Here is a 72,089-nt window from a genome sequence, read left to right on the forward strand (position 1 = left end):
ATATTAGTGAATATAAAATCGAGTGTCATCTGGGGATTACTTTCGATAAGGAAAGTAGCTCGATGGATGTATTAAGTCTTGGATATAGGGTACAACGAGATTTTATATCTTATGATACAATGATGACTGCTCAATCATCCTAACAGGTGTAATTATTAGTTTTATATGCAGGTGTACTCGCAAGTCGCATGACGTTCAACCCTATATGGAAGCCTAAAATGGTGATATGATGGGTCACATGAGTTGTGATCTAGTAATGAATTAATGCCCTTGTGTATAAGTGGGAGATGTAAGTAACTTATACCCACTAAGGGGTATTACTACATGTAACTTATGTCCACTAAGGGTCATTACTATATGTAACTTATATCCACTAAGGGGCATTACTACATGTAAGTAACTTATGCCCACTAAGGGGCATTACTACATGTAAGTAACCTATGCCCACTAAGGGATATTATTACATATAACCTATGTCCACTAAAGGGCATTACTACATGTAATCTATGTCCACTAAGGGGCATTACTACATGACGGTTAGTAACTCCCTAATGTTAGTAACCCTCTATTTTTATTTTATCCTATAAATACATACTTCTTGTGTGAAGTATGTGAGTGAGAGAAAAGGAAAGAAAAGGAGGGGAGGTTAAGCAAGAAGAGAATGGTAGTCTCTATCTTGTTGAGAAGAATAAAAGAAGGGTGTCATCATACATCATCAAGTTAAGGGTTGAAGCGTTGTGACATAACGTTGATAGTTCGAGATATGTGACTATCATCTTGAATTCGAGTAGTCCGTGGTTAGAGTTCACAATAATTTTGAAGATTTACAGTATCGGCGATTGGTGCATCACCAACCAAGATACAAGATTTAATTTATGCAAAATAGAAGTAAATTATGTGTTTTACTTATATACACAACCAACATCAACAAATTAATGAAGCTTCACAACTAGACTAACTTGTCAAAACTACACATTTGTAAGCCATTTTCCTTCAAGCTAATTCATTGGTTTAGTGGTACCTCTTAATAAAAAAGTGTTGTTTTCCATTAGCAAATGAGAAGCCTTCTATTTCATCATGTAAATGTTTTTGCTCTACTTGTTTGTAGCCTCATGGGATCAAATGGTGAAGAGGATGGAGATGTACCACAAATAAAGATACTTTTCTTTTGGATGATATGAGGAAAATCACCAACGCTTACTCATAAATAAAACTAGTAAGATACTTGTGGTCTCCTTGTTTAGGATGTGATGGTTACTGATGTTCCACAATAAATTTTTTAATTTTTTTTATTTTACGAGACTTTTTTTTGCTAGTTCTAAAACTAAAGATTTTAGATGTATTTTATAATTAGTATGCAGTTAGTTTTAGATATAAAAAGTTTATCATTAGTGATGCATTTATAAAATTGACTCGAATGATTAGATGAATAAAAAAAATTATGTATTAACATTTTGATTTATATCTTGATTTTTTTATTTCTATTTTAAGTGAACTTGTTATGTGGATGAACTGTGATGATATATAAGTTTTGAATTTGAATTACACATTTTAAATAAATATTAGCAATGATTTACAATGTCTTTATAAATTATTATAAATGAAATTTATTAATATCATTATAGATTAATTAAGACGATATTTTAAAATAATCTTATAAATTATTTTTACTAACATTTAAATCTATCTTTATCATGACAATCAATAATACGATATTTGAAATATGATTCTCTTGACATTTTTTACTGTTATTATATTTTTAAAATTAAGATATTTTTTTGGTTAGCATTGACATTATAAAAATGTTAGGGATGCTAATAGGGCCTAAGACGATATCACTGGCATTTATCGGTGATGGCATCATAATTGCAATGCCACTAAAAGTTAGTATATTATAAGGGTATTTATATATGCCCTATATATATATATATATATTTAAATTTAAGCCGGCATAATTGACTTATACGCATGCATGATAAATAAACTTAGGAGCATTTTTTTAGATGGATGCGTGCACACACATCACTCCATGTTGTATACTGCCAGTAGTAAAAAGATTACTACCAATATTGAGCTTCAAGTAGATCAAAGATGAAGCTCTTCAGTGATCAGTGATCATCCCTGTGTAAAAATATTATCAGAAAACTGAAAAACACCCACAAATTAAATAAGTTTACAGAAACTAGCTAGAAAAGGATTGTAGCACTTGTTTCGCACACACAGTAGATGTAATAACCACATTATATATTCCTCAGATCATGAGAACTTTAACGCAGACACTCATATGATAGACGACAGATGGAAACTCTCATATTACAAGTAGTCCAGTCTAATTATATATGATAACACATTCTGAAAACACAGACACTCATGCATGCTGTCATGCATACATAGATATATAGAGAAAGAGATAGAGAGTAGAGAGAGAACCATTAGAAAGGCTTCAGCCTCCCTTTTGCCTGTATGACTTGCCTCTTAATTAGCTTCAACCCACACTGTTGTTTTTAGCAACAAGAGTATGATAAGCTCCTTCGAGAATGTATATTGTTTCTTCTTCTTCTTCTTCTTCATGGGTGAAGTCTGAGTCAAACACTTAGCTTCCTGACTCACTCTTCTCTTCGGCAGTCGTAAGGACGTACTCCTTATATGTGTTGGCATGCATCACTGTCTACCCTACCTGACAGCACTTAAAGCTTCTCATTGTGGATTCTTGGATCCTTCAAGCCTCATCCACTCCGGAATATGGATAACAATGAAGAGTAGTTAATATTTGTTTATTAAGCACTGAGCACTAAGAAAAGGAGATGCGATGGAGACCGACGCAGCACACTTGGTCTCCATTAATTAGCCAAAGCAAAAAGGCTATTTGGGCGGCAAATTGTAGTGCAGGCGACGGGATGGCAGGGGTCTTTTAGAAAGCAAGAAAAAGCGGGGTTCATTTAGTTGGAAGAATCTATCAGCTGTCGCTGTATGATTGGGGAAAGCTGCCGTTGGAAACGCTATGCTCGCACTTAGTCTCTAAAATTGATCAACTCATTTGATTATCTAGGTTATTTGACTTTCCTGGATGGCTCGACCAAACTAGTTCGTTTGGACCAATTGACTTGCTCAATTTGCGTGCTTCTCTCTCGACTAATGGGTCTACGTACTATATATGTTGAGTTTTCTATTGAAGTAAACTCACTGTACGCCATATCTATAGACCCCTTCTCTGCCACTTTGTCTTCGTCCGTAAGCCTTCTTACTCCCTTATACGCATGCCCTCGAGCGATCTGCCCAGCTTAGAGAGGTATATATATGTGGGTGTCCTGTTTCTTTGAGTCGTCAAAGAGACGTATCATCATAATGGTGTTCACCTAATTTTTCCTACTAAGCTTACCCTTTGAACCTTGTAAATCTCTTGTATCCTCATCACTTATCTTTAAAAAACTCGACTGGTTGCGCAACCGGTCTAAGATATATGCACCTAAGTAGATTTTTAATAGTTTTTTTTTTAAGAATTACTGCATGAATTATATATATATATATAAAAGTTATCATAATTTTTTTTTAAATAAAAGAGTGTAAAGTAGGAGTGGAAACCAATTGAGTCGAATTGCAAGCTTTTCAAATCGACTAAAAAAATAATTTAATGTCGAACGTAAATATGTTTGATAATTTTTTTAAGATAAATTTAAATCTATAATATTTTATTTGATTGTTTAGGAGTGGTTCACAAGTCCAACTCGAACTCTAATTATTTTTATATAATTTTGATTTAAATGTACTCAAATAAGATATAAATACCTCCAATCAAACTCGAATTTAAGTTATTTCAAATTATAGTTTGATTTTGCTCAAATTAAGGTTGGAATAATTCTATTCGAATTTGAATTTTATTTTGAACCAAGCTCGAGCTAAAATTATTTATATTTTTAAATTTTCAATTGAATTTGAATATCACATATATTTTTTAAACTAGAACTCAAATATCAATATTTTTATACTATTCAATTGATTTGAATGGAGTGGTATAAATTCTATAATAAATTTTTAGAAATTAATATGGAAGATGTATATTTAAAAATATTTTAAAATATAATATCACAAAATATTTTTTTTCTTAAAATAATGGAAATAAAATAATAATAATTCTATAAATTTAGAAGTAAAAATATTTTTAAAAAATGTGAAATATAAATAAAAAATATGATAATTTTTTGTTTGTCTATTTGATCAAAATTATTAGTTTTAATAAAATCGTTGGTGCAATTTTCCTAAGTCAAGGTTGTTAGAGCAATTATACTCTAGACATTGCTCATTATTGATGTTTGGTTAAATAAGTTTAAGTTAGACATTATTTGTGATCTAACATAATTATTGAGTACACAGATATGAAGAAAAGACCAAGTATGAAGACTTGGCAAGAAAAGTCCCGGAGGAGCGGCCTCTTGGCAAATGGAGACTTAGCATGACAAAGCCGAGAATAACACTTGAAGGCAAGCGCAAGGATGAGGAGTCGTGGAAACGAAGGCATCCTAAGAGCGCAAGGCTGATGGAAGATGCTTGGAGGCATAAAGTCTGAGCTAAGGAGATAATTTAAATATGTAAATATGGTGTAAAACTCAAAGCTATAAGGTACCAGTCGACTGGTACCCACACCAGTCGACTGGTACCAGGTAGACAAAACACACAGAAAGGGGACGGCGGGATTGCAACTGAGTACTAGTCGACTGATACCTGTACCAGTCGACTGGTAAGTGATCGTTGCAGTATAACGGCAGAAAATCTTACGAAATCTTAAGTGTCGTTGAAGCGCATGAGTCGACTGATGTGCACATCAGTCGACTCATGTCGGGAAAAACTATAAAAGGATTCTTGGAGCTGTAAGAAAAACAGAACTACTGTGCTAACAAAAGTGCTCCAAAGTGACTCCTAAGCTGCTAGATATTCAGTCTCCTCCTTCAAAGCTTAGCTCTCATTTTTGTAAAAGGAAGAGACAATCGTGTAAAGGTTTCTCCACCTTCGCTCTTGTTTCGAAAAGGAGAAAATCTTAGTGAAGCTTGATCGTGTGGGTGTGTGCCTTGGATTAGTCACCTCAAGGAGGTGGAGATCAAGTAAATCAAGGAGTTAGCATTGTTCTCTTTGTTTTTCAATATTATTTCTATTCTACTCTATTTGCTTCCACTAACAAGTTGTAGGTGAAAAATCAAAGAAAGACTATTCACCCCTCCCCTCTAGCCAAACACAAAGGTCCTATCAATTGGTATCAGAGCGAGGTTTCGCATCGGAAGAACTCTCCATCAACCGAAGCATCAAGATGACATTTCAAGAGGGATATAGTACCGCTAGACCACTTTTCTTTGATGGAGACGATTTCGCATATTGGAAAGGTAGAATGGAATATTACTTAATGAATGATATTGAAAATTGGTTTAGTGTTGTAGATGGATTTGAGAAGCCAAAAGATGGGTCGGGAGCACCTCTTCCAACGAAGGATTGGACAAAAGAAATAGCAAAGAAGGCCCAAGCAAATGCAAAGGCTACAACAACCCTACAATGTGGACTCTCAAAGGAATAATTGAGCAAAGTAGGACCATTCAATTCCGCCAAAGAGCTTTGGGAAAAGTTCATTGAGTTAAATGAAGGATCAAGCAAATCAAGGAGGGCTAAGAGAGATCTTCTGTTGGGGCAACTTCAAACCTTTACCATGAAGACCAATGAGTCTATAAGTCAAATGCATGGTAGATTCAAGTAGATAGTCAATGGACTTCATGTAATAGGTGAGAAAATTGATAATCGGGATCTAGTAAGGTATGTTCTTCAATCCTTTCCTAGAACCACCTTATGGGCATCAATGGTTGATGCGTATAGGTTTCTAGAGATCTCTCCTTAGTCAAGCTTGATGAATTATTTTACGAATTTGAACTTCATGAACAAGCTAACATGTCTTCAAAAGAGAAGGATATAACTCTCATTGTAGAAAGGAAGGAGAAGAAAAAGAAGAGAGAAAAGAAAGTAGAATCCTCATCATCTGAATCCGAGCAAGAGTCATTGGATAGTGATGATGAAATGTCGGCAAGTGAAGTGGCGCATTATGTTAAGAAGATGATAAGAAGATCAAGGAAATTCACAAGAAAGGATGTGAAGAAAATGTTCCAACCCTCAAAAGGTAAAAGTAGTCAAAGTTCAAGTGTTAACACTAATGGCATTTGTTATGGATGTAATAAGAAAGGACACATCAAGTCAAATTGCCCAGAATTAAAGAAGAAAGAAGAAAAACAGAAGAGGAGGAGAAAAAGAAGAAGGAAGTCATGGTGACCCAAGTTACATGGGATACACCACCTTATGGGCATCAATGTTAAATTTGATGAGTCTACTAGCACTTATCCTAGAAAATCATCTATTGATAAGGATATAATTGAACAACATCAAAATATTACTCAAGGAATACAAGACCTAAATTTAGGGGGTATTGATCAAGGGGGAGGAAGAAATATTTCGGATGATGAAATAAGCAATGAAAATAACAAACACCATGAAGATGATGCTCTTATTATTTCTAGGACCTTAAGGCATCATCAAGATCACCCTATTGATCAAGTAGTTGGAGATGTTGCACAAGGGGTAAGGACTAGATCCTATTTTAGAGATCACACTAGTCAAATTGCCTTAATATCACAATTTGAACCAAAAATAATTGATGAAACTTTGTTTGATACGGATTGGATTCTAGCAATGCAAGAAGAGTTGAACCAATTTGAACGAAGTAATGTATGGGAGTTAGTTTAAAGACCTAGTGGTAGTACAACTGTTACAACAAAATGAGTTTTTAGAAATAAGTTGGATGATCAAGGAAAAGTCACTAGAAATAAAGCTAGGTTAGTAGCTAGGGGGTTCAATCAAGTAGAGGGACTTGATTATGATGAAACCTATGCTCTGGTAGCTCGGTTAGAGTCCATCCGAATTTTACTAGGGTATGTCGCTTACATGGGTTTTAAACTTCACCAAATGGATGTCAAATTGACTTTTCTAAATGGATTTATCAAGGAAGAAGTTTATATAGAACAACCACCCGGATTTAAAAATATAGATTATCTGGATCATGTTTATAAACTTAGGAAAGCATTATATGGGTTAAAACAAGCTCCCCGGACTTGGTATGAGAGACTCTCATCCTTCCTAACTTCTAAGGATTTTAGAAGAGGAACAATTGACCCAACATTATTTTTAAAGTTTAAGGATGGAGACATTTTTGTAGCCCAAGTCTATGTTGATGATATCTTTTTTAGCTCCACAAATAATGAATTTCTTCATGATTTCATTCAACACATGGAGAGTGAGTTTGAAATGAGTCTAGTTGGAGAATTAAGTTTCTTTTTGGGATTACAAGTCAAACAAACTAGTGAAGGGACCCATGTCTACCAAGCAAAATTTGCTAAAGAACTTATCAAAAAATTTGGGTTGGAAAATGCTAAAGGAGCATCTACTCCTATGGGGACTAATACCAAGATAGATAGTGATCAAGAAGGAAAATTAGTATACCCAAAGTAATATAGGAGCATGATTGGTAGTTTGTTATACCTAACCGCTAGTAGACCGGATATACTATTTGCGATAAGTATGTGTGCAAGCTACCAATCGTGTGCCAAAGAGTCTCACTTAGTAGCGGTAAAGAGAATTTTAAGATATATCAAAAGCACTCTTAATGTAGGTCTTTGGTATCCTAGGACTCGAAATTTTGACTTAATTGGCTACACCGATTCTGATTATGCGGGTTGCAAATTAGATAGAAAAAACACTAGTGGCGGATGTCAGTTTTTTGGAACTTCCCTTGTAAGTTAGAGTAGTAGAAAACAACCTTGTGTGACCTTGTCTACAACCGAAGCTGAGTATGTAGACATGGGTGGTTGTGTAGCTCAATTGCTTTGGATGATGCATACCTTAGAGGATTATGGCCTACATTATTCCAAAGTCAAGGTATTGTGTGGCAATGTGAGAACCATCAATTTGACCAAAAATCCGGTGCATCACTCTCGTACGAAGTACATTGAGGTCAAACATCACTTCATTAGAGATCATGCGGCAAGATGCGACATTGAACTAATTTATGTTGACTCTAAATCTAACATTGCCGATATCTTTACCAAGTCTTTACCCGAAGCGAAGTTCATCCCTCTTAGGAGAGAACTTGGTATGTGCCTTGTAGAATAATGGATGTAGCTTTGCATGATCCCTTAAATTAACAAATAAATTCATATTTCAATGTATCTCACAAAGAACCTAGGATACCTTGCTTGTACTTACGTGTCATGTGAGATACTAGGAAGATGCATTTGGTTCATCATGTTAGTTATGATACATTACTTTGAGCCACAATGACATCTAGAGACATTAATCCTTCATTGGACCTATCCTTGGGAAGGCTTGTGCAAAATTAATGTGTACATAGCTCCTTGAACATGATTGAAAATTTATCTAAATGGCACAAGTTTCATGTATAATAATTAGGACAAGATGTACAAATATCATCCCAACAAATGCAAGGAATGTATTATACGTTAATATACATAGAGCTTTCATAAGGAGGTAAAAATTAGAACTTTAGTGCATGAATATATAACCTCACTTAGTTAAGTCTTAAACCTTGTGTCAATCATTGGATATGGGGCATATATATTTTTACATATATTTTTCCCCCGAAGGCACTGCTAAGGCACACCTGTCCCCAAATTTTCGTGATTTTTAGAGGTCTGTAGATTTCTTGGTGAGTTTCTGAAATTGATCCCAGAAATAAGGCTGACAGGCATACCAGTCGACTGGTTCAAATACCCGTCGACTGGTAACAGTAAGTTTTGCGAACAGAGAGCTTCTGTGAGTTTTTATTTTGGGTACCAGTCGACTGATGTATACATCAGTCGACTGGTCCTGTATCTTTATATCCTTTCGCGCGACAGGCGGCCCAACGGAAACCCTAGTTCCACCAGTCGCCTGTGACGCTCGCGTTCCAGCAGCATTCCTCACCGCTTTTTCTCATCTTCGTCCTCCTAAAGCCCCTCCCCTTCCTCGATCTACTCTCCTCTTCCCTTGTTGCTGAGTTTGGCTTCCTTGGATTGCCTCTCGACGCCATCAGCAACTTCCTCACTGCGACTGTGCTTTCTGCGATTTTCCTTCGATTTCAGTGGCTATGGAACGCAGGTAACTCTTCTCCCTCACAGTTCTCTAGTTCAGTTGTGATTTACCCCTAATCGTTCTGTGCTGTGAATCTATTTTGTTGCAAATCTCTGCTTGGCTGTCTACTGCCGACCCATACCTTGCATTTCCATGATTAGGGTTAGGCAAAAATGCAGAGCTGGTGAGGGGACTTTCTGGCAGTCCTCCCCGGTTCCTTCGGCGGATCGTTTTCATTCTGAATCCGAACGACAATGATTCGCCTATATTGACTTCTCTATAATGAATTGTCGATATATTAACCAAACCAATTTCAATGAAATCATTCTTGATATCATGGAGACCATCCGGTATTTTGGTTTAGATAGGTTGGTTGTGATTTACCCGTAATCGTTCTGTGCTGTGAATCTATTTTGTTGCAAATCTCTGCTTGGCTGTCTACTGCCGACCCATACCTTGCATTTCCATGATTAGGGTTAGGCAAAAATGCAGAGCTGGTGAGGGGACTTCCTGGCAGTCCTCCCCGGTTCCTTCGGCGGATCGTTTTCATTCTGAATCCGAACGACAATCATTCGCCTATATTGACTTCTCTATAATGAACTGTCGATATATTAACCAAACCAATTTCAATGAAATCATTCTTGATATCATGGAGACCATCCGGTATTTTGGTTTAGATAGGTTGGTTAATTGCATGCATACCGTAAATTTGGATCTGTGCAGAGAATTCTACAATAACCTGCATCCCAGTGCCAACACAGGTCGTGCATGGATATCTCGCGTTGGTGGGGTGGACATTGAGTTCACTCCTAGCATCCTTCAGTCGTTTCTAGGGTGTAGGGTTTCCACTAGCCCATTTACATGCTTTCCTACTATCGTTGAGCCTTTGACTGATTCATTTTCTCATCTGTCTGTTGAGCTGATCCATCAGTATTACTTTAATGCTCCTAGGGCTCCTCTGAGACATATCTTTGATGCCACTCATATGTCTGCCCATAGTAACATCCTATACAAAATTATTATTGCATGTATCCTCCCTATTGTCACTCGAGGGCAAGCCAAGATTCGGCTACCTCATCTGGTCATGATGTATGCTTTAGAGCACCGGGTCGATATTGACATTACTCTCCAGATATTTAAGTCCATTTTACATTTCTCCAGCCCTATCCAGGGCAAGTTATACATGCCCTTTTGTCACATCTTGACTTCCTTCTTTGCATCTAGAAGTATTGATATTGCTCGCGGCCAGCAACATCAGTTGTCTAAGGATTATGATCAGATTGGGTCTAGATAGCTATCTCTAGCAGGGATTGAACGACGCCGGGGGTGATGGTCTGGCACGGTCAGGCTGCCGACGATTCTGATGATGAGGAGGAGGCGGGCGTTCCTGCTCCAGCTCTAGCACTAGCTCCTGCTCCTATGACTGTTGAGGATCGATTGACGCTGTTGGAGGAGACAGTACGTCAGGGCTTTCAGGAGCTTCATGGGTTCCGACAAGATTGGGACGCCTCTCAGCAGCGTCAGACGGAGATGTACGAGATGCTGCAGCGCTGGGATCTGGCTTATTAGTTTCCTCCACCTCCTCCTAGTGATGATCTTTAGGCACACTGCCTCAGTTTCAGTTAGTGTCGAGATTTGTATTCCCTTTAGCTCTCTCCTGGTTATCTCGAACACTATTACTACTATTCTGGTCCACTATATTTCATGACGCTACTAGTTGTATGGTTATTATCTGCTTTGTATTTGTATTGATGCTATGCACTGTTATAGTTATCTTTGTCTTTCCTTCTTGATTATTTTTGTTCGGTTCCTCTATTTCAGATTATGCCCTCTCTGTTTGTTTTGCAAGTATTTGCTTTCTATACATTTTGCTCTTGGAGGATATCTTGGTTTTAGGTGGAGTTTGGATTCTTATTGGCATATCCTTTCTCTATCTTTTTGTTGTGTGTTAAAGGGGGAGCATTATGTGGATGGTTTAAGTTAGATATATCATTATGCTCACGTTTCATGTTATGCCTATGCTTCTTGGATATTATCATGATTTATGGTTGTTGCATATTTTAAAGACCTAACTTAAACAAATTTGCTAAACATCAAAAAGGGAGAGATTGTTGGAGTAATTATGCTCTAGACATTGCTCATTATTGATGTTTGGTTAAATAAGTTTAAGTTAGACATTATTTGTGATCTAACATAATTATTGAGTACACAGATATGAAGAAAAGACCAAGTATGAAGACTTGGCAAGAAAAGTCCCGGAGGAGCAGCCTCTTGGCAAAAGGAGACTCAGCATGACAAAGCCGAAGATAGCACTTGAAGGCAAGCGCAAGGATGAGGAGTCGTGGAAACGAAAGCATCCTAAGAGTGCAAGGCTGATGGAAGATGCTTGGAGGCATAAAGTCTGAGCTAAGGAGATAATTTAAGTATGTAAATATGGTGTAAAACTCAAAGCTGTAAAACTACTGTGATTCTCAAAACTATAAGGTACCAGTCGACTGGTACCCACACCAGTCGACTGGTATCAGGTAGATAAAACACACAGAAAGGGGACAACGTGATTGCAACTGAGTACCATTCGACTTGTACCTATACCAGTCGACTGGTAAGTGACCATTGCAGTATGACGACAGAAAATCTTACGAAATCTTAAGTGTCGTTGAAGCACATCAGTCGACTGATGTCAGGAAAAACTATAAAAGCATTCTTGGAGCTGTAAGAAAAACAGAACTACTGTGCTAACAAAAGTGCTCCAAAGTGACTCCTAAGTTGCCAGATATTCAGTCTCCTCCTTCAAAGCTCAGCTCTCATTTTTGTAAAAGGAAGAGACAATCGTGTAAAGGTTTCTCCACCTTCGCTCTTGTTTCGAAAAAGAGAATGTCTTAGTGAAGCTTGATCGCGTGGGTGTGTGCCTTAGATTAGTCACCTCAAGGAGGTGGAGACCAAGTAAATCAAGGAGTTAGCATTGTTCTCTTTGTTTTTCATTATTTCTATTCTACTCTATTTGCTTCCACTAACAAGTTGTATGTGAAAATCAAAGAAAGGTTATTCACCCCCCTCTAGCCAAACACAAAGGTCCTATCAAAGGTTGACTAAGTTTGAATTGACTTAAACTTAAGTCTTAATGTTTGAGTTTTGATATTTGACAATGTATAAAAATTGTAGGTACAATCGTTCATTTAGGGAGATTGCTCCAGTCAATGTTTGACAAGTTTGGTATGAAGAAAAGTCAAGTAGGTCAAGATTAATCGGATACTTGACTGGGAAGTCCTAACTGGAAGTTAGGCAAGGCAACTCCAACGAGAAAGTTGGAAGATGATGATGAAAATTCTATTAGTGCGGGAAGCATCAGACGATCGAACCTGGGTTTTGATAATGGAAAAGGGTTCAAAGTTAAGGTTATTTGTTGTCTGAAAAGTTTGAATAAGATTGCAGGAAAGACCTAAGTGTTCTTAAGCAAAAGTCCTAATTGCGGTTAAGCAGGTGGAAAACCCAAGGGGTGGTAACCCTAGGTCCTAGGGGTGGTAACCATAGGCGGAAAGGCTTGGTGGGGCGAGCGCTTCGGACAAAATCCTAAATTTGGGGACTCTAGGTTGAAATCCTGGTGGTCGCGGACCGGGTGGAAGTCTGGACGAGTCGTGTAGCAGATGTCCAGCATGAAGACTGGAAGCTTCGGGCGCTGAGCAAAAATCCAGTCAGTCTGGAGGACCAGTTTGACAACAGGTAACTTTTCCTGAGAGGAGTAGGTGAGGATGCTTTCCCTGAAGAGGGAACAGTAGGCGTCGGTTCGACTTAGAGTTCGACGAAACTCAAAGTCAGAACCGGGCAGTCAGAGGCTGTCAAATTTTAGTTTAGATATATTATTTTTGCCTACACTAACTTTATTTTGTAGAAAATAAGGGGCTGAAAAAAGCTGGTCCGGGCGTCCGGAGTCGGTCCGGGTGCTCGAAACTCAAAAATTATCCCCAAGCTGATGTGGAGCTCGTGGAGTGGCCGAGCCACGTGGTCTAGGCGCCCGGAGGGGGTTTCGGGCCCCCAGAGTAGCCTATAAAAGTAGCTTCGACCAAGAGCTTGAGTACAACACAATGAATGACTTCCGCTTCTTCGAGCTACTCAGAAAACGCTTCTACGACGCCCGAAAGCTCCGACGACAGTTCTACTGAAGATTTTCTTATACAAAGTTGTCGGTATTCTTTAAATTTCTAATTATTTGTAAAACTCTATTTGTAATCTTTCTGATTAATTAGTGATTGCCCATCGAAATCATTCTCACGTGCGGGCCTTGGAGTAGGAGTCACCACAGACTCCGAACTAAGTAAATTCTTGGTGTTTGCGTTATCTATCTTTGTTTTTCACTGCGTATTTACTCAAAATGAATGAATTAGCCATGAATGCTATTCACCCTCCTCTAACGCTTTTCAATCCTACAATTGGTATCAGAGCAAGGGTGCTTTGATTTGGTGAAACGACCTGATCCTGTCCGAGAGTCGAGGTGACGGACGCTGGGGATATGACACTCTTGTTGACCGTGCATGGACCTCCGATGAGGCTAGCCTGCAAGCACAAAAACGTCAGTGCCGAGCCAAGGAGTGGTTCCCCGGTGATGGCCCTCCGACGCTCAAGTCAGATCTCCAGCGAAAGAAGCAAGAAAGTAAAGAAGGGAAAGTGGCAACGTAATTGTAGCTACAGTAGAATCCGTCTACCTTCGTCGAAGCTTGAGGTCCTTTATATAGAGTTCCCAGGGGTGCGCGTGCATGCTCCTCGAGGCGTGTACGCATCTCAAAGCTTTTCCCTGATATGACGTGTCAGAAAAGTGTACCTGACACCATAGCTCAACAGTCTGAGCATATCCTGACAAGACAGTGGAAGTTTCCATCGTATGATTTTTTGCCTGATCATGCCACCAACCATGATGTATGTCTACGGCATGGGTCTCGAGGAGGATACTAGTCGATCCTGCCTTTGTCTGGTAGTGGGTCGAGCAGGTGGGTCGGTCGGCCAACTTTTGTCTGCTAGCGGGTCGAGCGGATGACCACTTGGCTAATTCTGTTGTCTGGGCCGAGCGGGGAGGCTGCTCGACTATTTTCACTGTCTAGGTTTGTTGGGTCGGGTCTGCGCTTCGCTGACCGTGATATGATCTGTGGCTGATCCGGATGTCCGCCCGGCACATGCCCAGCCGCTCGGCACATGACTTGTCGGTCGGCGCCTGCTTTGGTGATAGTCTTCGAGCGTCGGAAGCTCGGTGCAAGACCAAGCTATAATAACGTCGGACCGACCATTCCTTAGTCTGACCGGCTGATGGGGTTGCCAGGTCGGACGCTAGCTTGGGGGCATTGACTGCCTTGACCTTGACCTTCCATATGGCGCTGACCTCCTACGGGGCGGGGCCCTACCTTACCATCGGATCACGTGCCTTCCCCTCAAGTCTAGTCGAAGGAGGCTGTAAGTCCGATTGACTGAACAAGTAGTCTGGAGATCGGTTAGCCGATCGGCCATGAGGCTAGTTGGACCCCGACTGGTTCGTGCAGGACTGATCTTCTGGGCCGCTCGGCTATCTGATTTTTTTGCACTAGGGAGGTTTCTCCTTCGGCGTTTTTGGATAGGCACGAGCTGCGCAGTCAAATGTTGACGTCGCCTAAATCTCCTTGAAATTCGCGTAAATCCCCTCCATTAAGGCCGAGCACGCGCCCACGCCTAATAATGTCGCCCATTAAGTGGTCCTGTAGGAGTAGGCCACGTGTCTCCACAGCAGTCGCCGCACGTCTGAGGTGACGGCTATTGATGTGACGTTTGGCGGTGTGAATTCAACGGTTGGATCTGCGCTCCAATTCCCGTGACCTAGAGCCGACGGTTTCGATTGGCTGAGCCCAACCTTTATAAGGTTGCGGCACCGCCTTCGTCCCCACTTTGCATCTCCTTTTCTAGCGACTGTCGGCGACCTCGAGTGACCAGTGCTCCGGCGACCCTACGCTCCTCAGCGGCGATCCACTGTTCTCTGCGACCCCCTTTCTCTTCCCTGTAAGCCTCCCCAAACCTTTCTGTCATTGGTCTTCCACTGTCCTTTCTCCGCCACGTCACTGTTCTGGCGTCCGTTTTGTATTTTTCCTTCCTTTTGTTCGTCAAGCTTTCTGTTTTTTGGTTTTCCGGCGATGGCGAGCTCTTCTCAACCATCTGGCCCCGCTCCCTGTCTTTGGTACAAAACCATGGAGACTTGGTTCGACGCTACGAGCCTTGTAAATGCCTTTGACCTTCCCTCTGACCATGAGATAATCCTGGCCTCCCCATTTGATCGGCTCCATGACCCGTCGATCGACACTATCTACTTTTTTCGAGACCAATTCGTGGCCGGTCTTCGATTCCCCATCCATCCTTTCATAACTGAGATCTGTAACTACTTCCGTGTCGCTTTAGCACAACTCGTCCCCAATTTCTTTCACCTCTTGTGTGGCGTGGTCATTTTGTTCAAAGTGCACAGTATTCCCCTAACACCTTAGGTATTTTATTACTTCTATTATCCTAAGCAATCCGAGCTGGACACCTACCTCTTCTAGTCTCGGGTCGGTTTGGTCTTTTTCGACAAAATGCCATCTTTCCAATGTTTATTGGAAGTCATCTTCCAATAAACATTGGAAAGATTACTTTTTCTACATGCGACTCCCCGAGCGGCCGAGTTTCCGCACCAAGTGGTAGGTCGGACTTCCACCTCCACTAGATCTGAAGAAATACAAGAGCCAGCCAGACTACCTCCATGCGGCGAACATACTGACCGACCAGAAATTTGACATCCACAAGCTGCTGCCAGAGGGGGTGATGTATATGTTCGGGCTGAGCCCCATCCGAACGAAGCTCCCGAGCAGCCTAGGTATGAAATTTCTCAGCCTTCTTCTTTTAAGTCTAACTGATTGATTCTTTCTTTTACAGCTGACCTAATGATGCGCGCCCGGGCAATCGGTCTGATGAAGCTGAAGAACGCTGAGATAGAGTCGGCAGCAGCGAAAGGGATGGCGAGCCTTGGCCTGACTCCGGTCGGCTCTCACGAGGGCGAGAATGAGGTAATGCCACTTGAAGGCGATGCCGACCAGACACCCCACACCAAACCAATGGCAGACCCGCTCCCACCTGAGACGCAGCCTGTCGCCCCGGCCGAAGGCTCGGGGTCCTCTGGCGACAAAGTTCCCCTCTTCAGGTGCAAGAGATGTCGCATAACCACCCCATCCCGCTCTGCTGGCTCTGTGGTGTGTCCTTCCGAGCGGGGAGGCACTTCCTCTATGGCAGCTCCTGAGATAGTGGAAGTCATTTCTTTCGATCGGACCCCTTCACTAGACGATCTGCCACTGGACCCGATTGCTACCCATCCAATCGCGTCTCTCCCTCCAGCTCAGCAGAGGATCCTACGATCTGACATTCTTTCGGCCCCGACCTCCCAAGCTTCTAGCCATGCGGCTTCTTCTCAGTCAACGCCAATTGGTCGGCGCTTCGTAATGGCAAATCTTCACCTCCCAAAGGAGGAGTTTTTGGCGGCAGACGATCAACCGCTAACTCTGGAGCATCAGATACTCATCCGTGGGCCGCTCGCCAAGGTTTGGGAGGAGGCCCGAGCATGTGCCGCAACCATGCCTCCAGGGCTACTCGCCAACAGCCACCTGCAAATGTCCACCGGGGTATGTATGCAATGATTCGTTCATGATTTTACCTCCGCTCAGCATTAACATTCTTCGGTTCAGCAGCAGTACTGGGTGGAGAGCGTGGCAATGTGTCGGCGTCTTGCCTTCATGGAGGATGAGCTGAAGAAGCTTAAAATCTCTAGTGGTGCCTCTTCCTCCCAGGGGCCATCCATTGCCCAATTGTAGGTCGATCTGGAGAAAGCCAATAAACTCCTGGAGGTCGAGCGGAAGAAGTCTGTCGATCAGGCCATCATGCTGGGTCGACTCAAGACTCAGGTGAAAACCTACGACAAGAAGATCGAGCAGGCTGCCAACAGGAAGAACCGAGCCATAGCTGACCTGGAGTTGAAGAACCAGGAGGCTCGGAAGTTGGATGTGAAGCTTAAGGAGGCGGAGAACTTGCTGATCGTCGAACGGGACAGCCGTTCGACTAGGGAGGTTGATCTTCAGGGGCAAGTGAGGCCCCTTGAAGATGCTCTGGAGTCCTCCTGCGCTGCCCTGAAGACTTACCAGGATGCCGAACCGAACCGCTTTGAGACCATGAAGCAAGAATACCTCCGCTCGGAGAAATTTACTGACAAAGTTGTTAATTGGGTCGTCCGGAGTTTCGAACTGGCCATAACTGGGGCGTTCAACCAGTTGCAGGCGAACGGGCATATCTCAGGCTCTCTGACTGACGACATCATCGACCGTGCTTAGCTGAACGACTCGATGCTGGACAAAGTCTTCAACTATCTCGAGTGAGGAGGGATCTTGTAACCTTTGATTGTTTGACTGTCACTCGGCAACTTTTGGTTTGTTATCAATGAAGTCATTTTGCAGTTCTTCCTCACATGTTTGCTTGTCTATCACAAAGCTTTTGACTATATAACCCCGAACGGGCGTCATGCTCCGGGTTTTAAGGTCGCCACTCGACCCTAGAGTTTATAGTCGCCGCTCGACTCTAGGGTTTAACGTCGCCACTCGACGGTTTGGTGAAGGCCAGAGTTTAAGGTCGCCGCTTGACCGTCGGTGGAGATCTGGGTTTAACGTCACCGCTCGACGATTTGATGAAGTCTGGGGTTTAAGGTCTTCGCTCGATAGTCGATGGAGACCTGGGTTTAACGTCGCCGCTCGGCGATTTAATGAAGTCTCGGATTTAAGGTCGTCGCTCGACCGTCAGTGAAGACCTGGGTTTAACATCGTCGCTCGACGATTTGGTAAAGGCTGGAGTTTAAGGTCGCCGCTCGACCATCGGTGTAGACCTCGGTTTAACGTCGCCGCTCGATGATTTGATGAAGTCTCGGGTTTAAGGTCGCCGCTCGACCATCGGTGGAGACCTGAGTTTAACATCGCAGCTTGACGATTTGGTGAAGGCCGGAGTTTAAGGTCGCCGCTCAACCGTCGATGGAGACCTGGGTTTAACGTCGTCGCTCAACAATTTGATGAAGTCTAGGGTTTAAGGTCGCCACTCAACCATCGGTGGAGACCTGAGTTTAACGTCGTCGCTCGACGATTTGGTGAAGTCTCGGGTTTAAGGTCGCCGCTCGACCGTCAGTGAAGACCTGGGTTTAACATCGTCGCTCGACGATTTGGTAAAGGCTGGAGTTTAAGGTCGCCGCTCGACCATCGGTGTAGACCTCGGTTTAACGTCACCGCTCGATGATTTGATGAAGTCTCGGGTTTAAGGTCGCCGCTCGACCATCGGTGGAGACCTGAGTTTAACATCGCCGCTTGACGATTTGGTGAAGGCCGGAGTTTAAGGTCGCCGCTCGACCGTCGGTGGAGACCTGGGTTTAATGTCGTCGCTCAACAATTTGATGAAGTCTAGGGTTTAAGGTCGCCACTCAACCATCGGTGGAGACCTGAGTTTAACGTCGTCGCTCGACGATTTGGTGAAGTCTCGGGTTTAAGGTCGCCGCTCGACCATCGGTAGAGACCTGAGTTTAACGTCACCGCTCGACGATTTGGTGAAGGCTGGAGTTTAAGGTCGCCACTCTACCGTCGGTGGAGACCTGAGTTTAACGTCGCCGCTCGACGATTTGGTGAAGTCTCGGGTTTAAGATCGCCACTCGACCGTCGGTAGAGACCTGGGTTTAATGTCACCGCTCGACGATTTGACTTGCCGTTTGGTACGAAATTTAGCAACCTTTTGCTTTTGATTTCAATCCTGCACTCAAAGAGCACAGGGATAAAGAAAATACATTGATTACATCAGCGCACCTCTCATCCAGCCCGGTATGGTTGGAGATGGTTCACACTCCATGGATGTTCTAATCGCCGTCCATCCTCATCCTTTAGGTAGTAAGCGCCCAAGCAAAGCTTTTCCACGATCCTGAAGGGTCCATCCCATGGAGCTTCCAACTTGGTGATGTCGCCGACCGGCTTTACCTTCTTCCACACGAGGTCACCAACCTAAAATGATGTTGGGATCACTCTTCGATTGTAGTTCTGCCTCATCCTCTGTCGGTAGGCCATCAGTCGGACGACGGCTTTAGCACGTGCCTCGTCCACCAAGTCCAGCTCTAAGAGTCTTCGCTCGACGTTGTCCTCATCATAGTGTTGTATCCGGTTGAACTCTACTCCAACTTCAATGGGGACGACCGCTTCGCCGTCATACACCAAGTGAAAGGGGGTTGCTCCTGTTCCTTCTTTGGGGATCGTGCAGATCGCCCACAGCACGCTGGGGAGTTCATCCACACAGCTCCCTCCCATATAGTCGAGCCATGCGCGTAGGATCCATAATATCTCCCGATTGACGACTTCTGCCTGTCCATTACTCTGAGGATACGCTACCGAGGTGAAGGCCTACTGGATGTCATACCCCTCGCACCATTCCCTGAGTTCTTGACCAACGAACTATCTCCCGTTGTCTGAGACGAGCCGGCGAGGGATGTCGAATTGGCGAATGATGTGCTGCCAGATTAACTTCTTAACCATTTGTTCGGTTATCCTGGCCAGCGGCTCGGTTTTAACCCACTTGGAGAAATAGTCGACCGCGACAAGCAGGAACTTCCGCTAACCTACCACCATTGGGAAGGGTCCCACGATATCCATGTCCCATTGGTCAAACGAGTAAGACACAGTAGACGTTTTCATTTCCTCAATCGACCGATGCGAGAAGGTATAATACTTCTGATAGGACAAGCAGGTAGCAACCGTCCGAGCGACATCCTCCTGGAGGGTCGGCCAGAAGTATCCGGTCAGGAGGATCTTCCTTGCTAATGAGCGACCGCCCGAGTGTCCCCCACAGGATCCTTGATGCACCTCTCATAGTATGTAATCGGTGTCTTCCGATCCGACGCACTTGAGCAGAGGCCTGGTGAAGGCTTTTTTGTAAAGTTAGTCTCCGATTAGAGTGAACCGACCAGCTCTTTTCCTTAGTAAGTTGGCCTCTTCCCGATCGGAGGGTGTAGCTCCTGATCGCAAAAACTCTATTAGCGCTATTCTCCAGTCGCTTGGTAAGGTGAGCCCCTCCATCCGATTAATGTGGGCCACCAGGGACACCTGCTTGATCAGTTGTGATACGACGATCGAAGATAGAGAGCTGGCCAGCTTAACCAGCTCGTCCGCGGCCTGATTTTCCGCTCGAGGGATCTTCTGTATGACGACCTCCTGGAAGTTGGCCTTCAGCTTTTCAAAAGCCTCAGCGTAGAGCTTGAGCCTTGTGTTACTTATCTCGAATGACCCGGCCAGTTGTTGAGCGGCTAGTTGTGAATCCGAATGAATTAGGACTTTGAGGGCTCTGACATGTCGAGCGGCCTGTAGCCCGGTTATAAGCGTTTCGTACTCGGTTTCGTTGTTGGTAGCTCGATAATTCAGCCGAACGGGCAGCTGCATCCGCTCTTCCTGGGGGGAGATCAGTAGTATGTCGATCCTGCTTTCCTGCCGAGTGGACAACCCATCCACATATATTTTCCAGATTGAGTCGGGCTGAGGATTTTGTACTTCCGTGACGAAATCCGCCAAGGACTGTGCCTTGATAGCCGCTCGGGGTTGATACTGGATGTCGAACTCGCTGAGCTCTGTTGTCCACTTGATCAGTCGTTCGGAAGCCTCAGGATTGAGGAGAAATCTCCCCAAAGGACTATTGGTCATCACAATGATAGTGTGCACGAGGAAATATGGGCATAGCCTCCAAGCGGCGAGTACCAATGCAAAAGCAAGCTTCTCGAGACCAGTGTAGCGGGACTCAGCGTCTTTTAATATATGACTTAGGAAATACACTAGTTGTTCTTCATCATTCCGACGGACTAGTGCTGAGCTGACAGCATGCTCAGTCGAGGACAGATAGATTCGGAGCGACTCACCGACAGTTGGCTTAGCCAGTACAGGCAACGAGTTCAGATACACCTTGAGTTCCTCGAATGTCCGGTCACACTCCTCGTCCCACTGAAATTTGGTGGCTCGGTGCAATATCTTGAAGAAGGGCAGGCTCCGATCGGATGATTTGAAAATGAACCGAAACAATGCAGTTATTCGACCGATGAGATGTTGGGCTTCCTTCAGGTTTTTGGGGGGCGGCATATCCTGTAGCGCCTTCACCTTGCTAGGGTTTGTTTCGATTCCCCGTTCGGTAACAATGTAGCCCAGAAATCGCCCTCTCTTCACGCCGAACATACACTTGTTCAAATTTATCTTGATCCTGTACGTTCTCAGCGCCTGGCACGTCTCCGTGACATCTGCACATAGATCAGTAGCTCAGAGGGACTTAATTAGTATATCGTCCACATATACCTCCATATTGTGGTCGATCTGCCGCCGAAACACTTTGTTCATCAGTCTTTGATATGTAGCCCCAACATTCTTTAGTCCAAACGACATAATATTGTAGTAGTACGTATCGTCGGTTGTGATGAAGCTGACCTTCTCTTGATCTTTCAGGGCGAGCGACACTTGATGATATCCTTGATGCGCGTCCAACATGCATATTAACTCGCACCTGGCAGTGGAGTCCACCAGCTGGTCGATCCGATGTAGGGGTAGAAGTCCTTTGGGCAAGCCTTATTGAGGTCCCGGAAGTCAATGCAGACCCTCTACTTATTCCCGGGCTTGGAGACCAACACCACATTAGCAAGCCAGCTCGGGAACTGAACTTCACATATGTGGCCGACCTCCAGGAGCTTTTCTATCTCTGCTCAGATGATCAAATTATGCTCAGCACTGAAGTCTCTCTTCCTCTGCTTCATCGGCCGAGCGTCCGGTCGGACGTGCAACTCATGCTAGGCGACGTTCGGGGAGATGTCAAGCAGTTCATGTGTCGACCATGCAAACACGTCGTGGTTCTGCTGGAGACATGCGATCAGCTCAACTTTCTGCTCGGCCTCTAGATCAGCGACAATGAAGGTAGTTGCTTCTGCTCGACTCGGGTGGATCTGTACTTCCTCCTTCTCCTCGTAAACCAAAGTATGAGGCTTTTCAGTTACAACGTTTACCTCCAGCCGGGGTGCTTTCCGTGCGAACTTCGCCTCCGTCTTGACCATCTCGACATAGCAATGCCGAGCGGCCAACTGATCATCCTTTACCTCTCCTACCTGATCTTCCACCGGGAACTTGATCTTCTGGTAGAAGGTTGAGACGATCGCTCGGAATTCATTGAGCGTCGATCGACCTAAAATGACGTTGTAGGCTGAGGAGGCGTCTACCACGATAAAGTTTGTGGCCCTCGTCCTTCGGAGCGGCTCCTCTCTAAGTGATATGACCAGCTTGATTTGGTCGGTCGGCTGGACCTCATTGCCGGTGAACCCGTATAGCGGGGTTGTCATCGGCAGCAGCTCGCCCCGATCGATTTGGAGGTGATCAAACGCCTTCTTGAAGATGATATTGACCGAGCTACCTGTGTCAACGAATACATGGTGAATGGTATAGTTTACAATTATCGCTAGGATAATGAGAGCGTTGTCGTGCGGCACTTCGACTCCTTCGAGATCTCTAGGGCCGAAGCTGATCTCGGACCCGCTCGCATTCTCCCTACTGCAGCCAATGATGCGGATCTCCAGCCGCCGAGCGTATGATTTTCGGGCTCGATTGGAGTCTACGCTGGTTGGTTTGCTAGCTATAATGTTGATCTCGCCTCGCACCACGTTGCTCCTGTTCTCCTCCTCCCAAGCAGACGGTCTGCTTCGCTCGCGTGCGGCTTGATATGGCTTGATGCTTCTTCGATGTGGCTACTGCGATGATCTCCTTACTTCCTCTCGCCATTCGGCACCGTGGTGCCCGTGTCGCCGGTCAGGAGAGGGAGGCCGGCGACAATAACTTCTGGGCGCCGGTTGGGCGACTGAATTGAATCCGCGACAATCGCGGGTGTTATGAGTTGCTGACTGGTGGAAGGAACAGAACATAGGGGGCCCATACCTTTCCTTTTGGTTTTGGGCGCTCGGAGGCCACGTGCTGAACGACGTGTGGCCTTGCTTCATGATGTGGCTGTGCTCCCTCGGTCCGGGGCCGTGTGGTGGTTGATGGCTGACCGGTGGCCTTCGTTCGGTTGACGTTGACGGCTCAGATGGCGTTTCCTTTCTTCTTGCTGCTTGGGCCTCTTCCACGTTTATGTATTCATTGGTCTTTTCAACATGTGGTCGTAGTCCCGATGTGGCTTTCGGATGAGTGACCGGAAGAAGTCCCCATCCACAAGCCCTTGGGTGAAGGCGCTCATCATGGTCTCCGAGGAGACTGAGGGGATGTCCATGGCCACCTGGTTGAAGCGTTGGATGTATGCTCGGAGGGACTCTCTGGGACCTTGCTTCATGGAGAATAGGCTGACGCTTGTCTTTTGGTAGTGCCTGCTGCTAGCGACATGATGTAGGAAGGCTGTTCGAAAGTCCTTGAAGCTTTGGATAAACCCGTCCGACAACCTTCTGAACCATTGTTGTGCCGAGCCAGAGAGCATGGTAAGGAAGACTCGGCACTTGACTCCCTTTGTGTATTGATGAAGAGTTGCAGCATTATCGAACTCACCAAGATGGTCGTCCGGGTCAGTCGACCCGTTATATTCTCCGATCGCCAAGGGAGCGTAGTGCCTTGGCAGCGGATCTTGTAGGATATCCTCGGAGAACTAGTGGTTGATTCGCTCGGGCGACGAATCAACTCGGGGCGCCTTGCCTTTCCTTGCATCCCGCACGGGTGCTTCATTTAAAGAAGAGTCCCTTCCTTGATTGACTTGAGCAATCTCAGAGGACGTTTGAAATAAGGCTCGGAGGACGGCGCCAAATTTGATCCTGTCCGAGAGTCGAGGTGACAGACGCTGGGGATGTTGCGCTCTTGTTGACCGTGCATGGACCTCCGATGAGACTAGCCTGCAAACACAAAAGCGTCAGTGCCTAGCCAGGGAGTGGTTCCCCAACGATAGCCCTCCGGCGCTCAAGTCAGATTTCCGGCGAAAATAGTAAGAAAGCAAAGAAGCGAAAGTGGCAGCGTAACTGTAGCTACAGTAGAATCCGCCTACCTTAGTCGAAGCTTGGGGTCCTTTATATAGAGTTCTCAAGGGTGCGCGTGCATGCTCCTCGAGGCATGCACACATCTTAAAGCTTTCCCCTGATAGGACGTGTTAGAAAAGTGTACCTGACACCATACCTCAACAGTCCGAGCATATCCTGACAATACAGTGGAAGCTTCAGTCGTACGATTCTCTGCCTGATCAAGCCGCCAACCATGATGTCTGTCTGCAGCATGAGTCTCGAGGAGGATACTAGTCGATCTTGCCTTTGTTTATTAGTGGGCCTAGCGGGTGGGCCACTCGGCCAACTTTTGTCTGCTAGCGAGCCGAGCGGATGATCGCTTGGCTAATTCTGCTGTCTCGGCCGAGCAGGGAGGCCGCTCGGCTATTTCCACTGTCTAGGTTTGCTGGGTCGGGTCTGCGCTTCGCTGGCCGTGATCTGATCTGTGGCCGATCCGGATGTCCGCCCGACACATGCCCAGCCGCTCGACACATGATTTGTCGGTCGACGCCTGCTTTGGTGATAGTTTTCGAGCGTCGAAGCTCGGTGCGAGACCGAGCTGTAATAACGTCGAATCAGCCATTCCTTAGTCCGACCGGTTGATGGGGTCGCTAGGTTGGACGCTAGCCTAGGGTTATTGATCGCCTTGACCTTGACCTTCTACATGGCGCTGACCTCCTGCGGGGCGGGGCCCTACCTTACCACCGGATCACCACCAACCGAGCAGGGGGATTCTTTTTTCAAAAACAAAATTACATATCATTAAACAAAATTACGCCTTTCATTTTTTCCTTCCAAAACTATTTTTGAAAAATTAATTTTTATCTCTTCACCATTTATTAGTATTGATAAAATATCACATTTAACAAAATTTGAAATAATATTTTTTATTAATATTTTTTTCTAAAATTAGTGAATTGATATTTTTATTTTTCTCCCGTACTACTAATCTAAGACCAAGTCTTGAAACGTTTGTTATTATTATTTTTTATGTGTGAGATTTCTTTAATGGCCTACCATGAGGGATATAGCACTGCATGCCCTCTCCTCGTCACTAGCGAAGACTCCGGCTACAAGAAGAGTCGAATGGAATACCACCTCAAGACGCAAGTCAAGATATGGATAATAATCCAGACGAGATTCACATATCCCACTGAAGATGGAGTCCTCATCCCGTGCGACAAATGGGATGCTCCAACAAGAAAAAGGATCAAGGCTGATGCAAGGGCTACCCATACTCTACAATGTGGTCTGACAAAAGAAGAACTGAACCGAGTTGGCTCGTTCTCAAGCGCGAAAGAACCATGGGAGAAGTTTATCGAGTTGCACGAGGGAACTTCGGATACGAAGGTAAGCAAATGTGATTTAATTTTAAATAAACTGTATAACATAAAAATGCAGGAAGATGAGTCAGCAAACCAACTTCACGTGTGGATTCAGGACCTGCTGAACAACCTTCATGCAATTGGTCAGAAGGTGAAAAACCACGATATAATTAGGTATGCACTCAATGCATTTCCGAGGAACACCTTGTGGGCATCTATGGTAGATGCTTACAAAGTATCCAAGGATCTCTCCCTAATAAAATTAGATGAATTATTTTCTGAATTCGAGCTTCATGAACAAACTAATACTACTCAGGTCGAGAAAGGTATTGCTTTTATTGTAGGAATGAGCAAAAACGCGGGAATAAAAAACAAAGTGCAGAACTGAACCCGAGTCCGAAGATGAACTGACTTAGAAGACAATGAAGACGAGATTACATCCGAACTTGTTAACCTTGTACAAAAATTCTACAAAAAGAAGAAAGGATTCACCAAGAAAGGCATCAAGAAAGTGATTCAGTTCAAGATGGTGCAATCAAGTCCAAAAGTGAAGTCCGAAGTAACTTGCTATGTCTGCAACAAAAAGGGACACATCAAAGCCAACTGTCCGAACCAAAAGGAAATAAAGAAGTAAAGGAAGAAGAAATCACTACAGGCGACATGGGATGAGTCTTCTTCAGAAGACTCTAATAAAGAGCTTGAACAGACGAGCTTCCTCGCGCTTACAGCCCGAGAACAAGTCGACAAATATGAAACCGAGAGCGAGTCAGAAACAGAATCCGAGAGAAGCCATGGATCCATATCCGTTTTTGAAGGGTCTAACCCCACTGTAAGAACTTCTCAGATAGATAAATTGTATAATTTAGTTAACTACCTCATGCGTAAGTTAGCCAAATCCAACCTCCGAGTCAAGTCACTCAAAAAGGAGGTAACAATCCTTAAGGAGGAGACTAAACTAAGTCTTTTGACTGAGCTAGTTCAAAATGGAAGTTCAACTCAAGTCCAACAACTTGAGAAAGAAAATTCTAATTTGATAACTCAAGTTAAAGAACTTAAAGACACGTTGGAACGGCTCACTGTGGGTTTCAAAAATTTTACATTGATTCTTGGAAAACAAAGAGTCGTTTACAATCGATCCGGACTTGGATTTAATCCGGTTGTTATCTGTAGGTAGCGTTGACCAGAGACCTTCTGATTTATTTTCTTCATTAAATAGATTTAGTTTGATTTTTAAAAATTATAATTGTTTTTTTTAATTTTTATAATAAATTCATTAGAAGGTGCAAAGCTTATGTAAGGTTTAATAATTTAAACTATTAATTATTACAAAAATTCTTCGATGTTTGTAGGACCGTCTTAAGATTCCTTGAGACCCTAGGATAAAAATTAAAAAAATAAGGTTCTTTAATATATTTTTAAATTTTTCTTAATATTTTTCGTTTGGATTTGGGATCGAAAGTGATAGGCTTAAAAAATTGTTTTTTTTAAAAAAGTTAAAGAATAATTTTTAAAAAATAAATTTTTATATAAAATTTAGTTTTATGATATTTTGATAATAATTTTATTTTTTATTAATAAAATTATTAAATTATTTACTTTTTTCAACAATTGTTGAATGTAAATAAAACTTTATAAATTTTAATTTTAAACATTCGATTTTTGCTAAAATATTTTACTTTGTGTTGTATGAATGAAAAAAAATCTTTAATTCATATTATTATCATTATCGAGCAAGAAAAAGAGAGAGTAAGGAAGAAATATTATCGGTAAGGGAGGAGAAGGTCGTTCTCTGAAAGTATCATAGGCAAGAAAGGAGAAACATATGGAATCCTTGATAAGAAAAGAAAAAGAGCACGAACACTTATGAGAGATCGGCTAGGATTTTTAAGAAATATTGAGAAAGAAAGAGTCTATTAGGTTTTATAAGATATATAATTGAATAGAATAGTGTTGCAATATAAGAAGAAGAAGAAGAAATAAATATGTCAATTAAGAAATGGATTATATAAAAGGTAGAATAGAATCTCTTGTAAAATTTAATTGATGAGGAAAAAAAATAAAATTAAGGTATAAATAGGAAATAGAGTCGATAATGAATAAATTAATCGATAAATTTCAGTTGCCAAGAATTTGATGAATTAGAAAATGAATATAAAATATTTCATTTAATACATATCATCTTAATTAATACATGTCATGTTAACTAAAAAAAATAAATATAAAATATTTTATTCGGGTTAAATTCTCATCATTTAACATTATCCTTAATTAAGTATATAAGATCCAAATTAGCATGACATTTATAAATAATTAATATTAATGATATAAATTTAATTTTTTTTAATATCTTTAATTAATTAATTAATGGATCCCAATAAAATTTGAGGCCCTAGGTACGAGCCTTAATGACTTATGCATGTTGTCAACGGTGGTTCAATGTACCAATGTTTGGTAAAATAAATTTTCTTACTATTAAAATTAGTGTTTACTAACTTTTATTTCATCTTTATATTTTTTTATAAATTATTTTTCTCTTTGAAACATTTGCAAAGCATACCCTTTTATATTAATGCCTAATTTTTTTTTAAAAAAAAATATTACTTTGTCCTTAATTTAGAATTTTAAAATTATCAAAATGAATAGAATTTTTAATCTTTATTTTTTATGGATGAAAATAAATAGATAAAAAATACTCATGGCTCGGCTCAACATAATGTATGCTATGAGCTATATATTTAACATATAAGTAAATATATCAAGTTGTGTCAAATAGAGCTCATAATATAAATTCATATTAACAATGAGGTAAAAGATTGGAGACTCAGTTTAATCTCGTATTAAATAAAAAATGTTGAGCTTTTGAGTTAATCATTGCATATTTTTCGATTTACTTTGATGTTCGATAAAAAATTTTCGTGGAATCAAATCGATTATCTCAGAAATAATCAATGGGTCTAACTAAAATTATTATTTTTATTTATTTTTTAAGTAGTCCCAATCCTAACACAGACTTAACTCAACATTTTTAATATAAAAATTAATTATTAATATTATATATATATTTTATAAATAATATCTAATAGTAATTATTTTAAATTTTATTAATGTTTTTAAAATGTGCTGTTACTCTTATCTAGAATAAAATATTGTTAAAGTAGGTTTTTTTAAAACTTTTTAATAATTTTAAAAATTTTTAAGAATTATTTTGAAAGAAACAAAGTAAAAAAAAAAAAATTCGGGCATTCAATCGGGTAAAATAGGTCGGGCCCGGAATCATAATCAGTAGCCAATTATCGATTAACTCAGTTCAATTGATCGGAGCCAGCTAGAGATGGGCCTATTTTGGATTAGGTCTAAATTTAATTAGTGAATGGAAGGGTTCACTCGGTGGTTCAATTGGTCGTTAATAGTTGGTTCAATTAACAGTTAACAATAGTTTAAATCGTCAATTCAATCTATAGTTAATCGTCGATTCATGTATATTTTTACAAAAATATTTTCTTTAATTATTTTTTTTTTCCGATGAGAATCACATATTTAATAATATTGTAATTCGATATAAATCAAATCTTTTGCTTTAAAATTTTCATAAGAGACTATTCCACCTTTTCATCTAAACTAATTTTTTTAACTTATTTATTCTAAATTTCTTTTATACGAGACTATTTCATTTTTTATTAAACTAATTTTTCAACTTATTTCCTCTTAATTTTTTAATATGAAACTATTCCATGTTTAAATTATTAAATTTATCACTCTTATTTAACTCTTTTAATAAGTGATCTTAATTTATTTTTTATCCATTCAATACCTAACTAATTAATTTCTTAGAGTAACGACTCTATGAATATGGAAAGAAGTAAATATAAATGCATATGTCATAAATACATGATGAGATAAATTTTTGATCGTTAATTCATGAGAATTGATCCTTGACCAATATACTATAGATATCATGCGTCTATCATCTGTGACATAGAAAAAAAATAAAATGCAACTTAAGTTCCTATCTAAATAAGGCAACTTAATTAAGTTCAAATATTTTTAATTTTTTTTCATATTTATAAATATTTAAACTTGTTTTAAAAATAAAAATATAATTAATATTCTTGAATCGTCATTAATAGTAAATCGAATTATAATCATGATTTTGAACTGTAAATAATAATCATCTTGAAAAAAAATTAAGATTAAGGATCAACATTTTTCTATGCATCGAATTAGACCGCTGAACTATTATTGATTCTGAACCACGATGCCGTGTAGGTCAATCAAATAACAAAGGTTTAAATAAAATATTTGTAAATTTGAAGATTGAAATAAAACAAATGATAAAACTTTTTAGGGGTAAAGTGAATATTTCTCAATCAGCCGTTTCCTCCGCTGTCCGCCCTCGCTCGCCACTATAATCTCAATCCGCCTGGAGAGCGGACGAATCTCTCCATGTATTCTGCTCCAGTCGCGCGCGGGCTATCGTTCCAACCACGGTTTGGGTCTGACGGCCGCCGGAAACCCTTCACTAAGCAGCCTTCCCAGTTCACGTCTGGCCGATGCCTGAAAGCCCTCTCGATGGCATCGAACCAGGGAGGTGCTACCGCTGCTGCCGACAATGGAGGGAGACGAGACTCCGGGGCTCTCGATTTGAAGCCTATTTTGGATGAGATCCACGTCGATTATGCCTGCAAGGACCCCCAATCTCTGCGTAGTGGGTGCATTAAAAATCTCATTTGGGCAATTCTAATTCTTTCCTCTCCCTTTCATTTGGATCTTATTCTCTTCTTCGTTTAGGGCCTCTGTCCATTTCCGACTCATCTAGCTTGTTTGAGGGAGCACAGTTTCGTGTTGCATACCAGGTTCGGATTGTGATTCATATATCTGTTAGTTATCTTATTTTGCAACTGGTTGCTTTGCTTCCTTTGATCTCTTGCTACGTGCTTTGTTGAAACTGCATTCATTTTCCTTAGGGCCTCCCAGGGGCTTATAGCGAAGCTGCGGCAGCAAAGGCATATCCTAAATGCGAAGCGGTTCCGTGCGAGCTGTTTGAGACTGCTTTTGATGTGAGCTTTGCCTTATTTCATTTTCCCCCCAGAATTCTATGGTGTTTTTCCAGAACCATAAATAATGATCTTGCAAATTTTGTGCAATGTTATCCAATACCTTCATTTTTGATACCTAAATGGAATTTCCATTCCTTTAAAAAAATTCCTACATTTAGATTTCAATTGTCATAGATGCTCAGTCCTCCAGAAAACTGTCCCAAAAATCGGATGTTGTGGTGGCGTGTTTAAAAAGAAAAGTCAATATTATGATACTAAATCATGAAAAAAAAATCAAAAGAATTCCCTTCTTGTTTTGAAACATCAAATAGCAAGCACCCTCCTTGATTTATCATCAAAAGAACATCCCATTAGAATGGCATATCGTCTGATTGTGGAAAAGCCTTAAATATCTTTAAACCTATAAAATCCATCACTCGTCTATCCAAAAGAATCAGATGGCCGACCCAACTAGCCTAATGTGTGCCCCTAGTCTAAATGGAGATATTTAGCAATTTTGTCAAATTGTTAAATTCATCTAGAAATGTTACATTTACATTTTAATCATAATTGCTTTGAGCATCTAGTAGTTTTGACCAATGCTACATGAGTTATAAATTTTAAAATAGAATTACCATGAAAAATATTTTTTTAAAAACAATAAATTAGCATAGGAGTGTTATAAAATCTATAAATTTAAGAGTAAATTAAACATTTTTTAAAAAAGAAGTGACATATAAATAAAAAAACTATAACATATTTGGTAAAAATTGTCAACTCCATCTAGCAATTGTGGTCAAAATTGGTAAAACTATATAATAGTTTTAGTTCTAATTGCTAGATCCATGGCAATTTTTGCAAAAAGTGTTACAAGACTATTTTTAAGTCATATAGTCACTTAAAAATGACTGGACTTTAAGTTGTTTGATCACTTTAAAGCACCTATTAGAGTTTGTTTAGGAAGTTAAAGGCTTTAGGCACCTATTAGAGTTTGATCACTTTAAAGCACCTATTATAACCCTCTCACACTAATATTGTACCTATAGCAGATAGTGACCATATGATTGTTTTATTGCTTTTTTTTTAATGCTTCTACTGCTACTTTTAGTCAATCTCACCTAGTGGGATAATACTTTGTTGTTATTGTTGTTCTGCTGCTACTTTTTCTTTTTATTCCTTCTGCATAATCTTATAAGATCTTTGTTTGAGACATGTATATTTATCATCTTGGCTTAAACTTTAGTTTCATGCTAGAGTTTCGGTATGTTACTTTTTTCACTGTGTTGTATTGACACTTTACATGGATTTTACTCTATTAATATGTTTCTATATATATATATATAACATGAAAATTAAGAGTATATTGACATTTTTGGCATTTGTTAAACCGTAAAGGGAAGAGTTTTAGATGAGATTTACTCATTTAATCCTTTTTATTTGTTTTTTTAATGATACTATATTAATTAGATATTTGAATTAAAAAGCAATTGCTCATTTTTATTTTAACGTGTTTTTGATAAATTCATATAAGTTTTAGTTCATTTTTATGTAACTTATTTACTTTTAAAACTAAAATTTTGCAACTATGCAATTAGAAAATCACTTGAATTAAAATTTTAGAGAAAGGACAGAAGAAATCCTTTTGTCCATCCCTACACTCCAATACCTTGCAATAATCGAGAATAAGATCGTACATTAACAATCTTTAATTAGTCTACAAATTATTCTGCTTCTTTCTACTCAATATTTGGTTAAAATAAAGGAGTATTCTTTATTTGAAAAACATTGAGAAAGGGTGGGATTTGCAACAACTTTTTGCCTTTGTGGAAGACTGCTACAACCACTATCAGTGGTGCTGTCATCCAACATGGAAATGTGACTTCCCATTGATCGTAGTTCATTGGTTCCATCTGGGGAGCATCACCAATGAAGACAATGTTCCACACCTTGCTGGTGTAGCCCTCTTGTAGTTTGTACTCTTCAGGCACCCCACACAAACCCAACAACGAGGAGGGAGAGAGAGAGGATTGGATATGATTTAATTGAGGATGAAGGAGAGGTGGGCAATGTAATTTGAGTTTTGATAAGTGTAATTTTGTAATTGTAAAGATTGTGGCATCCATCCATTTTGGGCTAACAAAAACAAGAGGTAAGATTATCTTTTCTGATTCATCTAATTTTCCAACATTCTCAATCTATTGGTCCTTGAAGCAATCTATTGGCCCTAGTAAAGACCAGGACAGACGAATAATCTAAGTAATCCATTCTCAATCTGTTGGTCCTAGTAATGACCAGGATAGACGAATAATCTATGTAATCCATTCTCTCTATCATCCATTGCTGACTTTTCTGCCCAAGTAAACATACCCTTAGTGTAACAAAATAGCAAAGTTAGTTTGAGGAATTTAACGTGTTGGAGCATTAAGGAAGACCCTAGATTGTTTCTCAATAAATTGGTTAATGGACTTTAGTCAGATCCATAGAGAGAGTCAAATCATTCTTATCATTGTAGAATTGGCTTTTCTATGTTTCAAGCATAACTTGCTACCTCATCTGAGGAACAACCTGCTATCACTTGCCTTAAAGTAGATACTAGTTATCACATCATTCCACAATATAATAGAAGATGAAATGCCTAATTCTCAAGTGATAGACCATAACAAGTAATATCTTTTTGTCATGGCATTCAATTTTAGTAATAAAGTACAGAAATAAGGAAGATTGTGAAGATCTTTTAAATGAATGAGTAGTTTATTCTATAGGTGAACATTCATTAAGAGATAAAGACAAAGAAGAACTTTGAATTTTAAATTATGATTTATTGTAACTACACCGACATTAACAGACATAGGAAATGCATTGGTATCTTCAAACAAGAATTACAAGATTGTCATAGATGGAGGTAGTTACACGAATGTAATCTTCACCTTGTAGACTGAAAAAGTACATTATGGGATTTGGTATGCCTAAGACAAGCATTTGTCCCATCTACAAAAACATTCACGCTCGCCATACCAATCTATATTGTGAGAAGAAATGATTTTAATGCTTAACTGACATAAACATTAATTTACTTCTCAATATAGAGGAATTGCTATCTTACTGTATGGTATTCGAGCATGTATCTGTCCATTGATTTTATTGTAGATTTTATTCTTTCAGTTATAGTTATCTCTAGCATTGTCAAAAATTAAGGGCATTCATGTTAACCCCCAATCTTATTCAATGGAATGGACAATCATGGATGATAAGGCAAATATTCTAAAAATTTTCACTTTTAGTCATTTTAAGTTGAATTTTCCTTTGGAGAATGATGCAAATAAAAACAAATGACTTCAAAATATATTATCTACTAAAATAAATTGGTTTTTTTCCTGAATTTTTCAATTTATTTTGTTCTACTTTACTCAATTTTAATATTTTAATATTTTAATATTTTTTTACTATTTCTAGGTAACATAGTTTATTTTACTCAAGTTCTATGAGATTATATATTGCAATTCACTAATTTGTCAAACTTATGGATTAGATTGTCATCTCAGTGTTATATTCATTCAATGAATAGGTAATTCTTTTGTAGAATATTTTCTTCTCTCTCATAAGATTGTTGATTATGGCTTGCAACATTGAGAGATGTTGAACTGCATGGATCTATTGTCACTCTACCAACGTTCCCTTCAATTTATGCCTGCTGCAACTGTATTTAGTAACATTTGCCATGGCTCTTACATTTCATTTTATTGTAAGGCATGACTTATTTTTATCTTATCTGACATCCTACCTGAACTAATTTGGTTTGCATTTATAGATTTGCTTGAAACTGAAGTTTACAGTAACTCACTTAACATGAAATATGAATGAACTTTGTCCTTTTTAACAGATGAGAAAGTCCGAACAAAACTTTAGTTAATGTAACAAATAATGATTTAATTAAGATAAAGGCTTGCGTGTAGGATAGGATCCATGTTGCCTATCTCAAATTGGAGAGATAATGGTATGCTTCAAATGAGTGGAAAGCATCATGGGTGGAAATAGTCTTACACAAAGCTAAACATTAGATGTGATGCTACACTTCAAATAAGAGAAGGGCATCGTGGGCAGAAATAATGATACAAATATGAAAGGTAGAAATTCTTTTAATATGCATGCAACTATCCAACCAACAACCAAGCCTTATCCTACTAGATGGAGTCGGCTATATGGATCCTTTTATTCTTGTTGGTAATCAAACTTTACTACTCTGAGATAATATATACTAGATTCCTACCAGAGGACACAATAAACTACTAATTGAAATTATTTAATTGGCAATCAAAGAGCCTGCGTTACCTACAAACTGATCTTCCTTTTATGATCGTGTAGGCAGTTGAACGCTGGCTTGCTGATCGAGCAGTTCTCCCTATTGAAAATTCACTTGGTGGCAGCATCCATCGCAATTATGACCTTTTACTGAGATATAATTTGCACATTGTTGGGGAAGTTAAACATGCTGTTCGGCATTGCTTACTAGCCAATCATGGTGTTAAGAAGCAAGATCTGAAAAGAGTTCTTAGTCATCCTCAGGCACAACTTTCTTTTTCCCTCTCTTGTTTGTTTTTTCTTGATTCGATTGTCTTTTTTTTTTTTAATGATAAAGATATTATGTCATGATAACTTTAATGTTTTCAGGCTCTTGCTCAATGTGAGAATACACTCGCAAAACTAGGAGTCATCAGAGAAGCTGTCGATGATACAGCTGGAGCTGCAAAGGTAAGAAGATGCCTATGCTTCAGTACTTATCCATGTTTTCTTTTCTTGTTCCTCTTTTTGGAGTCAGTTTATAAAGCACTAGGTTACTAAACATTGAAAGGGAAATTAAATTTAGCTTTGTAAGTTAAACTTGACTATTGCAAAACATGGGCTAATTTCAGTTTATGTGAACTTTGCTCAGTTTGTTGCTACCAACAAACTTCAAGATGCTGGGGCTGTTGCCAGTTCCTTGGCTGCTGAAATATATGGGTTGAATATCCTTGACCAAGACATTCAGGTGATAATGTTTGTTTCTCATTGATTTGTTTGATATATTTAATTGCTGCACAACTGATTCCATCTATTCATCAAATTAGGATGATCCTGATAATGTTACTAGATTCTTGATGCTCGCCAGGGAACCCATAATTCCAGTTAATGATAAGCCATTTAAGGTAATGATTTGGTGACTCGAAAATTGAATAGTACTTCATGCCAAATGCACCACTGCATTCTCTATATTGGGTTTTTGTTAAAACAACTTTGTATTAGCCATATTCATCAGTTTTGTAAGATTAGACTATTTTATTTTTATTTTTGTGTGTTAGACAAGCATAGTTTTCTCTCTTGAAGAAGGCCCAGGTGTGCTTTTCAAGGCACTTGCAGTTTTTGCTATGAGGGATATCAACCTAACAAAGGTTTGCCATATCGCTTCAACTTATATAGCCTTGTTTGTGTTTTGTAATATCTAGTTGACATATAACTTACCAGTGATTTTTTTTCCAGATCGAAAGCCGTCCCAGGAAAAACCAGCCTTTCCGTATATCTGAAGATGGCAATAATGGGCGTTTAAAGTATCACATTGCAGTAATCATGATTTCTCATTGCATATTTGTTTCATGCATAGTAAGATATTGAGAATTTTGTTCGATTTTTAGGTATTTTGACTACCTGTTTTATGTCGATTTTGAGAAATCAATGGCTTCTGAAAATGCACAAAATGCCCTTAGGCATTTGAAGGTATTTATTTTTCTTTATATTGTGTATTTTCCTTTCCTCGTCTAAAACTTAGCTTGGACTTTTTCCTTTACAGGAATTTGCAACATTCTTGAGAGTGCTAGGAAGTTATCCTAGGGACTTGAATGAGGGATAACTTGCTTTATGAAGATGATGAAATATTATGGTAATGATAGTTGCATCTTAAACTAAGTTTTAACCATTTCTTCATGAGAAAAATATAATGCTATGAAGAGGATGAAAGATATTATGGAAATTATAGTTGCATTTTAAACTAAGTTTTAGGCATTTTGCCATGAGCGATATAATAGCATTGTCATATCACTTTGTTATGCATGTTGATGTGGTTGTGTTATCCTAAATTTTTTTTTTTTTTTGTTTTAAGAACAAGCTAATATAGCAAGCATGAAACTTTTTCCCAAGTATGTACTAAGAAGGGACATAAAATGACTATAATAAATCATAAAGTTCTAAATGCATAAGAGAAGTAATACAAAGTAATTAAACCAATGCATAAAGTTCAAAATGTTGGAGGAGGAAATTTGATGCCATGATGGCTAGGATTGATGTCGACCCGCGCAAAGGAACTCCACCATTGATAGTAGAATCACCTAGTTCGGCTCAAGTAATTTCAAATTTCTGACCGGACATGGAAAGTCATGGATGTGGTACCTGAGAGTATGGCGTTGTCGGATGTCATTGAGGAAGGGGATGTGTCATATTTGCTCTGAGTGGGAGGGGTTAGCATGAAGTAGGGAAGAAGTGTCAATCTTAGGTAAAGTTTTAACTAAATAGAGATCGGATCCAGGTTAATGAGATTGGTTTGTGCATCACCTGTACATGCGCCCGTGTCGGATGTAAGAAAATTGGTAAAATTTTACTTCATACTTTGCCTGTATCCTTTAACATCTGCTGTATATGATTACATTTCTACGTACTAAGCCAGTACATTTGGATAATATTTGAATGCTCATGTTTTGTGTCGTGCAGGTACAGTTGGTGTCCATCGTTCTTGTTGCCTATATGAGCAAGATTTTGATGGGTTATCTTTGAATAGTAGAATGGCAGTTTAGTATGTAATAAAGCGGCACTTCTTTCCTCACTAATTCTCTAAATAATGTATTTATAAATGCTTCTTCAGAGTTTATTCAAGTTTGTTTGAATGTTGCGTTAATTTCTTTTCCTGAAAGTAGTCCTAAGGTAGACTCACCTTGTGTTAATTTCTTTTCCTGAATACTAAATATATATGAGGAAAACAAAGACTCACCTCCAAGAGTGTTGAACTTCTGGTTTGCCCTTGGAAAACATCAGAGTGATCCAAAACCCTGCTGTTAATAGGAGTAAGATTCCAGCCAACTAATATGCCAACCACAACATAAGACCCAAGCATTAAGGGAGAGTGGCATCAAGACTAGCTCATTTTCTAGTTTGTTTTAGATATCAACTGAATCTTGAGCTAACAATAGCACACTAATATAACCATATAGCTGACTAGTTACCATTATTTGATTATGGTGGTTTCCAAATCCCATCCAGTGAAGCTTCAAGGTCGTGTTTGTTGTCTCATTGGAGCTCTGACAATTGGTCTTGAGGCTGATGTTGTATCAGTCAAAATTCTTGTATTTCATAGGCAAATCTTGATATGAACACCCAAACTGCTCAGCTAACACCTCTCCAGCTTCTTGCTTTCTCCGAATGGTGAAAGCAGATTTACTAAAAAGAATAGTAACTCTAAATTCCTAATGAGATAATTATTTCTCTTTAGTTCTATACAATTGATGATGCAGAGATTAAAATAAATTCACAAAGAGATATGTTGAATTGCTTTTAGTGTTAATATTTAATGTTCAATTTAATAGTTAATTTTTGAAAAGAAAATTCTGTTAAACCCATTTATAAACTAGATTTAAACTTTAACTTTAAACATTATAATTTATGCAATTGGTTATTTGTCCGTACCAGTCCTAGTTAATTTTTGAAAAGAAAATGCTGTTAAATCCATTTTATAAACTAGTTTTAAATTTTAACTTTAAACTGGACTATTAAGGGAAGTATAATTCAGTTTTCTGTAAAAAAAAAAAAATACAACTTTATTCTAATTTATATAATTAATAGTTACTCCATGTTAAAAACATGGGTAATTAAGGATATTAATTTGATTTAAGTTGGAGTAAATTAAATCAAATTAGATTAATAAAATAAAAGTGAATTAGATGAAATTGAAAATCATTTTAGAATTGAACCAAAAAGAATATATATATATATATATATATATATATATATATATATATATATATTAAATTTAAATTCTTAAATTGGTGTACATAAACTGATTAAATTTTAATATGCATTGATAATCGCTTTTAGATTTCTGCCTTCTGTCATCGCCGTGTCCAGTTTCCAATCGATGATCAAGTGCTAGATTAATAGACTATGCCTTGTGACGTGGGGTCGAGATTACTCTACAACTGTTCTGGGTCATCTTTAATAGTGTTGCTAGCTATGACCCTGGGATGTCATCTTTAATAGTGTTTCTATGACCCAGGGCATCGCATTATAAATCAGATAGTTTTGAAATGAACAAAGGTCTAAGTTCGGGTGAAGCTAATAGAAATATTTTTTTTAGGGGATGGTTTGTTTAATTTTTTGATTTATTTCTTTGGCTGTGGGGCTAATATCTACAAAAAAAAAAAAAAAAAAAAAAAATTACTATTTAGGGACAAAATTTGGGACGAATTTGATAAAAAAATTCGTCGCAAATTTTTTTGTGACGAATTTTGGGACGAAAATATATTCGTCCCAAAAATGGTGTTGCAAAATGTTAGCGACAAACACATGATTTTCGTTGGAAATTTTTACGACAAATTTAAATTTTCGTCACAGAATTCGTTGCAAATCTGCAACGAACATTTATTCGTTGCAAATTTCATAATATTATATCTGCGACAAACATATACTTTTGTCCCAAATTTACAACGAAAAATTTTCGTCGCAAAAAACATTGCCAAATTACAAATAACTAGAGGAAAAAAAATCTATTTTCATCGGAAATTTGCGACAAAAACATATTTTCGTTCCAAATTTGGGACGAATTTTGGGACGAATCCAGATTCGTCCCAAATTTGGGACGTTAAAACACATCGAACAGAAAAAAGTTGTTCCTAATTTGCGACGAAAAACTTAATTTTGTCCCAAATCTGCGACGAATTCTGGGACAAATCTTGATTCATCGCAAAAGTTATTTCTTTTGCGACAAAAAATAATTTTTTGTCCCAAATCTGCGACGAAATTTGGGACGAATTTTACGATAAATTTGCGACAAAGATATATTTGTCGCAAAATTTATCCAAAAAAAAAAATACAGAAACTATTTTTTGATTTTTCTGTATTTCTGTTTACATATTACAATTACATCATCTTTAACAAATTATATCCAATATATCCATTTACGACATCCAAAAAAATCATCTCAAAACTAAACACATCATATCCAACACATCCATAATCCATATATCTTATATCCAAACAAATCATCCCAAGACTAAACACATCATATTCATATATACAACTAACCAAAATCCAAACAAGTTCAACAACTCATAATATCAAACATGAAAGTTCTATAATAATCCAAACAACAAATGTAACAAGACATCCAAAAGAAAATGAAATACATATCATCATGTCTCAGGAGCTTCGGTCACCTTCCGTGCTTCTTTTCCTGCGTCAAATTACAAACAGTCCTAATTAGGGACGAATTCCCGAGTTCGTCGCAAAATTGTAATTTTTCATAAATAAAAAAAATACATCTAAAATACGGGAGATGGACCTACAGAGCTCCGAATCACATGAAACAAGTTCCTATGGGTTCGTATCGATCTCCTGATCGCAACGGTGACCTCAAATATTTTTTTCACACAATATTTTTAGGTGAGTAATTTTTTAATTCCAAAATCACTTCACCATTTTCAAACACTAACTCTTTTTCACTAACTCTTAAGCTTCATGAACTGCTTCCACTTATTATTACGATTAAAATTTTTTTAAAAAATATTTGAGGGCATCGTTGCGATCATGAGATCAATACGAACCCATAGGAACTTGTTTCATGTGATTTGGAGCTCTGTAGGTCCATCTCTCGTATTTTCGACGCATTTATTTTGATATTTGAAAATTTTAAATTTTGCAACGAACAGGGAATTCATCCCAAATTTGCAACGAACTTCCAGGTTCGTCCCAAATTAGGAAGGAATTCCAAATTTCGTCCCAAAATTTCTTTTTCATTGTTTTTTTAATTGATACTTTAAAAAATTGATAGATGACCCTACAGTGCTCGGAATGACACGAAACAAGTTTCTATGGGTTCGTGTCGTTCTCATCATCTTACTAGTGGGCCCAAACAAAATTTTTAACTAATATTCCGACGTTTATAAATTTTTGAATCAGGATTTTAATATTTATTACTCGTTCGGGTTAGAAAATTTATAAACGTCAGAATATTGATTAAAAATTTTGTTTGGGCCCACTAGTAAGATGAGGAGAACGATACAAACCCATAGAAACTTGTTTCGTATCATTCCGAAATCTCTAGGGTCATCTTCCAAATTTTTAAAGTCTCACTTAAAAAAATAGAAATTTGCGACGACCTCGGGATTTCGTCCCAAATTTGTGACGATAATTGCGACGAATATATATTTGTTGCCAATTTGCAATAAAACCAGATATTTGTCACAAAAATTTATATGTTTATCTCAAATTCTGCGATGAACATTTTTTTTACGCAAATTTTTTAATTTTTCCAACAAAATTTATTTTTCGACGCTGATTGGCAACGAGTTTTGCAACGAAAATGTATTTGTTGCTAATTTGCAACGAACTTTTTCCGTTTCTATCTTCGTTGCTAATTTGCGATGAATTATTTCTTCGTTGTAAAATTTGTCCCAAATTTGCAACGAATTTTATTCGTCCTAAAATTTCGTCCCTAAATTATAATTTTTTTGTAGTGAATCATATGGAGTGTCCGAAGTTAGCATATGATTTTTTTAGAAATTTAATAGTGTTGTATTACCTCCGGATAATGATACAGCGGTAGCATGTTTTCTTAGTTTTTAAAATATCTAAGGATCATTTTAATAAATTAATTGATATTTTTTTTAATGGATGGTTAATTTTAAAATATTAAATTGATGGTTTAATGATATTTATATTTTAAATTTTGATATATAGATGTACTTCAGGAATCCATCCATACACCAACGACTAAAAAGCAATTATATAACCATTTCAATCTAAAATTACATCATGATCATTCTACTTAAATTTTAAATTTAAATATATAGATAGAATGCATGAGATCACTTAAATCTATTCATGTTTTTAAAGTGATCAAAAACCCATAAATAAATTTTTGGGTAATGGGTTAACATGGATGACATGCACATGCCTGTTTTCGCATCAACTACAACTTTATCATTCGGTGTTATAATTGATTCTTAGATATATTGAATTAATGTTGGAGTCCATATGTCACAATTATATGATTTTCGTTGTCAACTGTGGTTGTTAATTTATGCATGCATCTATTGAAAAATAATCTAAGAGAATTATTTGCTATCTTAAATGTACTATCTAAACACCACTTCTGTTATATATAGTGTCACTCAATATGTGAGTTACATGCCTATAATGATACAAATAAGGCTACTTCTCTTAAGAATACATGCTCCACTTAGAATTAAGTATTCAATTAAAATTAAATTGAATTAATTAAAATTAAATAAATCAAAATTTTCTGAACTAATCAAATTGAATGAATTTTTTTTTAATAAAAATCAAATAAATATAAAATATCAATTAACTCGGTTGAAAACTAATTTAATTGAATTAACTAAATTTATAAAAAATTTATTGATTAGTTAGGGATTGATTAGTTCACTTATCTAGAAATTTATCGATTAATTTTTTTATTTTAATTTATTCGATTTAATTTTAAAATTGAAATAACTAATTGATATAATCGATTTTTTTAGAAAAAAAATGAAATTTTGAATTAACCGAATCAAAATTTTAAATTCGATTGGTTCGATCAGCTTGTTTGATTTAACTGAACTTTTGACGAACTCTAACTCTATCAGTGGATATGTAATATTTTTTAGTTGAATATAAGATCATGATATTTTAAAAAGTAGTCTACTATGTTTAAATCTAGCATAAAAATTGGGCACAAAGCTAGTGTGAGATTATTTGACTTCAATTTTTTCTATGTATTAGATCTATTAACTAATGATATGCCTAAAATTCAATCTTTTATCCTTGCACATTAGAAATTTATTTATCACTTTATTTATGAATATGTGGCAAATCTTCAATTGTGCGTCTCTTATATCTCCATCCATGCATGATCAATTAACCAACATATTAACCAACCATTAAACCATACAATGGTTCACATTGGCGATCAAAACTCAATGTGTATCATCTTCCATTGAAGTTGTAAGAGTTATGACAACAATAATTATAACAAAAATAGCAATTAGTATAAAATTGATTCTAATCAGCAAAAATAATTTCAGTGAATTAGGGTTTCACATATGATGCATATTCCATGTTACAACAATTGCCCTTGTCATAATTATTAATACTATATTTATGATAATGTATATATAAAAATCTATTCAACTACAACAATAATATAACAGAAACTTATAATTTATCTCGCAACTTTTCTTTTCTCTCTATTTTTATAGGGTATTTATGAAACTAATGAATAATATTAATTTATAATCTTGATTCACTAAAATCTAATTTGACCATAATATTCTATAATTACAATGGAAAGAGTAATCGAGGCTTGAGAAATGATAAATTGATCTAGGAAGTTATCAAAATTTAATATTGTTGACTAATCTTAATATTCTAGATGTTTTCATTTTGTACAACAAATAGGAAGCTTTAGTATATGTGAAAGACAAGTGAGAAAGTAACAAAATTAAGAGAGAAAAATAATTGTGTGTTGTAGCTGCTCTTTAAAAAATCCATTCAAATTCATATTTTTCTTAAATATTTATGCTTCTTCGATTCTAAAAAGTCTAATAGGTCAAAGTTAAATTTGCAACATATTTTGGAAAAACTTGTACAATATCCTTTGAAGAAGACAAAAATATTGTTCTAAGTCAACATGAAAAGTCAAGCCTTGAAGATTCAAAGAGAAAGGAAAAATAATTCAGCAAGTAAAATAGATTTCTCTTTTCAGTTTCATTCATTAATTGACCTAATGACATCCACTTTATTCACATACTCTCCATCTCCATGTTAAGTACCTATCTTTGTAGTAAATATTATAAATTTTGGAGTAGACAAATGCAAACATTCCTCATCTCTTAGCACCTCTAGGATATTATTGACAATGACGGTACATAGCTCCAACCAAAGATGATGATTATGAAAAATTGTTAAAAGAATAAAAAAGAGATGCAATGACGTTATGTTACATTCAACAAAGGTGTTGGGAAAATTATTTTTCCTTTATCTTTGATGTCAAAAAAGCCAAACATACTTGGCAAATATTAAAATAAGATTTTCAAGAAAGAGAGAAGACAATTGTGTTAAACCTCCAATATGTGGGGAAAGACTTTTACAATTTAAGAATGCAGAATGAGAGACCATACTAGAGTTCTTTTCACGAGTCTTAAATATTGTTGATCCGGCAGTAAAAATGGAGGATTTACATATGGGGTCTCGTCCGAGTGGAACCAGAGATTACCCAGCCAAATGTTTGGGTTTCTGATGCCAAAGCAGGAGAACCGGAGCCGAGTGGCCGAGCGGAGGTGTCCGCTCCGCCGAGGACAGAATGGCCGAGCGGAGGTGTCCGCTCGGCCGGAATCGTGGCGAGGGAACAGTGGTTAGCCGAGCGGCCTATTCGCTCGGCTCGGGATATGGTATGTCAGCAAAGACATGATGATTAGACTGTACGCAAGATGGCACTATTAAAGGCCCCACCATCACGTCACGGAAAGGTTGATACAGTAGCAGTATGATCTTATGGATGCCCTTCTGACAGGCCCACACCTAGGCATGGTCGAAAGCAGGTGATTGCTTCGATTGGTGTGCCCAGGCTCCTTCGAGAGGTCTATATAAGGCCTCCACTTCTTCAACCGGAGGTACACAAGTCTACATTTTCTAAGTCACTTTCTTATTCATTCGCCTAACTTGAGCGTCGGAGGGCCGTCGCCGGGACACCCCCCCGGCTCGGTTTTGTTGCAGGTTCGCCGGAGCACTCGAGGATCCAGCAGGGAGCGCCACATCCCCAGCGTCCGTTGACTCCTGGTTCGGACAGGATCAATTTGGCGTCGTCTGTGGGAACGCACCTGCATCCGAGCAGAGGCAATGGACGAGGCTGGAAGACTACACACCGTGATGCTCTCCCAGGAGAGGCCCAACGCTCTAATTGAGGCAAGAGCAGCTAAGCTCGTGGAGCAACAGAAACAGAAGGCTCAAGCTGAGCGGATAGCACAGCTGAGCGGACCGACCGGAGCAACAGGCGAAATGGGGGCAAAGTGGGGGTCCGACCGGAATTCAAGTGGGAGCAACGCCTGCCCCGATATCGGTCCGACGAGGAAGCCTTGATGAGTTTCGACAAGTATATATATTCTTCTCACTCCACGGGTATTCGGGAGTCAAGAAATTGGGTCAGATCCCCTGCTGGTCGGTAGGTCAGTTCTTCAATTATTTCTGTTGCTCATAAATTTGTAGTTTCTTGAGTAAAAACTCCCGCGCCGCTCGGCCGGGAGTAAATAAACCGAGCCCCGAGCTCGATGGGAAGACCCCGTGCCGCTCGGCCGGGAGTGTATTAACCGAGCCCTGAGCTCGATGGGAAGACCCCGTGCCGCTCGGCCGGGAGTGTATTAGCCGAGTCAAAGGCTCGATGGGAAGCCCGTGCCGCTCGACCGGGAGTAAATAAACCGAGCCCCGAGCTCGATAGGAAAACCCCGTGCCGCTCGGCCGGGAGTGTATTAGCCGAGCCAAAGGCTCGATGGGAAGCCCGAGCTGCTCAGCCGGAGGTATAGTATCTGAAGGCCCCGAGCTGCTCAGCCGGAGGTATAGTATCTGAAGGCCCCGTGCCGCTCGGCCGGAGGTAAATTATCCGAGTCAAGCGCTCGACGACGAAGGCCCCGAGCTGCTCAGCCTGAGGTATAGTATCTGAAGGCCCCGAGCTGCTCAGCCGGAGGTATAGTATCTGAAGGCCCCGTGCCGCTCGGCCGGAGGTAAATTATCCGAGCCAAGCGCTCGACGACGAAGGCCCCGAGCTGCTCAGCCGGAGGTATAGTATCTGAAGGCCCCGAGCTGCTCAGCCGGAGGTATAGTATCTGAAGGCCCCGTGCCGCTCGGCCGGAGGTAAATTATCCGAGCCAAGCGCTCGACGACGAAGGCTCCGAGCTGCTCAGCCGGAGGTATATTGTACGAGCCAAAGGCTCAATTCCGAAGACCCTGTGCCGTTCGGCCAGGTAAACGTTGTCCAAATTAGGCATAAAAGCCCGACGAGTTCCGTCGTTAAAGATCGAGAGCCGCGCCGACCGGCTATAAATATCCGCGCCAACGAGCTCCGTCGTTAAAGATCGAGAGCCGCGCCGACCGGCTATAAATATCCGCGCCGACGAGCGCCGTCGTTAAAGATCGAGAGACGGTCCGGCGTCTATAAACCCTCCGGCCGAGAAACCGGGAGACGGTCCGGCGTCTATAAACCCTCCGGCCGGGAAACCGGGAGACGAGCCGGCGTCTATAAATCCCCGAGCAGAAGACCGACGAGCTCCGTCGTTAAAGATCGAGAGCCGCGCCGACCGGCTATAAATATCCGCGCCGACGAGCTCCGTCGTTAAAGATCGAGAGCCGCGCCGACCGGCTATAAATATCCGCGCCGACGAGCTCCGTCGTTAAAGATCGAGAGCCGCGCCGACCGGCTATAAATATCCGCGCCGACGAGCCCCGTCGTTAAAGATCGAGAGCCGCGCTGACTGGCTATAAATATCCGCGCCGTCGAGCTCCGACGTTAAAAATCGAGAGACGAGCCGTCGTTTATAAAAACCGAGCGGAAAACCGACGAGCACCATCGTTAAAAATCGAGAGTCGGTCCGGCGACTATAAATACCCCGGCCGGACGAGCGAATATCAGAGAATAAGAAACCGCGGAAACCACAAGTATTAAAACATTTAGGCCCGCTCGGGCGTTGGTCCTTCGATACTTGGCGTTTGTTGACTTCACATAGGCTAGATACGTGCAGACCGAGTAGGCCCTCCCGCTCGGACTTTGTTTAATGGGTTAAGCTGATCGGCCGCGTGACGGAGAACACTTAGAGCATGACTGACTCTAAGCATAAACGTTAAGCAAACAGAAGAATATTATGGATAATGATCAGAAAGACACAAGCAAAGACATAATTGCATTAAAGGGAAAGCATGCCGTACGGCAAGTACAAAAAGTTACACTGGGCGTAAGAAACGCAAAAACAAGATAGAGACGAGGAACACTCTTCACTCGGGGTCTTCGAAGTTGAAGAAACCGTCCGGAATGTCGTCTGTCATGGCCGCCAGATCGGAGGCGGGAATGTGCATTCCCGCAGGAAGGTGGCCACCCTTCTTCAAGTAGGTCATAGTGACCTTAACGGCCTCGGCAAAGGTTGAAGAGACGCTGCCGCCAAATTTCGTGCCGAACCTCTTCGAGCGGAGGTAATCTTGACGTGCAGCAGCCAGACGACTCGGCTCCTCTTCCTTGTACTTTCTGAGCGCCGCCCGGGAGGCAATTAGTGAATCTTGGAGAACTTTCTGGTCCACCTCCGCTTTAGTGCGTTAAGCTGAGCGCCCATCCCGTTCGCAGTTAGTTGGGCTTCCAGCTCCTTAGATCGCTGATCTAGGGCTCGGACTTCAACTTTCATCTTGTCCAGATCAGCGATCGCTCGCTTCTTCCGGCTACTGGCGCCCTTCACGTCTTCGTCGCGCTTCTTCACCAAGCCTTCAAGTCGAGCCACCTCTGTAGCCTTCTTCTGTTCGGCCTCGCGGGCTTGTTTCTCCCGCTCGGCCGATGGACCCCCCGAGACTTGGAGTTTTTCCATGAGACCCTCCAGCTCGGCTAGCCGATGGCTAGTGGCGATTTGCTCAGCCCAATGCTGTAAGGGAAATAATAAAATCAGGAACCGAACAGTAGCATGGCATGGGAAGAAAAATGAACCTACCTGAGTGGCCTGCTGCATGTGGTTATCGCCGAGCTGCTTGGGCGTCATGAGGGCCACCCGAATCTGGGCGTCCTCGAAAAGTTTGGCGAGCGGACCCATCAAGGTTATTTCATGAACGGGGCTTGATGGCCGATCGGCAGACAATAAATATTCCTCCGATGGGAATCGAAGGGTAGTCTTGATGGTCGGGTGGCCGGCCGGCACTTCCTCAGCCGCAGTCGCCTGGCCCGAGGACTCCCCTATGGTTGAAGTTTCGCCCAACCGTCGTAAGCGACGACGAGTCCGTGGAGGAGAGCCAGAGGGCTGTGCGGTGGGCGAGGCCACGGGGGTCCTGATCTGCGACGGCGTGCGATCTGGAGAAGCGATCTCGATCGGCGCCTGTGGTTCGCCCTCTGGGGTCGGCGGAAGGCTGGAGTCTCTTCGACGTTTCCGCCGAACTTCCAGTGGTGAATCCCCGGCCTGGGGGACTCCCAGCTCGGCTGGAGCAGAGGAAACAGGATCCGCCTCAACCTCCGTTGAAGCGGATTGGGTAACTTCTGTTTCAGGGGCGGACTGCGTCCCCCCCTCTCCTGCATCTGCCGGGCGGCTGGGGATAAGACCCCGCTCGGCGAGTTCTTTTTTGGTAGCCGCCTCAATTTCCACGGCCTTCAATTTCAGATGATCGGTAGCCTTGGAGCGCCACATGACTTCAGCTGCAGTGGAAGAAATTAAAATCAGTTAGACAAAAAAGGCGAAGGGAGTAAAGAGTCCTTACCCATGCGGTAGGGGAGATTGGCCCGAACGGGAGATAATCCAAAAATGTACAACACCCCCTTGAGAAGCAACTGGTCGATTTTGTACCGCTGACCGGACAACCAGTTTGCCGCATGAAGGTAGGCCGGATTGTCGGCACAGCGGTCTGCCATTTGGTTCGGAATGCTGGCCGCTCGGGAAGTCGTATATAGAAGAAGAACTCCCTCCAGTGCTTGTTGGAGGTCGGCATGTTCTCAAAAAATTTGAAGCCTATTCTACTTTGGAAAATAAAAGTACCCAACTCGGATTGTTTGGGGTAGAAGAAGTAGTGGAATATTTTGGGGTCAAGTGAGATACTGTGCAGCCTAAAGAGGACGACCACCCCGCTCAGTAGCTTAAAGGAATTCGGCACAAGTTGGCCGAGCGGGATGTGGAAATAATTACAAACTTCCAAAATAAATGGATGGGTAGGAAATCTAAGACCGCCCTGGAATTGGTCCAGAAAAAAATAAATAGTACCGATCGGCGGGTTATGGGGTCGGTCGGTCGGGCCGGCTACAACTATTTCATGGTCGTTCGGGATCCCGTAGGTCCTAACAACGCGCCGGGCGCGCTCCTCATCGAACCTACTCTCCATACTCATATACCACGGACCGTGAACCTCGGTAGCGGGTGCAGAAGTGCTCGCCATGACTAAAGAAGGGAAGGAAGCCTAGCAATACTCGGAAACAAGGGGACGAGAGAAGAGAAGAAGCTTACTGAGGGAAGATCAAAGGAAAGAATCCCCAGGAACTCGAAAACCGCCGGAAAGCAAGCACTGGGAGTCGCCGGAGTAAGCTAGCAGCAGGCAGCTTCGACAGAGGACGCGCGATGAAACAGAGAGTGCGGCGTGAAGGCCGGAACGAGGGCTTTATACAAACGAGACCGCTCAGCCTCGTCCGTCGGATGCAGGGCACAAGAGACGAGGTCATCATCTAGCCGTTCATTTCAAAACAAAGGGCGTCCCATCGTACGGAGCGTCACCGCCACTAAAGATGAGCCACGTGGCGCTATGTCACCGAGCGCAATTAATGCGCCCATACCGCGCATGCTTCGGCTTAATGAAAAATACTTGCGCGATTTTCAAGAGGATTTAGACAAGCAAACATCCACGTTGGGCGCCAAGACATACAAAGCGAAGAGCCAAGCGGCTAAATTTGGCATGAGGGCCGAACGACTCAAGGGATATCAGCAGCAGCGATAAGGCGACGACCGCCCGCTCGGACACACAGTCCAGTCAGTCGGACTCACTGTCTCCTTCGACTAGACTTGAAGGGGAGGCAAGTGATCCGGCGATAAGAATGGGGGACCCACAGATGGGGTCCCGTCCGAGCGAAACCAGAGATTACCCAGCCAAAGGTTTGGGTTTCCGACGCCAAAGCAGGAGAACCGGAGCCGAGTGGCCGCTCGGCCGAGGACAGAATGACCGAGCGGAGGTGTCCGCTCGGCCGGAATCGTGGCGAGGGAACAGTGGTTAGCCGAGCGGCCTATTCGCTCGGCTCGGGATATGGTATGTCAACAAAGGCATGATGATTAGACTGTATGCAAGATGACACTATTAAAGGCCCCACCATCACGTCACGGAAAGGTTGATACAGTAGCAATATGGTCTTATGGATGCCCTTCTGACAGGCCCACACCTAGGCATGGTCGAAAGCAGGTGATTGCTTCGATTGGTGTGCCCAGGCTCCTTCGAGAGGTCTATATAAGGCCTCCACTTCTTCAACCGGAGGTACACAAGTCTACATTTTCTAAGCCACTTTCTTATTCCTTCGCCTAACTTGAGCGTCGGAGGGTCATCGCCGGGACACCCCCCCGGCTCGGTTTTGTTGCAGGTTCGCCGGAGCACTCGAGGATCCAGCAGGGAGCGCCACATCCCCAGCGTCCATTGACTCCTGGTTCGGACAGGATCAATTGTCAATCAAATAAAATGAGGATGTTAGTATAAGAGTCAATCAAGAGTTAATTGACTTAAGACATATTGTATCATATTTATCAATAAAAAGTAATGTTATAGTTATTATATTTACTTCAGATCTGTGCTAGATGAATGAATATAATAATGTTGTAGGGTAGTAGGTTCTATTTTATAATATATCAATTGGTTTAATTGATAGTGGAAAGCTGTAGATATATATAGAATACTACTCTTAACTATTTCTAGTCAAGCACTAATATACAAGGATAATACTAATGCATTGAGACTAGCATGTAGATCAATTGATGACTTAATCTCATAAGTAATGGATATAAGATATCAAATTGACACATGGCTATATATTGGAGAATATGTACTAAATTGACCTACTATAAGAATGTTTCATGGATCATTATATGAGTGTTATAAACATTCTTATAGTGACTATTGGTATGAATAATCCTTAGATTTGAAGTCACTACGGTTCTTTACATAAAGAGTTGTGTACTTTGGTGTCGGCAAATATTACCTATAATAAGGTGGACTATAAAGTCGATTACTAGGTATACAATAAGTTACGTGGAGAGATGCAAGTAATGTAGATGAAATCTATCCCTTTCATATGATGAAAGTGATATCTGTGGACCTCTTGATTAAGTAGGACTACTAAAATGCATGACCATGTTGGTGTAGGGTACCAGACGATTGAACCTGAGTTTTGATAATGACAAAGGGTTCTAAGTTAAGTGTTATTATTGTTCTAATAAGTTGAACTAAATGTACAGAAAAGTCCTAAGTGATCTTAGGCAAAGTGAAAGTCCTAGTTGAGGTTAGACAAAAGGTGGAAAGTCCTAACTGCGGTTAGATAACGAAGTCCTGATCCAGAGAACTAGGCAAAGTCTTAGCGGGTCGAGAACGTTGGGTGAAATCCTAGGGTATAGGATACTAAGTGAAAGTCCTAGGGGTCACGGACACCAGGCGAAAGACTTGACGGGTTGAAAATTAGACATCTAGCGAAAAGTCTTGATATCTCGGATGCTGAGCAAAAGTCCAAACAATTTAGAGGACTGGTTTGGCAAAAGGCATATTCTCTTGAGAGGAGTAGGTGAGGACGCATTCCTCAAAGAGGGAACAGTAGACGTCGGTCCGACCTAGAATTTCAACGAAACTCAAAATCAGGACCGGACGATCCAGAGGCTATCAAAATTATTCTTTATATATATATTGTTATCTGGACTAATTCTTTTTTGTAGAAAGACAAAAACTAGAGAAAGATGATTCGAGCGCCCAGAATTACTCCAGGCGCCCAAGTAAGCTTCGACTAGGGAGTGCCCCTAGACGAGTGCTTGGCCAGGTATCCGGGAGGTTTGAGCACCCGGAGTTGGTCCAGGCACCCAGACAAGAAAAATCTCATCATCACGCTAAGTTGGAGCGCAACGACTGGCCGACCCACGTCAGCGGTCCAAGCGCCCGGAGGGGGTCTGGGCGCCCGGACATGGATAAACTTCAAGGATGGAGTTTTGATAAGAGTTCTCCATATCAGCACAGTCCAGGTGCCCGGGAGGGGATCTAGGTGTCTGGACGGGGCTATAAAAGGAGGGTTCAACCAGCAGTTATAAGACAACAATCTAAATGACTTTCTCTCTTGCGTGGTGCTCTAGAAACGACTATACAAGGCTGAAACGCTGCTCTAATGACTGAAGGTATGATTCTTTAAATTTGTAATTGTTGGTACATTTAAATTATTACAGTTCTTTAAATATTGTAAATCTCTACTTATACTTAGTCAAATTGATAGTGATTACCCAACGAAAGCGATCGACGATCATAAGACTTAGAGTAGGAGTCACCACAAGCTCCGAACCAAGTAAAACTTGGCCATGTTAGCGATGTGTTTTCTTTCTCTTCTATCTTTATTCAGCTACTTTTTACTCTCTGAGTTTTAAACGAATGTGAAAGTCATGAGCACTATTCACCACCCCCTCTAGCACTTTCAATCCTACAGACCATGCTCAAATAAGTTAATATGAGATATTGAGCTCATGTGGTTAAGTGAGTCTACTTAGAGATCAAGAAACACAAAGATTGATAAGAGGATGACACAGTCTATGTTACATTGATCAACCTAGATATTGAGGATAGAATGACCAAGTTATACAAAATAATAGATATAGAAAGGTTAGGTTGGATCTCAACATTCTTATCACTTGGGTAGCAATGATGTATTACTAGATGTCGCTCATTGCTTGTGTATCTAAAATGATTTTAGAAACACTATCAACGTTACAAGAACCTATTGGGTCACACACAAAGAACATGTTGGTTCGAAATATTGTGTTCATTGCTACAGATTCAATAGTCAATTGATAAACTCATTAATCGACTGAAATTGTAGAAAAAAAATACTATAGCAGAAATCCTCAATCTATTACTACAGCAAACTCTAAAAATAATATAGAAACCCTAATTTTTGGGGTTTGTGATTTGTAGAAAACCCTAAACATTGTAGCAACCCTAATACTATAGCAAACCCTAAATTCGGGGTTATAGTCAATTAGTCGATCTATACATTCTATCAATAGATTGTTACTTATGTTTCAGCTTTACCAAGGTTGAATTCTCGTCTTGCTTGATATATAGCCTCAACTTACCAAAACTTCCTTTTCCAATATTCACTTAATTCTTGACCTATTAGTACTTCATACTGCTAGCATTTGGTACCTTTGACCTACCAGGATTTCTCCTATGCCAAACATTAAGTTTTTCTTAACCTATTTGGATTTCCATCCATATGTCAAGTGTTTGATCTTTTATAATCCACTTATACTACATTCATCTCATGCCAAGTGTCTGGTCTTTCATAACGCACTTGGACTTCATTTCTCATGCTAAGTATTTAGTCCTCCATGACCCATTTGGATTTTCCTTTGCATGTCAAGTGTCCATTCAACCATGACCCACTTGGGCTTCTCATCTCATGTCAACTTTCTATTAGACTTCTAATTGCCAAGTGTCTAGTCAACCATTGATCTACTTAAACTTCTTTACCATCAAGAATTCAGTCGCGTTGGACTTACTTGATGTTTCACTCAACCAACTACTATATTGCTCACCATATTTCTCAAACATCGAAACTCAATATGAGTCAACTTGAACTTGCATTACAAGAAAATTCTCATTCAACAACACTTAAAAGACAATGGTTTTATGCCAAAACCATTATTGTTTGCCTTTTAACAATGGTTTTAACAAAAACCGTTGTCTTTCAGCGATTTTTTGGGGCTTACGATAATAGTTTTTAAAAATTATTGTCTATTTGTACTTGTTTTGGGACTATGACAATGGTTTTTGAAGGCTATGACAATGATTTTTAAAATTATTATCTATTTGCGTTTTTTTTAAACTACGATAATAAAATTTTAAAGGTACGATAATAATTTTTAAAATCATTGTCTATTTGCGCTTTTCTAAAGCCTACTACATGTTTTAAACCCTCTTTCTTTTATTTCTTTCCCAAAACCCTCACGACTCAATTCTCTGCCTTCCTCTCGCCTCGACTCGCAGCTCGACTCTCTGCCTCCTCTTTGCCGTCTCGACTTTCCATCGCCTCCTCCTCACAGCCTCTTCCTCGCCGCCTCGACTTTCCACCATCTTCGCCGCCTCATTCTCACTGCCTCTTTATTTCTTTTTTGATTGCTTCGTAGAGAGTCTTCCTGCGGTGAAGACGACGGTTTTTTACAAATTTTTGTTCTATGATAATCATCTTATCATTTTAAAGGTTCGGGCTTTTTGTGACCTTGCGAGTTCTTAAAGTTGAGCAAAGAGGAGTTGTGTTTTTTTTAATCTCCTTCTATTCGAGAGGAATTTTTTCCTCAGGGAGGGATGTGGTGACTTCCAACAAGGCGAGATGTAGATCTGGATTGAGGTGAACTAGGCCGAATTGGGAGAAGAAATTAAAAAAAAAAAAAAAAAAAAGCGAATAAGGGATCATTGAATTTCCCATGGTCGAGATCCTTGTTAGGGTTTTATTTTCTGATATGGTTTTGAAATCTATGGGCAACTTCTCCAAAACAAGTTTTGTGTGCATGTGTATTTTGTTTTGGTTGTTGTTCCCTTGAAATAGAAAAACAGTGTTTTTTATAATTAAATGTACAATGCAATATTTATCCCAATCTAATTTTAGATGATTTGATTATGAATTTGAAATGAGGTGGAATGATGTTTGATCATTTTGCTATTTTTTCAAGATAGAGAACTCAATTAATGATTGGGAAGATCAATCTCAATTTCTAAATTTTGAAAACATGGGAGTTTGTCAAACTGTGAGTATGAATATTTATATGACAACTTTGTCTTTGTGTTTTATTTTTGTGATAAAATCTTATGATCCTTTTCTTGTAGGGCATCTATGAGAATCCTTCACTGGTCTACACCGGCTATGGTTACAGTCCTCAGATGTCATATGGCCCATATTCACATGTCACCTCTACCTTTGATTAATGGAGATGATCATCTTTACTCCACTTAATTAGCAATTCCAGTTCCCAGAGATTGATGGTATTTTTTTTTTTTTACATTTTATTTAGACTGGTTGAAATACCCGGAGCTAACAAGGTTTGCAATTCCATTATTATCGCCTGCAGTTTCACCACAACCTATTGGCGCTCACTCTTTTGGGCAAGAGAAAGTTATGTTTTTAGTCCGGTAACTTGTATCTTTTTCAATTTTAATCCTGTTATGAGTTAATTTATGTTCTTAGTCCTGTAACTTGTAATATTTTCCAATTTCAGTCTTTTTTCCTCCAAAATTGAAAATTTTCAACGGAAAATGGAATTGAATTTGGGGATTTTGATTTTTTATGACCTATGTATTTTTTATATTCCAACCACAAACTAGACATTTTTCGTTGAAAAATTTTAATTTTGGAGGAAAAGGATTGAAATTGAAAAATATTATAAGTTGCAGGACTAAGAATATAAATTAATTCATAACAGGACTAAAATTAACTCATAACAAGAGAATGGTAGTTTCTTATTCATTATTTGTTATCTTACTTTATGAAATGGAAACTATGTAAATATATGGTTTCAACGTTCTTTTTTTTTTTTTAATGCCATTGCAACTTGAACTTTTTTTTCAATTTGGTCTAATACCTTTTATTTGTTAGGAAAGAGACAAATGAACATTTCATTTGCATGAAAGATATTAAGCCTAGTTAAAATTTGAAAATAATTTAGTATTTACAAATTTCCTTGCTGCAAGTTAATATTGGATGTGGTCACTGCACTTAGTCCTTTCTCTTCTTTTAATCATGGTACAATCACTAAATTGCATGCATTAATATTGTACCACAATATCAAGGTTTTTAGAAATCTTATTCCCATACTAGGACAAGATTCCATCGTCCATGACTGGGCTTTTTTTAATATTTTTTATTCCGCATTTTATTAATGAGCATCGGTCAAAGTATGAATCTTTGCATTTTAGGACTTGCATTGTCACTATTGCCACTTAATTATGCTTTAGTTAATTCAGGTGTGATTGTCATTAATTCTCTTTCTATCCTTTTAAAATATACAGAGATTGAGTTTATACTATCTTACAACTAATTATTTATGGAGAGGAATTTTCTTTTTGAAAGTGTATTCACTTTATTATTCTATTGATTCAGGGTTCGCAACAGCAGCGATCCTTATATAGTTTTGGATCTTTTATAGGTTCTGTTGATATAGGATATTCTCATGCTGGTGTATATCATGGCAATACATTTCTTTTACAAACTCAAGAATTAAGGATTGGGGAGCAGTTACTATAGAGAAAGGTAGAAAGGCAAGGAATCGGAAGTGTTCTGTTATGCAATTGCAATGGCACTCTTGATTTCCTTAATGAACAAAACCGAGGGCCACGAGAAAATAGGGCAATGAATTAGATGAATGAAAAGAATCCTTCCGTCGACAATCCAAATATCAATTTTGCAAGAATCGATCATAGTCTTTATAATAGCCCCGATTTTATGATAGACTATAAGGATGCCAAATTTTTCATAATTAAATCGTACACTAAGTATAATATCACTACAAAAGAACACTAATTTAGGGACAAAATTTTGAAACAAAAATAATTCATCCCAAAATTGAGATAAATTTAGCGACAAAAATAAATATTGACCCAAATTTCTAACGAAATTTGCAATAAAAATATTTTGTTTCAAGTTGGCAACAGAAAAATATTTCGTTGCTAAATTCGTCCCCAAATATGGGACGAATAACAGATTCGTCCCAAATTTAGGGACGAATCCAAGATTCATCCCAAATTTAGGGTCGAATCCTGGATTCGTCCCCAAATCTGGGACGAATCCTGGATTCGACCCAAAATTGAAAATATTTTTAAAAAAAAAGGAAAAAAAACACGGAGGGCTTATATATTGACCTAGAGACATCAGAATTTTATGAAATAAATTTATATGGATTCGTATTATTGTCCTGATCATAAATATACCATCATCCATAATTTTTAATTAATATTTTGAGAGATTCAATTTTTTAAATCAAATTAGGTCATATTAGGATAAAAAAAATTCAAACAATCAATATATTTGGTCAAAAATATCTATAAATATATATTTACGATCAGAACAATGATATAAACGCATAGAAACTTGTTTCATGAAATTCTGATGTCTCTAGGTCGATATGTAAGCTTTACGATTTTTCTTATTTTTTTTAAACTTTTGGGACGAATCCTGGATTCGTCCCAAACTTTGGGACGAATCGAGGATTCGTCCCCAAATCTGGGATGAATCCTGGATTCGTCCCAGAATTGAGAATGTTAAAAAAAAAAAAAAAAAAAAAAACACGGAGGGCTTATATATTGACTTAGACACATCGAAATTTCATGAAATAAATTTCTATGGATTTGTATTATTATCCTGATCGTAAATATACCATCATCCATAATTTTTAATTAATATTTTGAGAGATTCAATTTTTTAAATCAAATTACGTCAAATTAGGATAAAAAATTCAAACAATCAATATATTTGGTCAAAAATATTTATAAATATATATTTACGATTAGGACAACTGTAAAATACTGAAAATTAGCGAATAATGATAAGGGATTTTTCCGGAATTTTTGGAAATTTTTCCGGAATTTTTGGAAATTTTTCGGGAATTTTTCGAAGCTCATATGGACGAGTTTACGGGGATAAAATAGGGCCCCGGGAAAAGCCTGTTTAGGCTACCCATTTAAGTGAGGAAATATTATTTATAAATACATTTTATTTTCTATTTGTTATTTCCTTCTTCCCCGCCGAAACCTTGCGCCGACGCCGAACATTCTTCTTGTAACGACCACCCTTCTTACTACTATTACTCTCTAAGGATGACCGTTACTTAACTATTAACTCTACTTAACCGGTGTGATTAAAAATCACATGGAAACCCTACCGAAAAATTTCGAAAGAGTCTCCCCTGTACCGGTGACCTTAAACTGACATATATAACATAATATACACAGCCACAGGCGGCTGGAACACATATCAAACACACAAAAGGAATAACATCACCACGCAATTTAATGAAATCAAATCATGCAAGTAATGAATAGCGGAAACAAAATAAACATACAATTAACTAACAGCGGAAGACTAAATGACTCATCTAATACATTCTTAATAAATGATAATCTTAATAAATTCTTAAACTAAGTCCCAAGGCTTCCATAGTCCTGGCATCACACACCATCCGCGCCACTTTGTCGCCTTCCTTTCTATATCTTTTCCTTTCCTGTATCTGCAGTAAGAGGAAGTGTAGTCTATAAGCAAAATTTGCTTAGTAAGCGCTATCTAACTCACAAAATCTCGATATGCATGAGGATATACTGAAATCTAAAACTGAATGCTCAAAAGGAAATCTACTCATGCTCGTCTACTAGTAAAAGAAACATACTAAAAGACTAAACATGTAAAGCAAAGCTATACAATCATGCTAACATAAAGAAAGCTAAACTTACTGAATTCTAAACATCTTCTGAATCTTATTTCACTTGCTTTTAGACTTATTATTTAATACTTATGTGAAACTTCTTTTACTTGTTCAGAAACTTATACTTATAATACTTCAAAATAATAATCAACTTCTTCTTGGGCCCAGGCGTAGTACCATCTTATGCGCGTTCCCTAATAGGTTGGGGTAGCGAGCCACCAATCCTAAAAGAGCAGACCTCGGTCTACCAGGGCCAAGACCTCGGAATTGGACACCTGGATTTGTTTAACGACAAGCTCTTGGATGTCGGGTACTAGCCTCTTCTTAAAAGTAAAATATTTATAATCTTATTTACTTCTTCTTTAAATGCTTTGGCATTTTAATAGGTACCTTGTGTGCCAAAAATCCCTAAAGTCTCGACTTTGGGATCTACTTAAGGCCTCGGCCTTTTCTTTTCTTTTCTTTATCTCTTTTTACTCTTATCTTTTGGTACTTTAGTAGGAAACCACAACTAAAGCCGAAATAAATCTGTCCATGCTAAATGAGGTAGTAATGAAACAACAAGATCTACTAACTGGAATTTAAACTTGCTGAAATTGAAGTGTAACACAAAACTAGACTTGCTGAACTTAACATAAACTGTTCATGCTCGTAATTTGAGTTCACATGCTTCAATTAAGGAATTAACAAGGAGAAACCAACCTTAAACTGAACATGTGCATAGAATTAGCAAGGAAAAACTAACCTACAATGACAAATTCTGCATACATAACCAATACAAAAGAAACCAGAAACTGATTGCTTTAAAGGAATGTCACTCATGCACATTTAATTACATAAGGAACTAGAACTCTAAATCTACTCATGCTCAAACCTATAGCCACGAAATAGAAAATGAAATCTAATCATGCATATTCAATAGCAAATGGGAAAGCCCAAACAGCATGCTAGAATAAACCAAAAAACTCTGCAATGCTAATCTACAATGCTAACCATTTAAAATCTGCTATGCTAGACAATCAAATATCTGCAATGCAAGCTCTAAAGCTAGGATAGGTTTAATGGGCTGTTCTTGTTCAACTTATAGCACAAAAGGAATGGGCTGTTCTTCACAATTTCATAAAGATAGGACTGCAATTCAAGTAATGCAGGGTTAACTTAACAAAGCATACTATTCTGCCGTGAGCTACAAAACAAACCTACCTTCCCAGCAAACCCCAAACAATTCGAATTGAATTCACAATAGTTAGCCTCAAGAACATACTTCTTACAGTATGCTTCGGAAGGACCTCATGAAGGAAACAAAATCCAAAACCTCATAGGAACACGAAACGAATCAAGATCATCACAGAATCCCTCAATCGAAAACAAGAACCTCACGGCACATTCACAAAACAAGAAAACTCTAATCAAAAGGCTCGAAGCTATCTTACCGCAGGTGAGTGAGCAACTTATCGTCGTTTCCTTGATTCACAGCCAAAGGAGGAACCTTCTAGTGCTTCTAGGGTTCGGGTGAACTTGAAATCGGGGCCTCTTCCTCGCTCACGGCTTCCTTCTGTTGGTGCAACCTTAGGTCAAGGTTGACCTGGTTGACCCGACTCGAGTTGACTTGACTCGAGTTGTATTTTGATGTTTGACTTGGGAAGATTGTTGATGCAACTTTAGGTCAAGATTGACCTAGTTGAGTTGCATGTTGATGTTTGACACTCGTGAGAGAGTTCTATTCTTGATATGGGACAAGAATAGATGTTTGGGAGATTATTGGTGCAACCGTAGGTCAAGGTTGACCTGGTTGACCTGATTCGGGAAAAAGTCCAAGTATGGAGACTTGGCAACGGAAAAGTCCAAGCAGGGAGCTTGGCACGCGAAAAGTCCAAGTATGGAGACTTGGCACGGGAAAAGTCCAAGTATGGAGACTTGGCACGGGAAAAGTCCAAGTATGGAGACTTGGCACTGGAAAAGTCCAAGTATGGAGACTTGGCACGGAGAAGTCCAAGCAGGGAGCTTGGCACGAGGAAAAGTCCTAACTGGGATGTTAGGCAGTGTGGAAAGTCCTGGTGAGTAAAGCCAGGCAATGAGAAAGTCCTAACTGGGATGTTAGGCAATGAGAAAGTCCTAACTGGGATGTTAGGCAGTGTGGAAAGTCCTGGTGAGTGAAGCCAGGCAGTGGGAAAGTCCTAACTGGGATGTTAGGCAGTTGGAAAGTCCTGGTGAGTGAAACCAGGCAAGGGAAAATCCAGATGGATCAGGGATGATCGGACTTCTGGTGTTGGAAAATCCAGATGGATCAGGGATGATCGGACTTCTGGTGTTGGAAAGTCCAAGTAGGTCAAAGGGATTGACCGGACACTTGGTGGGGAGTCTTAGCAGGTCAAGGGAGTGACCAGATGCTAAGCATGATGAACCAATAGGTCAAGGTTGACCGGATATTGGTTTGGAAGTCTTGGGACTTGGTTTGGGCAAAAACCAAGCTCTGGATCGGTCACCAGACCGATCCAGTGATACCTTGTTTGCTCTGATCGGTCTGGTGACCGATCAGCAAGCAAACAGAGGCGAAAAGAAAGGCAGGCTGATCGGTCCACAGACCGATCAGGCCATGTCCTGATCGGTCTGGGGACCGATCAGGAGACGATGTCGCGGAAGCACAGCCAGAGTTGGGATCGGTCTGTGGACCGATCCAGCTGTGTCCTGATCGGTCCACAGACCGATCAGAGTACGCACAGTAGGCTCTGTGCACTGACTGATCGGTCTGGGGACCGATCAGCACAGGTCCTGATCGGTCCGTAGACCGATCAGAGTTCTAGCCGTTGCGACGCAACGGCTAGTTTCTTCGCTGTTTCTCCTTCGCAGGTATAAAGGGGCTGAGGGCTTCTACAGGGCGAACTCTTCTTTTCTTCTTGAGCTTCTGCTCTTCGACTACTGAGCTGCTGGTGTGCTCTTGAGCTTTGCTGAGCTCTCATCGCTGCTGAAGCTCTGCGTGAGTTTCCTGCTGGTGTTCTAGCTGCTGGATCTGAGAAGCTGCTGCTTCATCAAGGTTCCAGTCGACAACAAGAGGCAAGCAAGTGTTTTACAATTTCTATTGTTCTTGTTTGTTGTCTCTATTGTTGTACTCCTTTGTTTGCTGTTGCAAAAGATTGTGGTGAGGTTTCTCCACCCACAAGGAGTATATTATTAGCCGGTTCTCCGGGGACTCATCCACCGACGGATTGAGAGGCTTCGTCCACCTTACGGACACGCCGAGGAGTAGGAGTATCATCTCCGAACCTCGTTACATCGACGCGTTGAGGTTTGATCTTCTTGTTTTCGTTTCCTTGTTTGTTTTTCCGCTGCGCTAACGAATTGTAGGAAGAAACGCGATCGATTTGGGGTCGGCTATTCACACCCCCCCTCTCTAGCCGTACGAAGGATCCTAACAAGTGGTATCAGAGCGAAGGTTCGCTCTTCATCGGATCAACACCCGTGGGAGCAAAGCTAGAGAATGGATCTCTATGGAGAAGATGTCACGATTCAACCCTTCTACGAGTCTCACGACAACTTCACATATTGGAAGGTAAGGATGATGTATTTTCTTAGGACTAATATGTTAAATTGGTTTTGTGTACAAGAAGAGTTTTCCCCACCGATGGATGAGGAAGGAAAACCTATCAAGAAGAAGGAGTGGACGAAAGAGCAAATCCACCAATCCACAATCAACGACGAGGTAACGAAAATTCTTGAATTTTCATTACCTAGTGATATCTTGCATAAGATAGGTAGATACAACGATGCCAAGGAATTGTGGAACAACTTGGCAAAGTTCCATGAGGAGAGCTCAAATTCAAGCCATGAAGAGGAGCTAAGTGAGCCAAGTAGCTCACATCATGGAGGGAGCGAATTGGGAGTTGAGGGCTACTCAACATCCAAGGAAGAAGAGGAGGAGAGTTCCTCTTGTTCAAGTTCGGAGCAAGAAGAAGAGACATCTACCTCCGGAAGGGATGAGGAAGAGAGCTCACACCCATCCCCAAACCTAGGTAACTCAAGCATTTCAATTTCAAATAAGTTACATATAATATGCTTTGAGTGTAGGGAACATGGACATTATAAGAGTAAGTGTCCAAAGAGGGTAAGAAAGACTCCACCGGCGCCAAAGTTCAAGGAAGCCGGAGTCCCAAAACGCAAGGGCAAGGAGCACATCGTGTGCTTCCAATGCAAGCAAAGGGGACACTATAGGAGCCATTGTCCGAGGGGGAGGCAACCTCACAAGGGCAAGAGACCGGGCACAACGATAGGGGGAGCTAAGGCAAACCCTAAGGTAACCTCTAAGGTAACCTCTAAGGTTCATTATTGCAATTCTAATAAAACTCATGCTAGTAGTTTTGTTGCAATTGTTAATAATGATAAGCATGTTAACTTTAGGAACCAATACATGTGCTTAGGAGCTAAACATGTTAGCCTAGGTAAGGTTGACACTAGAAATACCAACCCTAGGATTAACGCTTCTAAAGTTAAGGAAAACCTAGGTAGAAATCCCAAGAAGACTAGACACATGCCTAGGAATATCTCAAGAGAAAATGACAAATTAAAACTTGAGGTATTAGAGAGAGAAAATCAAGTCTTGAGGTCAAGACTTGATAATTTGGAAAAGGCTCTTAAAAAAATAGGGAAGTCATCTCTAGGGTTTAAGGGTCAAAAACCAATGTCCAAGGACAAGAAAGGTTTAGGTCACAAACCTAAGTCCCAATTGGTCAAGCCCACTTATCATAATGTTTCATTCGATTATAGAACAAAACCTAGGGCTAGGAAGACCATTACCAAGGTCACAAGGGGAGTCACCCCTATAGTTGACCTTGATGAGACCCAAATGACCAAGGCTTTAAAGCCTAAGAGGGTCATTAGGAGGGTTGCTAGGGAAGTTATCCCTAGTGAATATTTAGTGAACCCAATGAGCTCTAATAGGTATTGGGTTCCTAGGAGCATCTTCTCTACCCCATAAATGGGTTAGAGAGTGTCAACTCCAATAAGAAGGGTAGTTAACCCAACTTTGAGGAAATTGACACTCAAGGAGCATTTTCAAGGTTTTGTGAACCTTTGAAAATGAAATGAATTATCATTTACTCCTTTGAAGAGTTAAATGTGCCTAAAGATTGGAAATCTCATTTTTAATCTCAATTGGCACAATTTGGAAAAACCTAGAAAAATATCAAATTGGGATTTTGATATTCTCTTAGGTAATCAAGGCAATCCGGGCCTTAATTTAGAAGTGCTACTCTTGTAAAATTTTAAATGGTATAAATCAAACAAGAGATCAAGAAATGCCAATTTGGGTTTTGACATTTTCTTGGAGCACTTTGGGCAATCTAGGATTAGAATTTAAGTTAGCTAAGTGATTAAGGATACTTAGATAGGTAATCTAGGTATTTTATTTGTGTTAACTTACCATGGTTGTTTGCCATTTGCCATGTCATGACATCATATTTAATTTATGATCATTTGAAATGTCATGATAATGCTTAGGCTAGTTTTTATGTCATGTTTATTTAAGTTTCAAACTTTATGCCATGACATCATGACATTGGCACATGTTTTCATTTATGATACCATTTTATGCTATGTCATCATCTCTTGCATTAATAATCAATTGAATTGATTTAAGGATGAAAAACACATTTTGATATTGAGATCAAAGTTGTGTTTAGAAAATGCATGAGACCTTAGTCTAAGATACCTAAACCCATATCTCACATCAAAATTGACATGGATGTGGTTTGATACACCTTAGATGTGTGTGAGATATTAGGATCATGAGTTAGGATCAAGGTGCATAGTTCTTGTACCTAGATGAGCCTAATTCAAGAAATGGAGGATCATAGGGAAAGCTTGTGTACAAGTCATGTACATTTAGCCCTAAGATTATGGTCCTAAATTCAAATGGTTTTAAAAACATTTTAAAATTGATTTGAAAAACCTTGATGAAACTTTCCTAGTGATAGCATTCATCATTGAACATTGTGATACAAAGTTGAGTTAAACTTGAACTATTTCAAAGTTTTTGAACTTTGTATCAAGATTGAAAAATGGAAACTATTTTCATAGAAAATTATTTTTCCGTGATAGTATATGGTATGAGGAGTGTATCCTCAAAATTTTACGATTTTTGGAATTTTCTGGAATTTATTAGGAGTTTCTGAATTTCCGGGAAGGGAAATCAGAAATCTCTGATTTCAGAGTGTGGATCGGTCACCGGACCGATCCAGGGAAGTTCTGATCGGTCGGGCAGGCCGAAGATCGATGCGATCGAGCGGTCCTCGGTGACCGCCCGATCGAGGATGCGCGAGGATGGGATCGCCCCAGTTCCCGATTTCGTCCGTGAAGCTTCAGCCGTCCAAAATTGGGTTTGGGAGATTTTTTTTTAAAGGTTTGAAACTCTCCAAGACATTGTTGGTGCAATGGTCAAGGGGAGTTGACCTTTAGGGGAGTTTTATCTAATTGTCAAGGGGAGTTGACTTTTAGGGGAGTTTTTACTCCTTAAGACTTTTGAGGATTAGTGATATGGGATTATCACTAAGTTGATTGTTGAGTTTAGTATCAAGGGGAAATTAAGAGTTTCAATGAAAGGTATGAGACTTTCATTAGGAAGAAACTCTTGATCTTGATACTCTCCTTTTTCTTTTGATGTGTGTCAAAAGGGAGAGTGTTCATTGGAGAATTATTGGAGAACCCAAGTTAGGTTATCGGGTTAACCTAAGCTAGGGGAAGAATGTCAAGGAATGTTCAAGGAAGAACATTGGAATTCTTTTTGATGTGTGTCAAAAAGGGGGAGAATTATTGGAGAACCCAAGTTAGGTTATCGGGTTAACCTAAGGGGAGAATGTCCAGAGAATGTTCAAGGAAAGGACATTGGACATTGGAAGATGGTTGGAAAACCTAAGTTAGGTTATCGGGTTAACCTAACTTGATTATGGGTTTTGTCAAACATCAAAAAGGGGGAGATTGTTGGTGCAACCTTAGGTCAAGGTTGACCTGGTTGACCCGACTCGAGTTGACTTGACTCGAGTTGTATTTTGATGTTTGACTTGGGAAGATTGTTGATGCAACTTTAGGTCAAGATTGACCTAGTTGAGTTGCATGTTGATGTTTGACACTCGTGAGAGAGTTCTATTCTTGATATGGGACAAGAATAGATGTTTGGGAGATTATTGGTGCAACCGTAGGTCAAGGTTGACCTGGTTGACCTGATTCGGGAAAAAGTCCAAGTATGGAGACTTGGCAACGGAAAAGTCCAAGCAGGGAGCTTGGCACTAGAAAAGTCCAAGTATGGAGACTTGGCACTGGAAAAGTCCAAGCAGGGAGCTTGGCACGCGAAAAGTCCAAGTATGGAGACTTGGCACGGGAAAAGTCCAAGTATGGAGACTTGGCACTGGAAAAGTCCAAGTATGGAGACTTGGCACGGAGAAGTCCAAGCAGGGAGCTTGGCACGAGGAAAAGTCCTAACTGGGATGTTAGGCAGTGTGGAAAGTCCTGGTGAGTAAAGCCAGGCAATGGGAAAGTCCTAACTGGGATGTTAGGCAATGAGAAAGTCCTAACTGGGATGTTAGGCAGTGTGGAAAGTCCTGGTGAGTGAAGCCAGGCAGTGGGAAAGTCCTAACTGGGATGTTAGGCAGTTGGAAAGTCCTGGTGAGTGAAACCAGGCAAGGGAAAATCCAGATGGATCAGGGATGATCGGACTTCTGGTGTTGGAAAATCCAGATGGATCAGGGATGATCGGACTTCTGGTGTTGGAAAGTCCAAGTAGGTCAAAGGGATTGACCGGACACTTGGTGGGGAGTCTTAGCAGGTCAAGGGAGTGACCAGATGCTAAGCATGATGAACCAATAGGTCAAGGTTGACCGGATATTGGTTTGGAAGTCTTGGGACTTGGTTTGGGCAAAAACCAAGCTCTGGATCGGTCACCAGACCGATCCAGTTACTGTTTGCTCTGATCGGTGCGGTGACCGATCGATATCGAAGCTCTGTTTTCTCGATCGGTGTGACCGATCGCCAGCAGAGGCGAAAAAGCGGTGATCGGTCCACGCATCGATCTGTCGATCGGCCGGGGACCGATCAGAGACGATGTCGCGAAGCACGCCGGAGTTGGGATCGATGCGTGGACCGATCAGGTCTGATCGGTCCACAGGCCGTCGAGTACGCCTGATGGGCTCGTCGATCGATCGGTCCGGGACCGATCACAGTCTGATCGGTCCGTAGACCGATCGGGTTCTCGTTGCAACGGCTAGTTTCTTCGCTGTTTCTCCTTCGCAGGTATAAAGGGGCTGAGGGCTTCTACAGGGCGAACTCTTCTTTTCTTCTTGAGCTTCTGCTCTTCGACTACTGAGCTGCTGGTGTGCTCTTGAGCTTTGCTGAGCTCTCATCGCTGCTGCTGGTGTTCTAGCTGCTGGATCTGAGAAGCTGCTGCTTCATCAAGGTTCCAGTCGACAACAAGAGGCAAGCAAGTGTTTTACAATTTCTATTGTTCTTGTTTGTTGTCTCTATTGTTGTACTCCTTTGTTTGCTGTTGCAAAAGATTGTGGTGAGGTTTCTCCACCCACAAGGAGTATATTATTAGCCGGTTCTCCGGGGACTCATCCACCGACGGATTGAGAGACTTCGTCCACCTTACGGACACGCCGAGGAGTAGGAGTATCATCTCCGAACCTCGTTACATCGACGCGTTGAGGTTTGATCTTCTTGTTTTCGTTTCTTTGTTTGTTTTTCCGCTGCGCTAACGAATTGTAGGAAGAAACGCGATCGATTTGGGGTCGGCTATTCACACCCCCCCTCTCTAGCCGTACGAAGGATCCTAACACCTTCTTGACGAGCGACCTCGGATCGACGAAGAACTCCCGGAGTTCGCCCCTCACCGGCCGCCGGAGGGATGCCCTAGCTGCGGCTTGTTTCCGCCCGGGCTGCTTTTGTCGCGCGAGAGAGGGAAGGTCGAAGGAATTGGGTCACAGGAGAGAAAAGAATATAACTTAACCCCCTCTTTAACTTATCCTTTTATAACTACAGCTTAAGACCAATTCGTTATGAATTTGTTTACAAAATACCAGCTGGCGCGCTTGGTCCGCTGGAAAGACAAGTTCCCGAAGGTCTTGGGTTCGAGCCATCCTCGGTTCCTTTATTATTTTGGTATTTTTGTTCCCAAAAACTGCTTATATACATTTTATTCCATACTTTATTAACAAAACTCTTGCAGACCAGCTGGCTGAGTCCGGTTAACATTTGGTTCGGGTCCGGGGTCTTGGGTTCAAAACCCAACTTTAACATTTTTATTTCTTTTTTTTTTTTAAACTTCTTCCTCGTGGTAAAAATACCAAACGAACTCCAAAAATTGTATAAAAATACTCTATAAATTCCTAAAAATCTCTAGAATATTTTAAAGGTATTTCTAAATATTTTTAAAAACTTTTAGAACTCCTAATGAGGAAAATTGGGTCGTTACAATCCCCCATACCTTATAAAAAGTTCGTCCTCGAACTTAAAATAATTTTGTGACCATTATGGGGCACCGACAGCTTCTTCCCTAGTAAGAGAAAATATTCTGGCATTGGTTGGTTCGGGTGGAGCTTCCAACCGTCCCTGACTGAGACAGGGTCCTTCTAGCGATGTCGTCATGTGGTGTAACTGTGCAGGCTCGTCTCTATATTGCACTAACTGTTGCTGAGGTGCTTTAAACTTGTTAGGACATGCTCTAACTAGATGTCCTTCTTGACCACATGAATAACATCCAGTTGTACCCAAAAGACAGGTTCCTGGATGTACTCTTCCACACTTAGGACAGGGAGAAAACTTGGTCTGTTTGTTTGCTGGGCCTTCCTCTTGGCTACCTCCAAAATTCCATTGTTTCCTTTTGTTACCCTTGCCCTTCCAATTCTGATCACTTGACTGGGGTCCCTGATTCTCCACTGTCTTGTTTTTTACCTTGTCTGGCTTGTGTTGCTCTCGTTGTGCCTTGATGTTGTTCAAATAATGCTCAGCGACTAATGCTCTGCTGACCAGCTCTTCGCCAGTCTGAGGCTGGTGTGTTCCACTACTCACATTAAGTGCTATCACTGGTCTCAGCATCCTAAGCATCAGTCTGACTCGTTCCTTCTCCGTACTTACCAACTCTGGGCAGACGCGAGCCAGCCTGTCGAACCTCTTGACTGCTTCTTCCACTGACAGATCACCTTGTCTGAATTCTATAAACTCCTCATAATGCTTGTTGGTGATTCGTTGACGAAAGAATTCTTCGTAAAACTCCGTCTCGAAGTCAGCCCAGTTCATCTGATTGACTATTCTCTTGCTCTTCACTCTTTCCCACCACATACGGGCATCTCCAGATAAGCAGAAAGAAGCACACTTGACCTTCTCGACTTCTGGCCAGTCAAGAAGCTCCATGGTGCTCTCCAGTGTCTTGAACCAAGCCTGAGCATCCCAGGGCTCAGTCGTGCCTGAAAAACTTTCTGGCTTCAGCTTCAACCACTGTATCAGGTAGGCTTCTTGTCTTCTAGGTGCTGTGGGGACTTCCAAGGCGGCTGGTGGAACCTCAGTTACCACTGGAGTTTCCACATTAATAGTTGGAGGAGTGGGAGGGACTGGCTGCTGATTCGCCATCAGATTGACGATTACTTGTTGCTGCTCCGCCACTTGTCTCTGAAGTTGAGCAACAACTTCAGAGAGATTTGGTTCAGCTACTCTGGGCTCTTCGTTCTCCTGTGCTCGGTCCTCAGTATGAACGGTACGGGGACGTCCTCTTCTTGACATCTAGTTATGTAGAGAAACTTAAAATCGTCCCTACGCTTTCTAGACATATATACATATGTAAACAAAAGAAATCAAGAACTTCTATCTTACTTAAACATTTCTCAGCAAATACTCTATACAGCAAATAATAAGAAAAGTACAAAAGAAAACTTAAATACTTTCTTACTTGAAGACGGCAAGGTTGGTGCTGATGTGTGATGCGGGAGAATGGGAACTGCTCTGATACCAACTGTAACGACCACCCTTCTTACTACTATTACTCTCTAAGGATGACCGTTACTTAACTATTAACTCTACTTAACCGGTGTGATTAAAAACCACATGGAAACCCTACCGAAAAATTTCGACAGAGTCTCCCCTGTACCGGTGACCTTAAACTGACATACATAACATAATATACACAGCCACAGGCGGCTGGAACACATATCAAACACACAAAAGGAATAACATCACCACGCAGTTTAATGAAATCAAATCATGCAAGTAATGAATAGCGGAAACAAAATAAACATACAATTAACTAACAGCGGAAGACTAAATGACTCATCTAATACATTCTTAATAAATGACAATCTTAATAAATTCTTAAACTAAGTCCCAAGGCTTCCATAGTCCTGGCATCACACACCATCCGCGCCACCTTGTCGCCTTCCTTTCTATATCTTTTCCTTTCCTGTATCTGCAGTAAGAGGAAGTGTAGTCTATAAGCAAAATTTGCTTAGTAAGCGCTATCTAACTCACAAAATCTCGATATGCATGAGGATATACTGAAATCTAAAACTGAATGCTCAAAAGGAAATCTACTCATGCTCGTCTACTAGTAAAAGAAACATACTAAAAGACTAAACATGTAAAGCAAAGCTATACAATCATGCTAACATAAAGAAAGCTAAACTTACTGAATTCTAAACATCTTCTGAATCTTATTTCACTTGCTTTTAGACTTATTATTTAATACTTATGTGAAACTTCTTTTACTTGTTCAGAAACTTATACTTATAATACTTCAAAATAATAATCAACTTCTTCTTGGGCCGGTATGTACCATCTTATGCGCGTTCCTAATAGGTTGGGGTAGCGAGCCACCAATCCTAAAAGAGCAGACCTCGGTCTACCAGGGCCAAGACCTCGGAATTGGACACCTGGATTTGTTTAACGACAAGCTCTTGGATGTCGGGTACTAGCCTCTTCTTAAAAGTAAAATATTTATAATCTTATTTACTTCTTCTTTAAATGCTTTGGCATTTTAATAGGTACCTTGTGTGCCAAAAATCCCTAAAGTCTCGACTTTGGGATCTACTTAAGGCCTCGGCCTTTTCTTTTCTTTTCTTTATCTCTTTTTACTCTTATCTTTTGGTACTTTAGTAGGAAACCACAACTAAAGCCGAAATAAATCTGTCCATGCTAAATGAGGTAGTAATGAAACAACAAGATCTACTAACTGGAATTTAAACTTGCTGAAATTGAAGTGTAACACAAAACTAGACTTGCTGAACTTAACATAAACTGTTCATGCTCGTAATTTGAGTTCACATGCTTCAATTAAGGAATTAACAAGGAGAAACCAACCTTAAACTGAACATGTGCATAGAATTAGCAAGGAAAAACTAACCTACAATGACAAATTCTGCATACATAACCAATACAAAAGAAACCAGAAACTGATTGCTTTAAAGGAATGTCACTCATGCACATTTAATTACATAAGGAACTAGAACTCTAAATCTACTCATGCTCAAACCTATAGCCACGAAATAGAAAATGAAATCTAATCATGCATATTCAATAGCAAATGGGAAAGCCCAAACAGCATGCTAGAATAAACCAAAAAAAACTCTGCAATGCTAATCTACAATGCTAACCATTTAAAATCTGCTATGCTAGACAATCAAATATCTGCAATGCAAGCTCTAAAGCTAGGATAGGTTTAATGGGCTGTTCTTGTTCAACTTATAGCACAAAAGGAATGGGCTGTTCTTCACAATTTCATAAAGATAGGACTGCAATTCAAGTAATGCAGGGTTAACTTAACAAAGCATACTATTCTGCCGTGAGCTACAAAACAAACCTACCTTCCCAGCAAACCCCAAACAATTCGAATTGAATTCACAATAGTTAGCCTCAAGAACATACTTCTTACAGTATGCTTCGGAAGGACCTCATGAAGGAAACAAAATCCAAAACCTCATAGGAACACGAAACGAATCAAGATCATCACAGAATCCCTCAATCGAAAACAAGAACCTCACGGCACATTCACAAAACAAGAAAACTCTAATCAAAAGGCTCGAAGCTATCTTACCGCAGGTGAGTGAGCAACTTATCGTCGTTTCCTTGATTCACAGCCGAAGGAGGAACCTTCTAGTGCTTCTAGGGTTCGGGTGAACTTGAAATCGGGGCCTCTTCCTCGCTCACGGCTTCCTTCTTGACGAGCGACCTCGGATCGACGAAGAACTCCCAGAGTTCGCCCCTCGCCGGCCGCCGGAGGGATGCCCTAGCTGCGGCTTGTTTCCGCCCGGGCTGCTTTTGTCGCGCGAGAGAGGGAATGTAACGACCCGGCCCTCTTGATGATCTCACTTGGTTACCAGGATTCATAAACTCTAATACTTAAGCCTGGAGGTTTAGAGTTCGAATCCTGGGGGAGGCAAAAATCCACTACCAGGGGTGGAAAGTCCTAGTGAGTAACGACACGGCCAAGGGTCGTCGGTCGACGACATGAGAGGTCGCCAAATGGGCCGACGACATAAGGGCCGACGGTCGACGACATGAGAGGTCGCCAAATGGACCGCCAAATGGGCCAAGAGGGCCGGGTCGTTACAATAGACCTGACCCCAAGCTCGTAATCGGGTCAACAAGCTAGTTGCCCCTTGACCTGAGTCACCGGGCTGATTGCACGTTGATCCAGGCTGTCGAGTCGAATTAGAACAAGTTCGACAGGATGTTAGGTCGATTCTATTGGTGCAATTTGTACTAATAATCTAACTCAGGGTTTGATGAATAACAAGTGGATTAAAGTTAGAGTGTTTTGTGATATAATTTCTTTACCAAGTATACAGGAGTTGACGGGTCTGAAAGACCTGACACCAGGCTGAAATCCAGC

General features: G+C 40.3%; 1 protein-coding gene and 1 long non-coding RNA gene across 2 annotated transcripts; both read left to right on the forward strand.

Annotated features, from left to right (window-relative positions):
* The first annotated feature begins 29,908 nt into the window (after positions 1 to 29,908).
* On the forward strand, positions 29,909 to 37,503 carry LOC121984349 (arogenate dehydratase 2-like). The gene is made up of 12 exons (XM_042537240.1): positions 29,909 to 30,253; positions 30,337 to 30,401; positions 30,513 to 30,605; positions 34,947 to 35,147; positions 35,253 to 35,333; positions 35,515 to 35,610; positions 35,690 to 35,767; positions 35,921 to 36,010; positions 36,099 to 36,166; positions 36,251 to 36,332; positions 36,406 to 36,495; positions 37,320 to 37,503. Exons 1-11 carry the CDS (start codon positions 29,992 to 29,994, stop codon positions 36,463 to 36,465), a joined length of 1,176 nt encoding a protein of 391 aa, XP_042393174.1. The 5' UTR covers positions 29,909 to 29,991; the 3' UTR covers positions 36,466 to 36,495; positions 37,320 to 37,503.
* A 16,271-nt stretch (positions 37,504 to 53,774) lies between these two features.
* LOC121987347 lies at positions 53,775 to 55,241 on the forward strand. Its single transcript, XR_006113515.1, has 3 exons — positions 53,775 to 54,565; positions 54,645 to 54,800; positions 54,887 to 55,241. It is a non-coding gene; the product is annotated as an uncharacterized LOC121987347 (long non-coding RNA).
* The last annotated feature ends 16,848 nt before the right edge of the window (positions 55,242 to 72,089 follow it).

Source organism: Zingiber officinale, chromosome 5B (assembly GCF_018446385.1).
Source record: "Zingiber officinale cultivar Zhangliang chromosome 5B, Zo_v1.1, whole genome shotgun sequence".
Lineage (NCBI taxonomy): Eukaryota > Viridiplantae > Streptophyta > Magnoliopsida > Zingiberales > Zingiberaceae > Zingiber > Zingiber officinale.

What these genes read in the sequence shown, in the direction of transcription:
- LOC121984349 (XM_042537240.1), top strand. Translation starts at nt 29,992, where the DNA reads ATGTATTCTGCTCCAGTCGCGCGCGGGCTATCGTTCCAACCACGGTTT. An exon ending in TCCTTGACCAAGACATTCAG is followed by an intron (nt 35,611 to 35,689) that starts GTGATAATGTTT and finishes TCATCAAATTAG; the next exon opens with GATGATCCTGATAATGTTAC. An exon ending in ATGCCCTTAGGCATTTGAAG is followed by an intron (nt 36,333 to 36,405) that starts GTATTTATTTTT and finishes TTTCCTTTACAG; the next exon opens with GAATTTGCAACATTCTTGAG.